The sequence below is a fragment of the Clarias gariepinus genome, chromosome 3 (assembly GCF_024256425.1).
Source record: "Clarias gariepinus isolate MV-2021 ecotype Netherlands chromosome 3, CGAR_prim_01v2, whole genome shotgun sequence".
Classification (NCBI taxonomy): domain Eukaryota; kingdom Metazoa; phylum Chordata; class Actinopteri; order Siluriformes; family Clariidae; genus Clarias; species Clarias gariepinus.
In genome coordinates, this window is record NC_071102.1 from 12,638,393 (window position 1) to 12,694,712 (window position 56,320).

At 38.3% G+C, this 56,320-nt stretch overlaps 2 protein-coding genes and 1 long non-coding RNA gene across 4 annotated transcripts; all 3 read left to right on the top strand.

The window, feature by feature from the left end:
- The first annotated feature begins 17,980 nt into the window (after positions 1-17,980).
- On the top strand, positions 17,981-21,688 carry LOC128519659 (uncharacterized). The gene is made up of 4 exons (XM_053493470.1): positions 17,981-18,085; positions 18,388-18,705; positions 18,786-19,190; positions 21,633-21,688. Exons 1-4 carry the CDS (start codon positions 18,034-18,036, stop codon positions 21,686-21,688), a joined length of 831 nt encoding a protein of 276 aa, XP_053349445.1. The 5' UTR covers positions 17,981-18,033.
- A 293-nt stretch (positions 21,689-21,981) lies between these two features.
- On the top strand, positions 21,982-23,035 carry LOC128518302 (uncharacterized). Its single transcript, XR_008357711.1, has 4 exons — positions 21,982-22,079; positions 22,164-22,188; positions 22,298-22,341; positions 22,640-23,035. It is a non-coding gene; the product is annotated as an uncharacterized LOC128518302 (long non-coding RNA).
- A 28,396-nt stretch (positions 23,036-51,431) lies between these two features.
- On the top strand, positions 51,432-53,786 carry LOC128519372 (uncharacterized). Of its 2 annotated transcripts, none has more exons than XM_053493082.1 (7): positions 51,432-51,534; positions 51,702-51,769; positions 51,947-52,267; positions 52,348-52,749; positions 52,910-53,011; positions 53,097-53,121; positions 53,234-53,786. In XM_053493082.1, exons 2-7 carry the CDS (start codon positions 51,718-51,720, stop codon positions 53,265-53,267), a joined length of 936 nt encoding a protein of 311 aa, XP_053349057.1. In that variant the 5' UTR covers positions 51,432-51,534; positions 51,702-51,717; the 3' UTR covers positions 53,268-53,786. The 2 variants fall into 2 exon arrangements, with proteins under 2 accessions (XP_053349057.1, XP_053349058.1); XM_053493083.1 differs by having other exon boundaries at positions 51,506-51,583.
- Positions 53,787-56,320: the final 2,534 nt, after the last annotated feature.

Here is a 56,320-nt window from a genome sequence, read left to right on the forward strand (position 1 = left end):
TATTTGATTGTTTCTACACAGATGAGTCTCTCGTCCGCTTATGTGTTACACCGCCAATATTACTGGATGTTTAAGGCCTGAGAGCAACGCAGCATGAAGAAAGTTAAATATATTAATGTGCACCTTGAAATATGTTTGCAGTACATGCTCTTTATTGTTTTTTTTACTTACTGTATTTACAATCTTCTAATACTATCATAATATGTGTCTTTTTATGTAAAATTTTCAAAACCCACTCTACACATTGAACATTGTTATTGTAAATGATTCTTTACATACTGAATAACCTGATCACAGAGAAATCTGAAAGCAGCTGTTGAAGTAATTAACTGCCATTTATTGTCATTTATTCTCTAAAATTTCCAACGTTGTATATAATAATAATAATAATAATAATAATAATACATATAATACATATAATAACATGAGGTGTCTTTGGTCTGCTCAGACATACAGTTTATCTAGTTAAGACTGATCAATATATAAAGAAATTTTAAGGGATGTGTACATTATGTTTATGTTTTTATTGTGTAACTGCAACTTTCAGCTGATCAGGTGTCCACAAACTTTTGTTCAAATAATGTATTTCTCTACGTTAACGTCCAATGTTTTTTACGCACACGGACGGTTGTTACTATGAATGTAACTTTAATCTTTTGTTATATATACAGTTTAAAATAAAGTTTAAATTTATTTAATTTATTTGTCTGAGCCAAATCTTTGAATCAGTTCTGTTCGGTTTAACATCATCATGCTTAGTATACCAGTCTTATATAATATAAACCTTACTATTTAGAGGATTGCAGGCTGTGATGCTAGATATATACAACAAGGAAATCTTAATTAATTTTGATTCCATTAATGTCTCTAGTATTCCTAACTTATGTGAAATTATTTTGCTCTAACCTCTGCAAAACTCTAAATTCTTTAAAAAGTCATTTCTGATGGACTTTGAGACATGAGAGTAAAAAGTCTAATCATCATTTCATATTAATCCATTAGTGCCACAAAAGTCCGGCAGAAGAACTGCTGTGACATTATATTAAGGAATAAGATTTATTTCAGAATCCTAGTTTGAGGTTAGTACACAGAGATTTGCCTGAAAGCTCAGACAGGTCAGTAACAGTTTTCTTAAATTTTTTTCCAATGGGCAAACTCAATACATTAATAGCAAAAGAACACAAAATTAGCACAAACTTAAACAATACACTTTATATGTACTGCTCAACAGAATACTGTGTTTTAGTTAACTGATCAAGCTTGTTTATACTATATCCTAGTTCCCTTTCAAAAGTTACACCCGATGCTATGGGAACGCTCCTCGCATGACCGGTTGTTGAAGCATGTGTGTCAAACACACAAAAAATTTTGGTATATATAACCTCGGTCAGGTGACATCATTCGATTAGGTGCACCTGGAGGTTATAAATAGGCATGAACTGGAAACATCCTCAGCTCTTTTTTCTTCAAGGACTGCTTTGTAGTATGCATGTGTGCAAGCACTTTTTAAAAAAGAAAGCGAAAATAGAAACTGTCTTATTACTCACCAGAAAGATGGCAGAGTTAGACACGAGTTTGTCCCTCCGTGTAAGAGAATATCTCGCTGAGGGCGATCTCCACGCTTTCTGTTTTCAGTGTTTGGGGGAAGCGCATGCCATCCCGTGGTATTGTGATTTTCTCCCAATTGAAGTCCCTCGCGCTTGGCTCACCGTTTTTAAAACAAAACCGCAAGCCGCGCGTGCATATCTGGCGGAAGCGCACGAGACGGAATTTTCCTTTCTCTCGCTCTGTCGCCGGATCATGAGCTTTTACCGTCCACTTAAGCGTGCTTCGGTGCTTCCTGTGAGTGGGCGGAAGAAACTTCCTCTCTTGCTTCCGTGTGGAGATGGAAACTATCACTTTAGAGCGCTCCTCTAATGATGAGCGAGTGTATCAGGAGTTATTAGAGGTGGTAACACGCGTGGTCGCCACCAAACGCTTAAAGTTAGACGACAGGTTTCTGTCGGGCCTAAATAATGGCCCCTCCCCTTCTTGGCGACCTCCATGAGTTAACTCTTTCATGGAATAAGCCATATTTATCTTGTGTTTTTGTGCTATTGACATTGATTTGTTCCAATGTCATTGATGAAAGCGCGGTCCCTTATGATGATGCCCCAGATTAAAGAGTCGCTTACGGCCTATCTGCTGGGAGCTCATCCTCCCAGGAAAAATCCACACTCCCACCAAGCGTGTAGACTAACATCTTGGTGGGAAAAGCTTTTTCAGGCAGCGGGTCTACTGAGAGATCTGAGCACTGGCAGGAGGCCGTGGTTTAATCTCCGCCACCACTGGTGTTCGGTGAGCGCGGTCTCCAGCGAAATGTTAGGTGTTTGGTTCCTTCCTGCCACGTTTCAGGATGCCGAACATCACCCCGTCTAAACTTACATATCATGGGTGTCACACTCTTAATCCACTCTTAATACCCTAAAGGAGATCAAGCTAAACCAGAAAGTAACTTTACTACTTTCAGAGAGTGTTGGGTCTCATGGCAGCTTCCGGTTTTCACAGCGATACCCTTGGACCATCTGCACATGAGATCGCTCCAGTTGTGGCTAAAAGCCAGGGGATTTCTTCCAAGGGCCAATCCTCTGAGGCAATAAGGGTTACGCGCCGAGAGCTTTGTACCCTCTCTATGGAGCTAGCGCCTCGGCATCGACATGTCGTCCTAGCTTACCTCGTTTTCTTTAGGATGGAGTCTCAATGCCACGGAAAGCGCTTTCTTTCCTACACAAAGTATGACATTGAGTGTCATGTGGGATCCGACCGCAATGCGGGCACAGTTGTTTCCTACGCGCGTCAACCCCATTTTAAATGCTCTAAAGGAGTTGAAGCTAGGCCAGGAAGTAACTTTCACTGCTTTCAGTGGTGGCTAAGTGCTGGGGGATTTCATCCAAGGGCAAATCCCCAGAGGCAATAAGGGTGATGCGCCGAGAGCCTCGTACCCTCTCTATGTGGTTCAGACCCTCGTCCTTGACTCTGGGTTCCACTCTAGGTCCGCGTTGTCATCGCAAGCTGCTAACGACAGACGTTTTTCCTCACGGGCTGGGGTGCGGCCTTAGATAGCCGTCCAGGCCAAGGGATCTGGAGAGGTCATATTCTCGCGTGGCACATCAATTGACTCGAAATGATGACTCTATTTCTGGCCCTGAACTACTCCCTCCAGCAGTCAAGAGGCTAACATGTCCTAGCACGGATGGACAACACTACAGTAGTCTTGTAAATAATCGCCTGAGCAAATTCTTGTCCCTCAGGATCATTTACATTCTAGGACATAGTAAAAGATGTAGACCGAGTCCACTGCCGAACTGTTTCAGTGCTGCAGTTTCTGCAAGAAAATTGACCTCGGGCTTATGCCCTAGTACACTCAGAACGCACATAGCCACTTTTCAGCCTACGTCCTGACTGATGGGGTTTGTGGAAAGCACCCCTTAGTTGCCGGCTTATTCGCGGGCCTCATCAGCCTTTCTAGCGTGCTTAGGCTTTGCCAATTGGCTAGTCCAACCAGTTCTGTAAAGGGGAATGGGTAATTAACTTACCACAGGAATTGTCTGGTAACGTACAATAAGTTGAGCAGTAGTGTACGTAAATGCTCGGCTTCAGTATTATTGCTAATATTTTGTATTATTACTGTATATTATTGGTAGTAATTTTATATCCATGATCGCAGGCTATGAAACTGCAGACATACTGTATGATATATTTGGTTTATTTTTAACACGCCCATTAATGTCTTTTTTATTCTTAATTAATGTTATGTTTATTCAGATTTTTTTTTTCCTTTTAAAGAATTGTACATTATGATATGGTGTTAAAGATGGAGCATTATGTATAATATGTAAGTTACGCCACATGTTTGGAATCAAATAGTCTTACTGATTCATTACAGTTAAAGAATCTTTGCTTTGGAAATAACTGCTGTAACCTGTTTCATTATTTATTTATTTATTATTTTAAAAAACACACTCCTAAATTGATAATAGTAAAACAGATATTTGCCTGACCGGTCATAATGTAGAAACTAGCTTCTTACCCTTTTTTTCTTTTTCATAACAGCAAACTGAATCTATAGGGGGAAAAACTTGTTTTTTGGGAAAAAAGTGTGTTCCAGTTTAACTGTTCAGGCTTTATTAGCATATATAATAGATTTCTGCACAGAAAGTTGGCAAACCCTTTCCACCAGAGATCTACATTTAAATCTTTAACAAAGTTATAAGGGGGAAAAAAGCTTTAAATAAACAGTAAACATACTGAAATACAGAAAGAATTCTATTACAAACCTGCTTGTAAAAAGTTTCATAGATTTCATGCAGTCTAATACAATGATTCTTGCATCTTACTGTATCTACACCTCGCGCTGCAACAGCTGTCTACAATGTAGGATTGTACTACAGACACAGATTATTTAAATGTAGATATGTTCACTAATTATAAAAGATTTTGATGCATCATGTCGCATACGTCCATTATGGATATAAAAAGCCAATGGCAGTTCTTTCAGCCTTCAATAGTTTAAAATGCAACTGTGGTTTGATACAACTGTATTCCCCTACATGGCTCTATCCTAAAGATAGTGGATTATTAATATGTCTGGCTGTCTGGATATATAATAGACACCTCAAAACTGTTCTCCGCTCATTTTCCTCTGGGACATAAGGGTAAACCATATAAACACGTTGTTTGAGGTCTCGGGAAAATAGAGTAAATTGACCGATAGCACCATCTGCTGTTTTTGAAGAGGAAGTTGCTCCATTGCATTTGTGAGAAAATAGGTTGGCGCATTTGTGAGAAAATAGGTTGGCGCATTTGTGAGAAAGTCGATTTTTTTTTTTTTGCAAAGCAGATTGTGTTAGAAGAAGTTAGAAGAGAAGGAGAAATTCTGGAATGAGTTAGATGAAGTGATGCAGTGCCTTCCCAGAGGTGAGAGAGTGGTGATTGGTGCACACTTCAATAGACATGTTGGGAAAGGGAACAGAGGTGATGAAAATGTGATGGGCAGGTTTGGTCTTCAGGACAGGAATGTAGAAGAACAGATGGTGGTGGACTTTGCAAAGAGAATTTGTTATGGATTATATCAACTTTTGTTTGGACACAGTGGTTCCCCAAAAAAACATTTACTGCTTCCACAACAATAAACCTTGGGTAACCAACGACATTAAAGCTACACTAAACAAGAAAAGGAGAGCTTTCAGAAGCGGTGACAAAGAACAGCTGAGACTGGTGCAGAAGGAGCTCAAAGACAAGATTGCAGTGGGAAAAGAGTCCTACAAAAGGAAGCTGGAAAGCAAACTTCAGGAGAACAATACCAGGGAGGTGTGGAATGGATTGCGGGCCATTACTGGCCTGAGACAGAAGAGAGGTGTTGGGATGGATGGAGATGTTGAATGTGCAAACAACCTAAATCTGCACTTCAATAGATTAGACTGCCCTGCATCTCCTGTCCCTACTCTCAGCTCTTACCACCTTCTCCATTCTCCTCCCCCCTTTCCTGCTCCCTCAGCTTGTCTCTCCCCCTAGACCCCCTCAGCAGATTACATCAGAAGGAAACTGTGCAGACTCAATTCCAGTAAAGCTGCTGGCCCTGATGGTGTCAGTCCCGGGGCCCTCAAGTGCTGTGCTGCCCAGCTGTCTGGAGTTCTACATCAGATCTTTAACATGAGTCTGAAACTGCAGAGGGTCCCGTCACTATGGAAGACATCCTGCCTGGTTCCTGTCCCCAAAAATATCAACCAGGCGACCCCCAGCAACTACAGGCCAGTGGCTCTGACTTCACACATCATGAGGACACTGGAGAGACTCATCCTAAAACACTTGCATCTGTTGGTTGAGCCTTGGCTGGAGCCCCTACACTTTGCATATCGACCCCGTATCGGTGTGGAGGACGCCATCATCTACCTGCTGGACCAGGCTTATTCTCATTTAGACATTGTTGGGAACACGGTGAGGGTCATGTTTTTTGACTTCTCCAGTGCTTTTAACACGATCAGACCACCACTGTTGAAGAATAAGCTCACGGAAATGCAGGTGGATGACTCACTGGTAGCTTGAATTACGGACTATTTAACAAATCGACCACAGCATGTCCGGCTGAAGAGCTGCTGCTCTGATTACATCCTGAGCAGTATGGGTGCACCACAGGGGACCGGTCTATCACCCTTCCTCTTCACCCTCTACACATTTGATTTCAGGTACATGTCTCGGTCATGTCACCTGCAAAACTTCTCTGATGATTCTGCCATTGTGGGCTGTATCAGGGATGGACAGGAGGAGGAATACAGGAGTGTGGTGGACAGCTTTGTTGAGTGGTGTGAGCTAGACCATTTACAGCTTAACATCACAAAGACAAAGGAATTAGTTGTGGACTTTAAAAGGCAGGCTCCCCCTCCCACCCCTGTCATCATTAGAGGGGCTGATTTGGAGGTAGTTGAGGACTACAGGTACCTGGGGGTACACATTGACTGTAAACTGGACTGGTCTAACAACACCAACGCTGTTTTCAAGAAAGGGCAGAGTCGGCTTTTCCTACTGAGGCGGCTCAGGTCTTTCAACGTATGTAGGAAAATGCTGACCATGTTCTATTACTCCGTGGTAGAGAGTGTCGTGTTCTTTGCTGCAGTGTTCTGGGGCAGTGGGGTGAAGACAGCTGATGCAAACAGGCTAAACAAGCTGATAAAAAGGCTGGTGCTGTCCTGGATGTCAGTCTGGAGAACCTGGCAAAGGTAACTGAGAGGAGAACGCTAAAAAACGTCTCGGTATCATGGACAACCCCTCTCACCCCATGCACGCCTCCATGATGGGCCATCAGAGCACACACAGCAAAATTCAATTCAATTTTATTTGTATAGCGCTTTAAGCAATTTTCATTGCCGCAAAGCAGCTTTACACAATTAAAAGAATTATTTAAGTTTGTATGAAATGTGAATTTGTATTAATCAAAATGGTCAGTTTGTCCCTGGTGAGCAAGCCGAGGGCGACAGTGGCAAGGAAAAGTCCCTGAGATGGTAATAGGAAGAAACCTTGAGAGGAACCAGACTCAACAGGGAACCCATCCTCATTTGGGTGAAACAGAAAGCAGTAAATGATCTGCATTTATACAGTGTGTTAGGTGGCAGGCAGTTCAGCTATAATAGCTGATGTTAATTCATGTTAATATGGAGTCCAGGTAGTTATTGAAGACCCAGGTAGACTTGTAGGAAGTTCCAGTCCTGAACTATCGAACTGTCAAGTCCCCAGAAAACAGTTGCCAACACCAGTCGAGGCCAGAACCATCTTCTAGGTAGACAGAATCATTCCCAGACACCAGACGCATCCCAAAGAGACACACGGGAAATCCATGTGACGAGATCTTCAACCAGAAGCGGGGCACCAGGGTGGGTCAGACAGGTCCGGAGGGCAGAGGGAGTCTGGATCACTGGCAGCTCAGGAACGACATGTGTAGCTCGACAGAGAAAGAGTGACAGGGGGAAAGAGGAAAGAGAAAGAGGGGGAGAAAGAGAAGAAGAGGTAAGATGGCAGTAGGGTATGGTCACAGTCACACAATGTAGAAACCACACACATATTGACGTATACTTACAGTAAAGCTTCTTAATGGACATGGACCGTGTGATTTATTGACTAAAATCTGTAGCGGGTGCCACTCATATTGATAATCGAACCGCAACATTCACACATCACACCTGTCTTATCTTCACTTCATTGTCTCCCTGTGAAATGTCGCATTGATTTTAAAAAACTACTTTTGACATATAAAGCATTAAATGGTCTCGCGCCGCAGTACCTGAGCGAACTGCTAGTGTCTTACGATCCGCCACGCCTACTTTCTCTTTTAACTCACATCCTACCTGTGGGGCATAACCACTAACAACATTGAACATTATCCCTTCAATTTCCAGCTTCAGACTTATCACCCTATCTGATATTCTCTTCACCTCTAGAACATTCCTTACAAACTCCTCTTTTAGAATAACTCCTACTCCATTTCTTTTCCCATCCACACCATGGTAAAACAATTTGAACCCTGATCCTAAGCTTCTGGCCTTGCTACCTTTCCATCTGGTCTCCTGGACACACAGTATATCCATCATCCTTCTCTGCATCATATTAACCAACTCTCTTCCCTTCCCTGTTCAAAGTCCCTACTATCACTCCTAAACTCTTGCCTTTCCTCTTCTCTTTCTGCTTTCGAACACGCCTTCCTCCTCTCCTTCTTCGACCAACAGTAGCCCAATTTCCACCGGCACCCTGTAGGTCAACAACACCCGTGGCGGTCGTTGTTAACCCGGGCCACGACCGATCCGGTATGGGATTAATATTCGTGATTCCCATCATTGATTTGGCAAATGTTTTATGTAGGATGCCCTTCCTGACACAACACTCATTGCACGCATTTATCCAGACTTGGGACTGGCACAAGAAGACACTGGATGTTTTTTTTTTTTACTGTTATAAAGCACTATGCCAAAGGGCACTGGTGGCTCAGGAGTAGGCAATTGCCATGCGGAAGTCCCAGGTTCGATTCTAAGCCAGTGCCCAAACCCCCAGCCACTGGATGCAGTGCCGGTCCCAAGCGCAGAAAAAATGGGAGGGTTGCAATACACTACATACAGTACGCTACTGACCCGGTTCGTGTCCGCGGTCAAGTTAGTTTGATATTCGCATCTCCGAATTCAATAGCTGCGTAAATAAACCCGCAAATAAGATACCTCTATATATATATTTCCTCTCTACATTGTCTTTAAGCTACATCCGCCTTAAATTATACATGTTTAAAAGCATAAACACCATTATTCTCTACGGCGCAATGAATGATTTAGGAATAATCATCGCAAAATGCCGCACACCAACAAAAAGCATAGAACAATATTGATCTTCCCTTCTGTTCAGTGCCTGGAGGATCAAAAAGCAACTTCGTTGCCACACTGTTAACTAGAAATGCCAAACTAGTACTGCCTGATAAAATCATTTTTAACAAAAATACAGAAACATAAAGTTGATTGGTTGAAGATCTCGTCACATGGATTTCCCGTGTGTCTCTTTGGGATGCGTCTGGTGTCTGGGAATGATTCTGTCTACCTAGAAGAGGGTTCTGGCCTTGACTGGTGTTGGCAACTGTTTTTCTGGGGACTTGACAGTTGGATAGTTCAGGACTGGAACTTCATACAAGTCTAACTGAGTTTTCAATAACTACCTGGACTTCATATTACCATCAACTGTTATGCTGAACTGCCTGCCAACTAACACACAGTATGAATACAGATCAATTCCTGCTCTCTGTTTCACGCAAATGAGGATGGGTTCCCTGTTGAGTCTGGTTCCTCTCAAGGTTTCTACCACCATCTCAGGGAGTTTTTCCTTGCCACTGTCGCCCTCGGCTTGCTCACCAGTGACAAACTGACCATTTTTTAATTCATACACATTCAAATTCCATACTGTTACGACCCCTTAGTCTAGGGTTCAGGGACGCAACAAAAGATAAAATAAAAGAGGAACCTTTACAACCAGGATGAGTGTGCGTGGTCTTTTATTTTTTCTCTTTTACACACATACACACACAGGAAGCTCTTGGTTTCAGGGTTGGGCCAAGGCCAAAACAATTAAACAATACCCCTCCCTATCTCCTCCTGTAAGCTAACTAACCTACACAAAAAAAACTATAAACAAAAATAAAAAAAACACAGGCTAACCTAACTCCCTACCTAAACACAAAAACAGGAGAAAACGGGTTTTAACAAAATGGCACCAAACCCCTACTGCTTCCATAGAGAACAAAAAGTATATACAAACAAAAGGATATTTACAATATTTATAACAAAAAAAAAAACAATTAAATAAAAATAGGAACAAAGAAACCAACACTTATAACACCCCAACTCACAAACACTGGCGCGACCCAACAGCTCATACACAAACAACACAACACCAGTCAACATCTCCACAACCCTGGAAGAATAAAACTCATTTTATTAGAAAATCTGTACTGATGAACACCATTGAGAAAGGGGGATTGAACTTTCTTGATTTCTCCACTTTGAACAACACCTTTAAAATAAATTGGATAAAAAACTTTATCAATAAGCCCTCATCTATATGGAATCTGATCCCTAATGTTATTTTTTCTAAACTAGGTGGTTTAAATTTTTTATTAATCTGTAACTATAATATCATGAAAATCCCTGTCAAATTATCTCTTTTTCATAGACAAATGTTATTAGCTTGGTCCCTCATTTTTAAACATAATTTTACACCTCACTTGTATCTAATCTGGAACAATAAGAATCTACTGTATAAACATAAATCTTTTTTTTTTTGGGAAAATTGGTTTAAAAATGGTATTATGTTTGTGTCTCAACTTTTCAATCAGAATGGTTTGCTTTGTAATTATTCAGAATTTTTAGTTAAGCATGGAATTCCTGTTAGTCCGAAAGAGTTTGCCATTGTTGCTGATGCAGTGCCACATGGAGTTGTCATGCTTTTTAGAGCTCTTTGTTTTCCAATTTTATGTCACTCAGTGGATCTTTGTAATACTTATGTTGGAAAACAGTGCCTTTCATCGTCCAAATCAAAAAACAATAAGAAAATTAGAGTGTTATTTCAGATGGAGTCTATTTCTGTGCCTTATGTACTCTCTTATTGGAATGGTTTAGTTAGTGATATTCCCTGGAAGAAAGTTTGGTCATTAACTTACAAATATATAATTACTAACAAAATGAGAGAAATAGCGTTTAAGTTGATTCATAGAGTTTATCCGGATAAGTGCTTTCTTAAAAGACTGAAGAAGGATATTGACACCAACTGTTGTTTCTGTTTAGATAACCTTGAAACTTCTCTAGATTTATTCTGGAATTGCTCTTAAACAACATCATTTTGGTGTGACATTCTTGAATTTGTCAAATGTTATGTGAATCCTAATTTTGAGTTTACTTACAGAAATGTACTTTTTGGTTTTTACGAATGTGAAAAAAATGGTGATACTTATCTCATAAACCTTATTTTCTTGTTTGCTAAATATCATATTCATAAATGTAAATTTTCTAAATGCAAACCTCTTTTTTTAAGATTTAAACTTGAGTTGAAAATGTATTTTGAATCAATTGAGTTATCAAAGAACTTAAAAGCAATAAGAACGACGGCTTTGCTAAAGGACTTTGGACTTCCCTTGGACTGAGACCCAGGACAGTTGTTGTATTGATACGGTTAATGATGGCATTTGTTATTGTTTGCTTTTCACAAACTGAATAAAAAATAAAAAAAAAACATCTCCAAAACCCAATATCAGCGCCCTTCCGGCTTTCACCGGTCAGCTTAAAAGGACGTGCTACTCCAGGGCCAGCCAATCCTGATGCACGTCACGGCACGCTCAATCAGGGCGGGGCTTTCTGTGACAAGGAGCGCGAGGGAGAGAGAGAAAGGAAGGGAGAGAGAGAGAGAGAGCGGCACCAGCAGCCACGCATGCGCACATACGTGCACTACACCCGCACGTAACACATACAAACTTTGTACAATTACAATTCTTTTGATTGTGTAAAGCTGCTTTGGGACAATGCCAATTGTTAAAAGCGCTATAAAAATACATTGAAAAAAATTTAATTGAACGTACTGCTCTGTAGAATACATGCAATACATACATGTAGAATGCAAAGACTTTCCAACAGTGGGCGCTCATGCTTAAAAAAGATATTCACCATTAATCCTCCATCACAAATAATCCCTGTGTAAGCAAACTCTGGATTACTTTTTACAGTAGGTACATTGCTATTGAAATTACGAAATTAACTGCTATACATAAAACCTAATCACAGTATAATAAGTAAGTAAGAAATATTGAAGTAATCAGCTGCCTAAAAGTAGCCTTTATTCTCTAAAATTCCAAATATACTGTAACATACAGCTTCATAAACATACTTAAAAAAACATATTTAAGCTATGTACATGCCAATAAATACACTTAGTTTATTAATTCCATTCCCCTTTGTTGTAGTACTGTATAAATACTGATGATTTAAGGACCCTCATACATACTGTAGTCACAAAACTGTCAAGGATGTTGAGGAGATTGTCTGACATGAGGAAAACTCCTAACGGAGTCAACCCACGTACAGCTAAAACAAAAGAGATGGTTGTTGACTTCAGGAGAACATGGAGCAACCACACTCCGCTAAACATCAACGGCTCCTCTGTGGAGATTGTCAACAGCAGCAAATTCCTGGGTGTCCACCTGGAGAAAAACTTTACCTGGTTCCTGAACACCAGCTCCTTGCATAAGAAAGCCCAACAACATCTTCTCTTTTTAAGAAGGCTGAGAACGGCCCAGGTTTCACAACCAATCCTTACCACCTTCTATAGAGGGACTATTAAGAGCATCTTGAGCAGCTGCATCACTGTCTGGTTTGGAAATCGTATCGTCCCAAACCGCAAGACCCTACAGCGGATAGTGAGGACAGCTGAGAAGATCATTGGGATCTCTCTTCCTGATAAACATTTAACTGATAGACACACGTGCAGACACACTGATCAACAACCATCCAGCAATCTCTTTTTGCACAATATTTATAAGAACTGTTTTTATATCTTCACTGCTAATTACAAAAAATGTTTACTGTTCCCATCTCACTGACTCAACTCATTACCTTATTACCAGAGTATTGGATTGTGTCATGTTGTTTGGCAAAAAACAAAACAAAAAAAAAACAAAAAAAAAAACGTGCCATTAATTCTCTAAAATTTTAAATGCTGCTTAGGTCTGCTCAAACTTAACTCTGCTTATCTAGTTTAGACTGATTGCTATAAAGCAATTTTAAGAATTGTGTACATTATGTTAAAATTTGTTATTAGGCCGTCCAGTCCAATCTCACAGAAAAACCAGTGCAAGACAAATTGCTGAAAAAACGTCAATGACAGCCTTAAACTCCCCAGATCCCAATCCAATTGAGCATCCATGAGATGCACAAGATAAACACGTCTGACCCATGGTCCGATCCACTGCCAGCATTCTGGTGCCAAACACCACAGCACTCCACCAAAGACCCTGTATTTTTGTATACAAAATAAATTTGAGGGACTCCATCAAATCTGATTCTTGCTATGTGGAAATTTCTAAACAACTGTAAGTACTATAATTTGTACAAATAATTGTAAGCCACAAATACATAGACATTGTTAAAAAAGGAGGAATAAGAGAGCTGAACTCCAAAACAGAACCAAAATAAAATGGTGATGGAATCAGTGACATTGGACATCAAAAACATTCAGAGAGTCTGGCATAACCAGGTGTAAAAGACTGTCACCAAGGAAGAAGCCCCTACCTGAAGACTAGCATAAAAAAGCCACACTGAAGTTTTTCATTGATCACCAGAGCAAAGGAATTTTGAGGAACAGAGGTTTAACTGTAACGATCAATGATATATTGAGATTTAGAATTAGGAATAAATTTAAGAAACATTATACCAACTGGGATGGATGAAGGTGGCAGCATCATGTCATGGAGGTACTGGTTGTGCACTATAAGGAATAATTGGCATAAATGGTGCGTTCCCCTCACCTGACCGAGGTGCACCATGGGAAAGGAATACCAACTTAAATTAAACTACAACAAAACAAACATAGTTCTAACAAACCCTTCTAGAGGTTAACCCTTTCAGATATTTGCCTGACAGGACAAAGCTTAAAAACTAATAAATTTTACTAAAATTAAGCTTCTTACCATTTATACTAATACATCTATAGCAAACAATAAACACCATATTATCCTGTATACAGGTTTGTGGGGAGCCTGGAGCCTATCCAAGGACACTTAGGACATGAGGCATGGTACACCCTGGACAGAGTGCCAACCCACTGTAGGTCACACACACATACACACTCACATGCACTATGGGAAATTTGAAAACTCAAATAGCCCAACCTGCATATCTTTAAACTGTGGGAGAAAACCAGAGTACCCAGGGGAAACCCAACAAGTTGGGAAGAACATGCAAACCCCAAACACACAGACCCCGAGGCAGGAACTGCTACAGCGGTTAATGCTATACAGTACATGTAACATGATCAGAGAGGAATCTGTAAGCCCCTTATGAGTCATTAGCTGCAAAAAATTGGCCTTTAGTAATATTCTGAATCAAGCCTACATCCTCATAGACAACACAATAAACAATCGCAGAAATGTTGAAGGTATTTACATGCCAATAAAATGTGGTTTATTGTTTGCAATTCCCTTATTTGGTCTAATAAAACACATGAAGCTGTAATTTGCTGATGATTTATAAACATTCATACATACAAATTCAGGTGCTAGATAGTCAGGCTATGTGCAGGACTCCACAATATTTTTATTATCTGTTATATTGTTTGTTGATGCCACTTGATGTCCACACCGTGCTACTGTTGCTATGGAGTCACTATTTTAAAATAGTCACTATGTCACCATGTGGCTACTCTATGTCCTGTCACTTCTGAATAAGTGAAATAAATGCTGAAGTCAGAGTAAGGGCGACCTAAAAAGTCACAGGGAAAGCACCCAGGTGCAGATCTTAGTTTCTGTATATACAGTAAGCACATAAAAGCAGCTGCTTGCACTTGGAGTTGCACTTAAACTGTTTAGGAGCTTAAAATTCACTTCTGTATAATGGCTTTTTTCATATTTCCCACATCTGTATTGTGGTGCATAAACTCTCTTTCCTCTTTCTTTCTTTCTCTCTCTCTCTCTCTCTCTCTCTCTCACACACACACACACACACACACACACCCAGAGTCTATGTCTAGTAACAAGAAAACAAACAAGTTATGACCTCAGCCATAAAACAGGATGTTACTTTAAACAGGGTTTGTCACTTTATTTTTTTCTTATCAGTTGTTAAAAAGTTTCCCAAAGACTTAAGTGTATTTACTGCAGAAGCCACGACTCTGCTCACCACTACTCACACAACTTAGCGTACTATTTACTTGACTTTAATTCTGTTTTACGATCGTGTTTTTAGTTGTTCTTTGTTTTATTTATTCCTTAATCATGCTCAACAGAAATGTAATTCGTGAATGATCACATGCCTTACACCCCTTACTAAGATTTTACTCATTTTTCAGAAGGACAAGTTTTAATAGTCATTTGAAATTAAATAGACAAGGCATACTCTAGCATGAGAGTCATTTCTAAAAGCTTTCTTTCTAAAATATTTTGGGGAAATCAAGTCACATAAACTGATGTTCAGGTTAAGCTAATACATTTCAATGAAGTATTTTTCTTCTTCCCTAAGGACACACTAAATTCATTTATACCATAAAAAAGTAACATTGCAGTGCAGAATTAACAAATGGAAAGTCAGGACAGTTTGATAACATTATTAATGTGAGCTGCACAATAGAGTGTGTTAATGATGAACTACTCAAACTGAATAATATAAATTATTAAGGAAAAGTTACATTATGTTTATTTTTGTTATTGTGTAACTGCTCCTTTCTTGTCACATATGTGTATGATGATCAGGTGTCCATAAACGTTTCTTCATATAGAGTACAGTACTCGACTATATTAATGTCCAAGATTCTTTTAGTGTAACACATGGACAACTGTTACTGTTAATGTTACCTTAATCTTTTGTAAGTTTCCATTTAGATAATTTACTTTGTGTAAGTCAAATCTTTGACTCAGCTCTGTTCACGTAACAGTGTTATGCTTAAAATACAAGCCTTATATATAACCTTTACCGTATCTACACTGTAAAAAATAAATTGTAAATTAAAAAAATATGGTAGCAATGTTTTTGGTTGTACAGGATTGCACTTATTATACTGTATATTTTACAGATTTTAATTGGTTTATTCTCGTCAAATTCCAGGGTTTACATTGTAACAAATACAGACCATAACCATGTTTTTTACAGTCTAGAACTGTCTAATTTAAAGATAGTTGTAATAATATTGGATTATTTCCACCTTTTTTACAACTCAGAACTCACTCATCGTCTATACAGCTTTTTCCTGTATATGGGTGGGGGGGAGGGGGGGGGAGTACGTGGAGGAAACCCACCAAGCACGGCGAGAACATACAAACTCCATGCTCACAGAGACGGGAATTGAGCCTAACCAGGAATCGAGCCCGAACTCTGGAGGTGGAAGGTGACAGTGCTAACAACTACACTACCATGCTTGCAACACAATTGCTGTCATCTGTGAAAGCATCATTTTATCACACTAGCTGGGAGCTAAAAGAGATAAAAGTTACATTGTTTAACATTCGGATGTTACTCTTAAGGAACTATTAAGAGTATTTTTATACTAATTGATGACTACAAACCTAAATCAAATGATCAAAACCCATCAAAATTTATTCAAGACTTGGACATCAGCATGATCCCATGTATTTTTTTAATAATGACAGCAAAACAATATTTAAATTCTCAAAATCAAATATACAATTGTCAGGGTGGACATACAGTATTTAAGCGTTTTGGGCAGACAATCTAGGCATATAATTTTACAGAAGGGCTTTTAATACAACTTTACACAAAAAATTATTTTATCACACACATATTAAAATTGTTTATGTCCTTTGTCCTGCATTGTGGTTTTTAAGTGCACACTGCACTGGGATGTTATTTTATATTTTATTTTTGGATTTTTTTTTATTTAGTCGTGGCCAATTTCTCCCCGTCACTAGGGGGCTCCCACATTAAGGCTACTACTACCATTCAGTGGGGAGGGCCGAAGACTATAACGTGTTTCCTCCGAACTGCGTGACATCAGCCGACCGCATCTTTTCGAACTGCTTGCTCACGCACCGTTAGTGGCGGAGTAACACATTCAGAGGAAAGCGCTATTTATAGGTCTTACAGAAAAAGGGGTAATTTTAATTAGAAAAGGAAAGGGTTAAAGGAGGGAGAAAGGGAAAAAGGTAAGGAAAGGTGGGCACGTGCAGGTCTGGTGGGCAGTGCCCTGCTGGCATGCAGGCACAGGCTGGTGAGCGTTGGCGGCGGGCAAGGTGGCGCATGCTAGTGGCTGTCCTTGCCACAGTGATCAAAGGGCGGAATACCATTCACGACTTTAAAGTCCTTAAAATATACAGTATAATGAGTGCAATCCCGTACAACCAATAACTGTGCTACCGTATTTTTTATGGTAAATTTCTGGCAGAATTAGGTTTTTTTACTGTAACATTTACGGTTAATTTTTTACAGAGCAGATATTTTTCACATTTTTTTATTATATTAACAAAGTTTTAGTAAAATATAAACTGATGCTTCAGTATATTAGTAACAAATACATTCTCTGATGTTACATCCATAACTTTCTTTTATTTTACTGCAATAAACCATATTTTCATATGTTTATAACTGTTAAATTTAAGGTCGTAAAACTAATTACAGTTTTTCACTGTAAATTCTACGGTTATCCCAAGTTTTGTGAAATACGGTTTTTCTTCTGTAGCATACAGAATATACGGTATTTTACTGTTAAAATTACTGACATTTTTTTTACAGTGTACCATACTGTGCAAAAGTATTAAGCAACCTGTCATTCCTTTATATTTTGTATTACATCTTGTATTTGTTTAATGTACAGTAGTCTTGAGGAATAGGTTTTCAGGCTTCCTGAAAGACTTTTTTGCTTTCATTTTCAGTCCTGTCCCCGACCAGTTTCAGAGGATTGTTTTTCACAGTGACCTCAAGCATAAAAAGGATCTCTCTCTCTCTCTCTCTCTCTCTCTCTCTCTCAAACACACACTTATAGACAGACACATGCATGCACACACATAAGCAGAATAAATGTCTAGTTACCAGAAGACCCACAAGTAGTGACACCAGCCATTAAACAAGGTTTGTCTCATTATTTTTTAAATGTTTTTCAAAGATCTAAAGGTTTTTACTGCAGGAGTCAAGATTCTGTTCACCACTTTGAGTAATGTGCTGTTTAATTAATTTCAATTCTATATGTTTTCATGTAGAAAAGTGCATGCATTCACAACATGACCCACTTCTGTTTTTTCTCCTCTGTACTAAAAGTGTAATAATGATGTTGAAGTGTTTAGTCCTTCTTGTTTTCTTCATCAACAGTAACGAGGGTGAGTAGTTTTTACATTTTCCTTGCTTTATTTCTTTATTAATAATCATGCTCTATATACAAGAGTAACTAATGAGTGACTTTGCATCTCTGACTAAGATATTTTTTTCCTCTTTCACAAGGACAAGTTTTAAGTCATCTGAAATACAATAGAGTTATTCTCTAGCATGATAATAATTTTTAAGGAAAAGTTTTCTTTCTAGAACATTTTGGGAATTTCAACTTCTCCTGGTCATACAGTCTGATGTTCATTACTATGTTAAGCTAGTAAATTTTAATGAAGTCTCTTTCCTCTTCCATTAGGACACACTGAATTCATTTATACCACAAACAATGAAGTTAAATTGCAGTGCAGCACCAACAAATGGCAAATCAGCACAGAGTCTGACAACAGCATTGATGTGAACTGCACAGTGGAGTGTGTTAATGGTGAAACACTCAAACTTAATAATATCCAGAATTTATGCACAAATAAACAATCATACAAAGTTGGTGAAAACTGTCTGCTAATAGCAAGGAGTGGATTTTTTCGATGTGTTACTGCTCTGGATTCTGGTTTCTTGTTTCCATTCAAACCCAACACTGTCACGTCTTACATAGTCGCCACTGCAAATGAAGGAAGTGAGTAAAATTTCATTTTCTGTATTTTATCCAGACAGTTCTGTTCTTCAGAATAAACAGCAAAATTGTTTTTCCTTCAGTGACAACCAAGTCTGAGGAAAGATCTTCAGTCGAACTAACTGAAGGTGAAGATGTACTTTTAAACTGCAGTTTCAACTTTACAGAAAAATACGACAACCAGAATTTTATACTGTACTGGATCAAGACTATTGGAAAGAGCAGTAGCTGTGTGTATTCTTATGATTATGTCTTATTGGAGGGAATAAAGTACGATCATCACTGCACTGTGCAAGAAGAACTGCGTTACAGAATCTCAAACCAAACTGAAGGCAAAAACACCCATAACATCAGGATCAGTAACGTAACAGAGTCAGATGCTGGACAATATCTTTGTGCTTTACAAATACAAGGAAAGTGGAAGATCATAAAGAATATTACAGTCAGTGATTCTAAAACTAAAGCTGAAAAACATAAAAACAGCACTGGTGAGTTTTAACAGCATTATACTTTGTGTGTGTGGTTTGTGAGCTTCTCTGTGTGTGTGTCAAGGCAATTTTGGATTTGATCTTAGCACCCCTAAAGTCAATAAAAATAATAATGCATCATCATTTTCTAAAATACTTTTAGTGCAGTTCAATCTGCTTAGAGATGCGACCAGTTGCGTTTTGTGTGTGTGTGTGTGTGTGTGTGTGTGTGTGTGTGTGTGTGTGCGTGTTTGTGTAAGCACTTCTTGTCATGAGACAAGGATGTTCTGTCAAGAGAGTAGGTTTATATATATATATATATATATATATATATATATATATATATAACACACAACAGTGTTTTTAGGTACCAAGCACTATAGGACCTACTTGTTTTCCTAAGAATATATTTTTTGGGGGGGTCTTAACATACTCAAAATCTTATGAAAATTGGCAGGCAGTTTGGAATCTGCTGCCATTAGGATGATGCGTGGCCCGGGTCCCTCAGGGGCCCCCACATGAGATTTTGCTTGATGGATCATACACACTTTTATGTGGGCACACAAAACTCGGTACACATTTAGAGCTCATTGAGCCGAACAACTGCATGTCCTGGGCTCAACTCAACAGTCACACACACACGCACGTACACACAAACACATTCATATATCACACACATACACACACATCGCAAATGTTAACACTCACACAGTCACATCTCTCTCTCCACACACGCACTTACAAACACACACAAAAACACAAAAACGTCACATGTCTCACACACACATCACACACATTAACACACACATTACAAATGTAAACACACAGACTTACACACACAAACATGCACAAGCACATTCACTCGCACATTTACTTGCATCTAATTTCGAAATTGTCTTAACACGCTCAAATAACACACAGATTGTGCGGTGCGCCTGGGAGGTGATGGCACAGGGCGCTTGGGCCCATTATCGTTCCTTGCATCTAATTCAGAAATTGGAATTCAATTACTTAATTAATTGATAATATTTATAATAGTAATCTGTTCATTAATTTACGCTATGTTCACTCCGCGCCTCCTCAGAGTGGCAGTGAGACATGCTAGGATGGAGAGAAAGCAGCCAGGGGGAACAGAAAGGGAAAGGGCACATAAAAAGAAAGCACTTTAAGAAGAAGCAGCAATTGTTGCAAAATTTCAAGCGCCCCTATTATCCTCACCTAAAATACTACAGTATATGCTAAAACAGTACATTATTATTATTAAGAGTATTTTAGCAGACCAAAAAAAAACATTTTTTATATATTGTAGGCAGTAAGGGAGCAGGAAGACAGGAGCTATCGTTCAGACATAAACAAAAATGAGTCATAAAGTCAGAGTCTGATTACTCTAAAAATATTTTCCCATAATGTTGTCATGGTTGTTCATTTTTTGCATATTAGAAACACCAATTTACCTTTTTTATGTGAAGGTGGAGACAGTCAACCTATCGCTAGCTCTGTGTGACCACAAATCAGATTAAGCCAGGGACTGAGACAAGTAGAAGGAAAATAAGAAAAAATATTTAGTTTTAACATATTGGATGGAATGTATTGTTTTGTTATTTTGGGTATCTAAGTCATTTTTTGTCATTTTTAGATTCTGAACAATCTAATTACAATGAGGCAGTTGTTTTGGGTGCATACTATGGCCTAGGTTGATGTGGCATTTTCCAGCCTAAAATTGTGTCCCAGTCTGGCCCTGCTTGTGTTTCACTCGCTTAAATTAATTGGTGACCCAATAGATTCACACTATGAAGATGCGCTGCTCATTACTGTACACCTGTACTGTACTGTACATCCTGATGAGAAATAAAGTAACTGAGTGAATGGGTTTAGCATTAAACAGCACGATTCAGGGCATCCCTGTGTGTTAGAAGCTTCATATACTGAGAAGCACACTGTATGTAGTTTCAGATTGCTTTGTCCTAGCGAGAGTTATTACAGAATATTCGGGGCCTCTTTCAAGTAAATCACCCTGAGTATAGTGACAGCTAACTAAATAAGCACAGTTAATGTCATAATCAGTTTCTTATTCTGATAGAATTTGAGATTTATGCTGTATTTACAGTAGATCTACTGACAGTGAACTGAATGATTGGAACAAACCCTGACTCATTTTAGATGTGTTTTTTTTTCTATAGATGTTTATACAAAAGTTCTTTAGGAGATAACAACCAGGGTCAGGTGAAAGAACTATAGTTTCTTATAATAGACTAATAAGTCTATTAGTTATTTATTCGTAGTTTATAAAGTATAGTTTATAATACAGTATGTAAGTATGTAATGTTACTGTACGTCCCTGCATTGCCCACAACGACCCAACATCCAAATAGAATTGGGTCAATTAATCAATATGGAGCAACTGCATTTTTAGCTTTTCTCAATTATAAATTTTCTATTTGTGTTTTAACTTCTGGTTAACAGCACAAAGAAACAGGCTAGACAGTGAGCAAGAAGAACCAGGTGTGGAGACCACATAATGCCCACATAAGGCCTAATGCCCAGCACATTTTTTATTTTCTTAAAAAATAATGTCTCAAAAACTATTTTACTAAAAATTCTAATATTAGTGCTAATCACAATATATTTAAAATATGTAAACATAATACAATAATAATTAATATTAAGACATTAATACTATACAAGACACTATAAAAGTTACATTCTCATTAGGGCTGTGCCTCACTAAAGGTCTGATCCTGGAATCATCTCTGGTGTGTGTATATGAGGCTTTAGTAATTTCTGCCTTCATAAGTTTTATTTGTTGCTTCTACACAGAATTCATCGTGTTATATACTACAATCCCCATATTACTGGCTCTTACTCTAGCTGCTATGGGGTTCATCTGGAAAAAGACTAAAACCTCATCAGGTAAGAACCTTGTGAACCTAGAGCCATTTGATCATACTGTATGACAATACTTAATATTGACAATGTAAAATAATATTTTAACAGGATCTGAGGAAGTGGAACAACAAACGTAAGCACTGGCATTTACTGTATAATCATATGATTTGAATGAACATGATCTTTTTTATTACTGCTGATGTAACTTGTTCCTGCTTCATCATGGTGTCTTGAACCTGCAGAAAGCAAAATGGGGCTGAAACTGAAGAAGCTGTTGATATGGAATGTAAGCCTTTCAAACATATTTGATCTCTATATTTAATATTTTTGTAATAATTAGTTTTGAAGGACAGCATGGTAACACAGTAGTTTGGTTGGGTTTCCTCCCACCTCCCTAAAACATGCCAGTAGGTGGACTGACCAGGCTTAATTGGCCTTGGGTGTGAATAAGTGTGCGAATTTGATTAACTGTCTATTGAACTAGTGTGTGTCCCTGATTTGTGCTTATTGTTCTGGGGATATAAGATCTAGTGATCACAATTTATTAAGATTTAAGATTTATTTCAACTTCATGTCGCATACAGGTTCTCCGTATGCTATGGGGACTGTAGAAGAGGAAATTAAGTTTATATCTAAGCCGGAGGATTTAATACAGGAAGACCAACAAGAATCCACAGGCATCTATTCATCTGTGGAGTAGAATGACTTGTATGAACGCGGGCCTAAAAGGACACTGGAACACTTTGCCAAAGGGATTTTTTTAACACATTTGAGGAATTGAAGATGTTGATAGTGAATGTAGATTGCAGTCTAACAAGTCAATAGAAAAGTTTCTAAAAGGCATAAGATTCCTGTGATCCACCAGCAATATCCTAAACATATTCTTTCATCTTGTGATCTAGCAGTTCAATTTTCCACACATACAGTATATTATCTTTCATATTTTAAGATTCTCTTACTAATTAACTGTATGAACTGCAATTGATTTATGAATTGTGCTCTGAACCTAAATTGTTCCTTTTTTTTTTACACAAATATTTAATTCTTCCTTCTCTGTGATCTTATTGCTATGCTATGATGCTCATAAATAATGTAACGTAATTTAAAATTATTTTGTATGTATTTTGTATAAAAGAGAGATATCACATTCTTCTATTGTTAATAATCTGTGACGTATAATAGTTGTTGTTGGTCTTTCGGCTGCTCCCGTCAAGGGGTTGCCACAGCGAAATACCCAATCCGCACAATAACTTGGCACTGGTTTTACGCCAGATGCCCTTCCTAATGCAACCCTCCCATTTTATCCGGGCTTGGGACCGGCACTGCATCCAGTGGCTGGGGTTTGGGCACTGGCTGGGAATCAAACCCGGGCCTTCCGCATGGCAGGCGAAACACCTATAAACACCTATCATAAAATCAATAGGATGGTTGAAGAGACTTCCTGAAGCTCTAAGCAAATCACATGTCATAAAATTGTAGTTTAGGTCTATGTCACCTTACTGTAGTTTGTCCTTAAACCTGATAAAACATGTATTCGCCTTAATAGTTGCCCTTCAAATTGAAAAAGTGACAAATGTCTTTACACTGCCTCCATGTACAAGAAAAGAGTGTTTTTCTAGTAAAGAATCCATAATGCTGTTCCCTACAGCGTTCCCCTGAGTGAGGAGCCATGATGAGGTTCCCTACAAGATGGAGTGCCCTACTGGGTCAATAAATGCAGTGCAAAAAATTTAAAATGACGTGCTTATTTGTGTAAGACAATGTGCCCTCTAGTTTAGTGTTATACTAAACCTGTGGGTGTGTCCTAAATCTAATTTATTTTAAATCATCATGAACGACTGGAATAACTAAACAAACATGTAAAAAAGGCTAAATTGCAAACACCATCAGCAAGATGTGTATATTCTGGAACTGAGACTATTTTCCTTAAGACTGCAAAATATTATGTCTTAGCAATTAAAATGTCTTAAATTTTCTGAAATATTTTAATAAATAAGATTACAAACAATCTACATTTTGATTACTAAGCCTATTTGTAGACACATTTTATGCGTTTAAAAAAAAAATACTTGTTCCCCGAACAGATAATTTTTAAGATAGTAAGGTGAAGATGTACATTTACTGTAAACTGCAGTTTGATTTTATCAAAATTATACAACAACCTGAATTTTGTAATGTACTGGATCAAGACCAAGAACAGTAGCTGTGTGTGTTCTTATGATTTTAAGATATATGAGCATATGAAGTACAAACAGCACTGTAATGTGCAATGTTGCTGAATGTTCACACGGTCGACTGCAGTGGGCTCTAAGCCACATCGACTGGGCTCATCTGGGCAAGTCTCAGTGATGCAGTGTGCTTTACACCCTCACTCTTTCTCTATCTCTCTCTCACACACTTACGCATACACACAAACAAACATACACACATGCATGCATGCACACACACACACACACACACACACACACACACACAAGTTGTGACATTACTGTAGCTGTTTAACAGGATTTGTCACACACAATGACTAATCATCCCAAATAAACATATAAAGTTGTATATTAAAAATAATGGCTTAAAGACAACAAGATAAAAATATTGCATGGCCATCATGAGCAATGACCTGAATCCTATAGACAGTTTGTAGATTGATCTGAAAAAGTGTCTCTAAACACAGAGACTTACAAACCTAACTAAGTTACACCAGTTCTGTAAAGAGGAACGGGTAATTGACTTACCACAGGAAATGTCTGGTATGTGTTAAGGAGGAAGTGTATGTAAACGCTTGGCTTCATTATTAATAATAATATCCTTGTATTATTCCAATATAAGTAGTATTTTTATGCCTATGATTGTAGGCTTTGAAATTGCAGACATATTATATATTAATTTTCATATGTTTGGTTAATTTTAAACATGACCATTAATGTCCCTTTTATTCTTAATTAATGTGATGTTAACTTTTTTCTCTTTCTTCTAAAAGAATTGTATATTATGATATGGTGTTAAAGGTGGAGCATTATATCCTATATATAAGTCAGGCCACATGTTTGGAATTAAATAGTCTTACTGACTCATTAGCGTCAACCAGTTTTTGCTTTGGAAAGAACTGCTTTGGAAAGAACTGCTGTAACCTGTTTCATTTGTTTATTTATTTATGTTTGTCTGTTTGTTTATTTTAGCTGATACTAGTAAACACATATTTGCCTGACAGGACATACTGTAGCTTCAAAACTAGCTTCTTATTATTTTCTTTTTGGTAACAGCATACTTAATACAGTGAAACCTCGGATTGCTAATAACGCGGTTTGCGAGGGTTCCGCAAGACGAGCAAAAATTTGCAAGAAATTTTGACATGAAAAACGAACAAGTCTTGATTGACGAGTACCGAGCATCATGTGATCACAACTAAGCCAATGGTTCTTCTCTCTCTCTCTCTCGCTGCGGAATTGTGGGTAATCGACCTCTATGCTCAGGCTTAGTGTGCGTCTCTCACTCATATATTCAACATCCATATATTCCACATCCTCTGCATCCTTTTCTCTCACACCAACTAACTTCAAGTCTTCTCTCACTTCATCCATAAATCTTCCCTTTGCTTTTCCTCTAGACCTCCTCCCTGGCAGTTCCAACCTTAACATCCCTCTACCAAGGGATGTTTAGGTGAGCCCAAGATGGCGCCGGTGAGGTCGGCTGCCGTCACGACTGCTCCGACCCTCTTTTCTTTGTTTTTGTTTTTAAGTTAGTTTTTAGCGTTTTAAACCAGTCAAAACACCACCATTGAGTACATTACGTATGATAGAGACACTCTTGTTTCTATTGGTATACACTGTACTCAGAATTTGACGTTTTTAACTCTGGATCCGAGCTGGCCAAGTGAGATCCTGAGGAAGAACAAAGGACGTGACGCGAAGCGGCAGCCCCGAGGGAAATGTGCCGGCGTCAGGAACAGACTCTTACTTTTTAGTATTTCTTTTTATTCATATTTATTTCTTATCTATAAGCTTTAAATTTTCTTTTTAAGGTCACTGGCGGTCATATAAGCATTTCACTCCATATCGTACTGTGTATGACTGTGACAAATAAAATTTGAATTTACCAATATATTCACAATCTCTCCTCTGAACATGTCCAAACCACCTCAATCTGGCCTCTCTGACTTTACCTCCAAAACATTTAACATGGGTTTTCCCTCCAATAGACTTAATCTTGATCCCTTGAAACCATTTTGCTGCTCACAGATGCTCACCTCTACCCGTAACCTAGCTTCCACTACTCTTTCCTACAGCTTTATTGTATGGCTGATCAGTTTTATGCACCTGTAAGTACATTTCCATCTCTGTCTTTGCATCATTTTAAATTGCTGCACACCCTTTCCATCTCTATCTCTCAGCCTCACCACCTGTACAGATCTATCTCTCCCAGTCATTACTGTCCAACATAGGCTACAAGTCCTCTTCATATGCTCTTTGTTTGTTCTTTGCCACTTCTACCTTTACCTTACGCTGCCTGTCCCTGTACTCCTGTCTGCTCTCTTCAGTCCTCGCAGTGTCTTACTTATTCTTAGCTAGTCTCTTTCTCTGTATACACTCTTGGACTTCCTCGTTCCACCACCAAGTCTCCCTGTCCACTTTTTCCTTTCCTGATGATACACCAAGTACCCGACTACTTGTCTCCCTCATCACCTTAGCTGTAGTTTTCCAGTCACCTGGAAGCACCTCCTGTCTTTTACATCAAGGGAATCAGATTATTTTTGTCAGACAGGCAGACAAACATGTACAGCACAGTTAATGTCCTATTTTACAGTTCTTACATCTGTATACTGGCATGCAAACTCACTCTGTCCTTCGCTCTCTCTTTCTCTCTCTCATACACATGCATGGAATAAGAAAGATGTCAAGGTTTGTCACTTTATTTTCTTATAATTTGGTAAAAACTTAAATGTATTTACTGTTCACCAGTTGTTTACAGTACTTGACTTTAATTCTGTATGTTTTCAGGTACAAAAGCTGGGACATTTACAGCGTTACTCACTTCTGTTTTTTCTTCTCAGTGCTAAAAGCGTAATGATGGTGTTGAAGTGTTTAATCCTTCTGTTTCTTTTCATCAGAAAAAGACAATAATGGAAATTGAAATTATTTGTTCCACAGCCCAAAAAAAAATACATAAAAATAATTAACACAAAATATAAATTAAAAATTAAAAAATTAACGTGCACGTTACCTTAAAAAAAGTAAAAATTAAAATCCTGACAGATAAGTGTTTCCATTTATGCGCACAGGCGCTGTGTGTGTGTATGTGTGTGTGTGTGTTTTTCTCTCTCCTGCGCTGCTGAGTGTGTTATGTGTGTGCGCAAGTGTAATTTGACACCGTGCCGGTTGTGTGTGAGCGAAGCACCCCCTCTCTGTTTCACACACACACAAACACATTAAAGGCGAGAGAAAGAGAGAGAGAGAGCACCTGCACGGTGTCAAATTACGCGCGCACACACATAACACACACACTCAAACACTGACACACACTAACGACGAGAGACTGTGTGTGCAAACCTAACACATAACACACACACACTGCCGCGCAAGAGGAAAAACACACACACACACACACACGGATTGATTAAACCAGTTAGAGAAGAGCAATAAGACCCAGCAGGGGAGATAAATACCCGCTGCTCCAGAGAGAGAAAAACCATTGGCTCAGTTGTGATGACGCGACGATTGGTGTCAAAACAAGAAGCGCATGCGTTACACATGATACTTAGTGCTCGTAAACCACGACAACGCTCGTTTTTTAAGTAAAAAATTATTAAAAATCTTTGCTCGTCCTCCGGAACACTCGTAAACCACGTTACTCGTAATCCGAGGTTCCACTGTAGTTATAATCTACCATGAGAGTCATTTTCAAAGAAAAACTTTCTTACTAAAATATTTTGGGAAGTTAAACTTCTTGTAGTCACTGAAGTTCATTATCATGTTAAACAAGTACATTTTTAATAAATAATTTTTCCTCTTCCATTAGGACACACTGAATTCATTTATACCACAAACAATGAAGTTAAATTGCAGTGCAGCACCAACAAATGGCAAATCAGCACAAAGTCTGACAACATCATTGATGTGAACTGCACAGTGGAGTGTGTTAATGGTGAAACACTCAAACTTAATAATACCCAGAATTCCTGCATAAATCAAAAATCATACAATGTTAGTAAAAACTGTCTGCTAAGAGCAAGGAGTGGATTTTTTCGATGTGTTACTGCTCTGGATTCTGGTTTCTTGTTTCCATTTAAACCGTCACCCAACACTGTCACGTCTTACATAGTCATTTACATTTATTTAATTTATTTGTCTGAGTCAAATCTTTAAGTCATTTCTGTTCAGTTTACCAGCCTTATGCTTAGAATACCAGTCTCATATAATATAAATGGATATTGTAGTACCTTGGTTGATGCCAAGGTTATTGGTTATTTCTTAGTTTGTAAGAGTTTACCAGTGTGTGTGTCGCTAGAGAAGAAAAGCAAATACTGTGATGACAGACAGTGTCGTACCGCTCTGGAAGTTAAAGTAAAGTATGAAACTAAGTTATGTGTGTCTAAGATTATTTATTTATACACCTCACGATACCACAATAAACCTCGCTATTTAAAGGATTGCAGGATGTGATGCTAGATATATACAACAAGGAAGTCATAATTATTTTTATTCCATTCATGTCTCATGTGAAATTATTTTGCTCTAACCTCTGCAAAACACTAAATTATTTAAAAAAAAAAAACACTTCTGATATGAGACATGAGAGTAAAAAGTCTAATAATGCATTATAAAAATAAGTTTGGTGTGGCCTCACATTTGAAATCATAATTTCATGTTAATGCATTAGAGCCACAAAGGTCCAGCTGAAGAACTGTTGTGACATTATACTGTATTATGAAATAATAATAATTTCAGAATCCTAGTTTGAGGTTTGGAAACAGCACCATGCAGCACAGACGAGCTCTACAGAGGGTGGTGCGATCAGCTGAGTGTATCATCCGCACCGAGCTCCCTGACCAAGCTGCTGGACCAAGGCCAGGAAGATCGTGAAGGACCTCAGCCATCCCAACAATAGACTGTTCTCTCTGTTGCAGTCTGGGAAGCGATTCTGCTCTCTGAAGACCAAGACAGAGAGACTGAGGAGGAGCTTCTTCCCGCAAGCGATAAGGTCTCTGAACCACAACACAGGACTTATACCATCTTTTTAACATCCAAAATTAACTGGGCATTCATGGACACTGTGGACACATTCATACACACTTGCACTACATATTTATATTTTCATTTCTGGGCCATTGCACAAGTCATCTTAATAAGACACTTTAATATTTAACTTTAATAAGACACTCTTTATGCATCTTTGCACACCCCCAGTCATTTCTAAATTTTTACAAATTTCTATTTTTTCTTCTATATTTCGCTATATTGTGAATGTCCTTATTTGTACAGTATATTTTACTGTACTTTCTTTTTATTCATATTTATTTCTTATGTATAAGCTTTTATTTTTTAAGGTCACTGGCGGTGGTATAAGCATTTTCCTGCATATCGCACTGCGTATGACTGTGTATGACTGCGTATGACTGTGTATGACTGTGTATGTGACAAATAGAATTTTTATTAGAATTTTTGAATTTAAGGTTAGTACACAGATATTTGCCTGAAAGCTCGGACAGGTCAGTAGTGAATTAATCTTCTTACTTTTTTTTTTCCATAGGGGCATACTCAATACATTAATAACAAAATAACAAATAAAACAATTTATCACAAACTTAAACAACAGACTTTATATGTACTGCTCAGCGGAATACTGTTTTAGTTTAACTGTTTAAGCTTATTTATATCCTAGATTTCTTCACAAATAAAAAGACTCTCCACAGCGGGCGCTCGTGCCTAAAAAGGTATTCACAATTAATCCACTTGAGTCCTCCATCACAAATAACAATCCCTATGTAAGCAAACTCTGGATTTTCTTTCTCATAACACAGAATTTTCTTTTACACTGGGTACACTGTTATTGTAATTAATTGCTATATAATCTAATCACAGTATGATCTCTAAGAAGCGCTTTAAGCAATCAGCTGACAATCAGCTGAAAAATTTTTTTGGTAAAATTTGAAAGCAAAATGAAAAATAAGCAAGTTAATATAGTTAAATATCTTGTTTAAGATTATACTTATGGAAAATAAAAAAATCAATAAAAGTTTAAAGAGGCATTTTAAGTCATCACGTTGCAAGGTTACTAACATACGAATAACATACATGACTGAGACCGACAGTGTAATTAACAGTTCTTAGAACACCTGTGACATGGAGTGATACATATAGCTAAATGTCCCAGTGATGTTACCACACACACACACACACACACACACTCGTCATCTTAAGCAAATCTTTTAAGTTGTCTATAAAAAAAGAATGGGTTAAAGAGAATAAAATGAAAATATTGGAATCGTGAACTTTGACCTGAATTCCATAGAGAGTTTCTGGATAAGAGAGGGTTAGGGAGTTATACCAGCGGCTAGAATGATCCATCATTGCCATATTGTTATAATTTTATTTTAATCGACATAAGGTAAATTTCACGGTTTTAGTTTAAAATTAAGTATATAGTTTAAACTAAAGAATAGATTCTCTAAATCTAACTGAGTTCCACCAATTCTGTAAGGAGGAATGGGTAACTGACTTAACACAGGAAATGCCTGGCTACATATGATGTGTTAAGCGGAAGTGTATGTAAATGCTTGGCTTCAGTTTTATTTTTAATATCTTTGTATTAGTACTGTATTTAGTAATGTTTATATTCATGATATGCAGGCTATTAAAATGCATTATGATATGGTGTTGAAGATGGAACATTATATCTTATATGTAAGTTAGTGTAGGCCACGTGTTTAAAAACAAATAGTTTTCAACACACTGATTCATTAGAGTTAAGGAATTTTAGTTCTGGAGAGGCTTGCTATGACCTTTTTTTTGTTTTGTTTTTTTAAGAGATTAGATTACTTTTATACACCTAGTTTAATATTAGTAATCAGATATTTGACAGACAGGTCATAGCTTCAAAATTTAAATGTAATATTTCCTGCTCAGAAGGATATGTTCCAGTTTAATAGTTCAGGCTTTATTAATACAGTATATACAGTATCCTAGATTTCTGCACAAAAAGTTGTCATTCACTCTCCACCACAGGGCGCACAGCTGCAAAAGCAATCAGCTGCAAACAACAACAACAACAAAAAGTGGTCTTTATGGTGATTTTAAAAATCCCGCTGGCAGCTTCATAGACAACACAATAAACAATAGCAGTAATATTGAAGGTATGCACATGCCAATAAAGCATGTGGTTTATTGATTGGATCCCCTTTATTTAGTATAATAAAACGCATAAAGCTGTAATTGCTGGTGATTTATGAACATTTAAACATACTGTGGTCACAAATTCAGATACTAGGGCTCCACAATATTTTGAGTTTCTGTTATATTGTTTGTTGAAGATATGCCACTTGACCATTCTGAAGTAACGCCCACACCGTGCTACTGTCACTATGTAGGTCACACTTCGAAAAATGGAAGGCAGTAAGGCATCAGATCATATCTATCACACAAACATCTACAGTTGCAGTTATAATTACACTTAAGCTCTTAAATGAAAAAGTTAAATGAAATACCTTCAATTCACTTCTGTGTGATGTCTTTTTCACAGTTTCAACATTTGTATTCTGGTGCATAAACACTCTCTCTCTCTCTCTCTCTCTCTCTCTCTCTCTCACACACACACACACACACACACACACACACACAGACTCTTACATGCACCCATGCACATGCATATATACTGTACACACACAAGCAGAGTCTATGTCTAGTAATGAGAAAACCCACAAGTTGTGACCTCAGCTATTAAACAGGACGTTACTTTAAACAAGGTTTGTCGCTTTATTTTCTCATCGGTTGTTAAAAGGTTTCCAAAAACTTGTAATGTGCTGTATTCACTTTAATTCTATATGTTTATCCTACAGAAATGCTGATACATTTACAACATTACTCACTTCTGTTTTTTCTCTTCTCAGTGCAAGAGTGTAATAATGATGTTGAAGTGTTTAGTCCTTCTGGTTTTCTTCATCAACAGTAACGAGGGTGAGTAGTTTTAACATTTTCCTTGCTTTATTTCTTTATAAATCATGCTCCTAACACAAGAGTTAAATAGTAAGTTACTATGTTGCTCGCACTGCTTCTCCACAAGGACAAGTTTTAAGTCATCTGAAATAAAATAGAGTTATTCTCTAGCATTATAATACTTTTTAAGGAAAAGTTTTCTTTCTAGAACATTTTGGGAAATTCAACTTCTCCTGGTCATACAGACTGATGTTCATTACTATGTTAGACTAGTAACTTTTAATGAAGTCTCTTTCCTCTTCCATTAGGACACACTGAATTCATTTATACCACAAACAATGAAGTTAAATTGCAGTGCAGCACCAACAAATGGCAAATCAGCACAGAGTCTGACAACAGCATTGATGTGAACTGCACAGTGGTGTGTGTTAATGGTGAAACACATAACCTTAATAATATCCAGAATTTATGCACAAATAAAAATTCATACAAAGTTGGTGAAAAATGTCTGCTAATAGCAAGGAGTGGATTTTTTCGATGTGTTACTGCTCTGGATTCTGGTCTCTTGTTTCCATTTAAACCGTCACCCAACACTGTCACGTCTTACATAGTCGCCACTACAAATGAAGAAAGTGAGTACATTTTCATTTTCTGTATTTTATCCAGACAGTTCTGTTCTTCAGAATAAACAGCAAAATTGTTTTTCCTTCAGTGACAACCAAGTCTGAGGAAAGATCTTCAGTCGAACTAACTGAAGGTGAAGATGTACTTTTAAACTGCAGTTTCAACTTTACAGAAAAATACGACAACCAGAATTTTATACTGTACTGGATCAAGACTATTGGAAAGAGCAGTAGCTGTGTGTATTCTTATGATTATGTCTTATTGGAGGGAATAAAGTATGATCACCACTGCACTGTGCAAGAAGAACTGCGTTACAGAATCTCAAACCAAACTGAAGGCAAAAACACCCATAACATCAGGATCAGTAACGTAACAGAGTCAGATGCTGGACAATATCTTTGTGCTTTACAAATACAAGGAAAGTGGAAGATCATAAAGAATATTACAGTCAATGATTCTAAGACTAAAGAAGCTGAAAAACATAAAAACAGCACTGGTGAGTTTTAACTGCACTGTACTGCGTTTGTGTTTGTGCGCGTGTGTCATAGATGATTTTATATCCTTTTGACTAGGGCTGGGCCGATAAACGATATCATATCGAATCGCGATTTATTTTATTTTAATAACGATGATAAGCTCTAGACATTTTTTGCTCAATATGGATTAATCTAAGAGCCAATCACACAGCAGAACAATACGACAACAGCCAATCAGCGTGCAGCTTGCGCGTGCCGTGCACGTCAAAGTTAATTTCCTACCGCACTTTGAGAAGCAAACTTGACACCAGGATGACAAATCAAGCGAATGATGACAAAGTCAAGCGAATGATATAATGCCCATGAGCACAGTAGAACAAGACGGCTGCATCTAATCATTGGTAAGTTAAGCATATACTAAAGTTAAAGTTTTCAGTGCTAAAAAAGCATATGAAGATTTATAACATAGCCTTAAATGCTTTGAAATCGTAGGATATCACGTTTGACTGCATAATTTAGAAAATGCTGTTGTATTCACACCGCCCTAACAAACACCAACTTGTGCGCTGTAAAGGCAGGTATAAATAAATAAATAAATGATCGTCTAGACCTGCTTGACGCTATTTAATAAATATGCATATATATTAAGCATGTTAACATGCCGTTAATGTTTTAAAAAGTGAGTCATGCATCTGTTCTATAATAATAATAATGTGATAATTTCTCATACTTCATTCCATTTTTGTTGTCATTGCATTCTTAAGCCATTATGTCAGTTTATTGGGGGAGTGTGAAATAGCCTTTATTTAACTCAGAATTGTGGGATAAAAAGACAGCCCTGGTATTTACAGTATAGAAAGGAAGAGACGGGCAGACAGAGTGTGTGTGGTCTAAATGTTGTTTCTCATTAATGTTTGAAAATCTCAAAACATTCTAATTTATCATTACAAAATACTTTTTATCATCACAAACAAGTTTTTTTTTTTAAATAAAAATCTTTGCCTTGTAAAGATTCTAAGCATGTGCCCTATAGTATCTTAATTTTTAAGGCCAAATCTGTCATCTGTTTTTGTTAATAAACTATACTTTAAAATGTAATTTAATGAACCCTTTCATTTTTCATGTCATTTTTCACTTCAGTCATTGTTGGGATACTCTTTTAAAGCTGGCAGCATTGAGAGCTTATATCGAAATATATATCGTTACTGTTCAATACGGGGAAAAATTATTGAGATTTCGCCCAGCCTTACTTTTGACAAACACAAACACACTGCACTGCACTGTACTGTGTGTGTGTGTGTGTGTGTGTGTGTGTGTGTGTACACAAACACACTGAAATCTCAGGACCCATAAACTTTACTTCTAGTCAGCACATTCAAGGGTGGGGGTGTACAGTATGTGGGGTTAGTGGTATCAGTAGTATTAAATGCTGCATGCGAAGCTTGCCCTACATTGACCAGAGCAACCCAACATCCTTTTGGTTGACAGCACAAAGAAACATAGAGCACAGTAGAGAGAGAGAGTAGGATGAACACAGTGAAACGCCCGACAGCAAGCGAGAAGAACCAGGTGTGAAGACCACATACTTATAGGCATAATGCCCAGCATAGTTTTTTTTTTTTATTCTATCCTGCTCTCTGTGTATTAAAAAGATATAAATATATACATATAAATATAACAAGCCAGTGTGTTGGTGTAGAATATTTTTCTCTAACGATATTTAATTGTTTCTACACAGGTGAGTCTCTCGTCCGCTTATGTGTTACACTGCCAATAATACTGGGTGTTCCTGTAGCTGTTATTGTGATATATTTAAGGAAAAAGAATAAAACCTCACCAAGTAAGTGTCTTCATAAATAATAGTACGTTACAGTCTCTATGTCCTGTACAACAACTAATATAATTGTTATTTTATTACAGGATCTCAGGATATGGAACTTCAAATGTAATATATTATTGCATTTATATTGTATTTATATTTGGTTTAAATAAACATGACCTATATAAGTGTCAATGCTATTCTAATTTCTGTGAAATTTATTTTTCTTCTCTTTTGCAGAACCCGACATGGAGATGACACTTAAGGTCTTTGAGGCATGAGAGCAACATAGTATGATGGTTTCTGTTTCTTTATATACAATCTCTTAATTGTGTCACATCATGTTCTTTTTATTTCAAATGTACAAAACACATTCTACACCAGGAACATTGTTATTGTAACTGATGCTTTATATATACCCTGATTATAGAGAAATCTGTAAGCAGCCATTAAAGTAATTAGTTGCCAAAGAAGTGCCATTTATTCTCTAAAATTTCTAATGCTGCATCTAACATGAGGTGTCTTAAGTGTGCTCGGACATACTGTACAGTTGAAAGGAATGTTTACAGTATACTGTATTTATGTTTGTTATTACACAACTGCAACTTTATTCTGTATGAAGACATCATAGACACATGGACAGGTGTTACTATTGATGTAATTGTAATCTTTTGTAATAACGTTTTCATTTAGTTAATTTACTTGTCTGGGTCAAATCTTTGAATCAGCTTCATTCAGTTTAACAGCCTTATGCTTAGAATACAAGCCTTATATAACCCTTACAATATGTATATTTACTCACTAAACTCTATATTATTTTTACTACAGTATTTTACCTTTGTTAGAATGTACGACTCAAACAGAGAATTTTTTAAAGAATTTTAAGGGATTCTACAAATACAGAAATACTTTAATACATTAAATTTTAGAATTCGAGTGGATCAAAAGTGTGTGTGTATACTGATTAGCCATACCATTAACACCACATAACATTAACATTGATTATCAATCATAAACCAGTAACACCGGTAACTGGATCAAGGGCAGTTTATGCTTGCGGGGACAAACGGCATGTCTGCCCAAACCCCCACTTTTTCAGATCCCACAGAAAAACCAATGCAATTCTGGGAAGGAGACGTAAAATGGCGGCGTCCGTCTGCTAGGAGCAAACAACTTTAGTGTGTTTTCTTTTTCTTCCGTTTTTCCTTCTTTCATGCATTGAAAATTGGAGTAAATCAATACAACTGGATTATTTTCTTTCCATTGTCCCTGGATCAACTCAAAGAATATATCGACGCCCACTTTGTACCCATTTTGTACGTTTTGTTAAATCCATGTCTAAATTATACACTCATTATATTTTAATCAGTATAACAATAACATTGTGTTGTCATATACACACACACCTACACTACCACACCTTTTTAAATACATACACTCACATATATACATATGCAGTACTAACAAGCCCATATATTAATATACATATATATCATTTATTTATTCATTTTGTATTTTTCTGAGAGATGTCATCAATCACTTTTTTATCCTGGAATGTCCGTGGACTTGGTTCCCAGGCAAAGAGGAACTTTTTCAAAATTTTTAATTATTTAAACAAATTAAAAGCAGACATATGTCTTCTCCAAGAAACACGTTTATCAGAATCTGATCAAAAAAAAATTTAATCATCACAGTATCATTTATATTCCACCCACTACAATAGATGGTACAGAGAGGAGTATGTGTTCTAATAAATAAAAAAATATAATTTTTTCATAATACCACAATTACAGATCCAGAGGAATGTTTTATTATAATGTTTTATTAACATTTCAATTAACAATAACTCACTCACAATAGGAAACTTATATGGCCCAAACACAGACGACACCCTTTTTTTTTTCAGAATTTTTTTTCCTCCGTTTCAAATATTTCTAATTGTCCAATGATAATAGCAGATGATTTCAATACAGTTTTAGATCCAACTATAGATAGATGTAATAACATTGACAATAAACGCATCTGGAAATCTGCAGAAACCATAAAACAGCTTAGGCGTGATGTTGGTCTTGGCGATAGTTGGCGCCTCCAGCATCATGACATTAAAGCATTTTCTTTTTTTTTTACCAGTTCATCATTCGTATTCTCGCATTGACTTTTTTCTCACCAGTAATTCTATTATATCAATATTTCCGAATCAAGGATCCACCCAATAATCATTAGTGATCATGCTCCATTAACATTAAAATTGAATATAACCACTGCACATAAACCCATTTCTAGATGGCGATTCAATACCTATCTTCTTCAAGGTCACGATTTCAACAATTACTTTAAAAGACAGTGGGCTAGCTTTTTAGAGATAAATGACTCCCCGGAAACATCCCCATCTCTTTTGTGGGAAGAAGGAAAGGCAGTATTAAGAGGCAAAATAATTTCATATTCCACTTATAAAAAAAGAAAGAGAAAGAACAACAAGATGAATTAGAACAGAAAATTAAAGAACTAGAAGATATCAACATAAATAATTTAACAGAAGAAACACAGGATATGCTAAGAAAATATAAATCACAATTAAATAAACTAATTAATATGCATACTCAATTCCTTATTTACAGACTACGACAAGAACACTTTCATCATAGTTATAAATCTGGTAAATACCTGGCTAATCAAATAAAACATAATAAAGAAAAAACAACTATACCAGTCATTAAGGACTCAGCAGGCATACCCACCAACTCACCAGAAGAAATAAATCAAATCTTTCAAAAATTCTACAGTAAACTATATTCCTCTAAAAAGAATCCATCCCAGGATGACATAAATTAGTTTTTTAGCAATATCAACTTACCTCAACTTAACAAACAGCAAATAGATATTCTAGAATCACCTTTATCAGAACAAGAACTTTCTAATGCTCTTAAACACATGCCCAACAATAAATCACCAGGTCCTGATGGCTTCCCTGCCGAGTTCTACAAACACTTTTGGTCTATCCTATCACCACTTTTTATTCGGTTGATATGCGAATCAAAACAAAAATCTAAACTTCCAGACACAATGAACACAGCCACAATTGCTCTTCTCCTCAAACCGAATAAAGATCCAACATTTCCGTCAAGCTATCACCCAATCTAACTAACGTAGACACTAAAATAATTGCTAAAGCTCTTTCCCATAGAATAGAAAAAATCATGCCAACTATAATTTATCCTGACCAAACTGGTTTCATTAAAGGTAGACAAGCATCAAACAATACACGTAGACTCATAAACCTAATTCACCACTCATCAATAAACAAATATAAATAGTTTTAAACAAATATATCATAGTTACTCTCGATGCAGAAAAAGCATTTGATAAAGTAAACTGGAAATCCCTGTTTTCCGCATTAGAGAGGTTTGGTTTTGGGGAATCATTTATTGATTGGGTTAAAATTATCTACACATCACCTTTAGCCACTGTCATTACTAATGGATTAAGATCACGTGGTTTCACCCTACACCGGGGAACTTGACAAGGATGCCCACTCTCTCCATCTCTATTCACTATATTCATTGAACCACTTGCAGTACAGTAGCTATCCGTCAAAACAATTACATTAAAGGAATTCAAACATTAAACATACATCATAAAATAAGTCTCTACGCTGATGATATATTATTATATTTATAAACCCCCCAAAAATCATTACAAGAAACAATAAAACTCATGGATAATTTTTCTAACATCTTTGAATATTCAATTGACTGGAATAAATCGGCTATACTTCCATTAAATTCCACCAGCGTGGATGTGACATCCCAAACAACACAAATTCCTTTGTGCACGAATAACATTACATATCTGGGTATTAATGTTTCCGCCAGGCTGTCAGAGTTGTTTGCACTTTGAACTATACCCCATTACTTAAAAAAATAGAGGACGATCTTCAACGCTGGATGAAATTGCCATTATCAATCATGGGTAGAATATCAGTAACAAAAATGTCTATACTTCCAAAAATAAATTACTTATTTTCAATGATTCCAACACAGCCCACTCGTAGCTGGTTCAAATCTTTAGATTCAAGTATCACAAAATTCTACTGGAAAAACAAGACCCCAAGAATTAAATTAACAACCCTACAGAAATCAAAATCACAAGGTGGATTAGAAGCACCACATTTTTACAATTATTTTCTGGCTAATCAACTCCAAAACATATACAAATGGATTCAACCTAACTCATCAGAATACACATGGCAAGATATTGAACAATCAATCTGCAAAGACATTAATATCTCAGAATTACCCTTTTACAGTCGAACAATCAAAAAACATCACTGTTTTATAACACCAACAATAGAAGCAACTCTGACAGCCTGGTGGAAGTTCCATCAGATCACAAATTCCCCACTTATACAGTACCATATAAATATACCCCAATTTGGAATAACCCTGATTTTTTAGCTAACAAGAAGCCACTTAACTTTCGCACATGGGCAGATAAGGGTATCATACAACTACAGCATATTATTAATAATAATAACCTGGTACCATTTTCCCATATAGTTCAGATATAGAACATTGGGAGTAATCGCTTCCTGGAATATTTACAAATCAAATCGTCAATTAAAACAAGATTTCGTAATCAACCAATCAATTTAGACCTTTCCCCCCAAATTTCTGAGTTTATTAATATATCTTCCTTTAAAAAATTACTCTCCAAAATATACAAATTGATATCAAAATCAAACAACGCATTAGCTCTACCAACCACCAAATGGGAATTCGATTTATCCATTACTCCCAATGCTGATTTTTGGACTCAAATTTGCAAAAACATATACTTCATGACTAAAAATGATAACTTACAACTCATACAGTATAAAGTACTTCACAGAACTCATTTAACTGGGCAGAAATAATTTAAAATGGGTTTCACCTCAGAGACATGTTCACATTGCACACAAAACACTCCTGACACGTATCTTTGTGCTTTTTGGCATTTCACTCCAATTAAAACATTTTGGGAAAAAGTTACCGACTTACTCTCTAACTATATGGGATGTCACATCCCACTGTCTCCCTCCCTCTGCATACTAGGTGACATATCCACAATAGATATAAATAATTTAAATGATCAATTACTATTGGTGTTTCTAATTATCGCCAAGAAAACTATCCTCATGAACTGGAAATCCAGAAAAACAATTTACATTTTATTGTGGAAAAATTTATTAATAGAATACATCTCTATTGAAGATCCTCTTTGTCTGGAGTCATTCTCCAACAACACTTTTATCAGTACTTAAACAAGAGATGGGGGGGGGGGTTAGAATGAGATAGAAACTATGTCCAATAATGAATCAAATTAAATTCCCAAGGGGAGGAGAGGGGGGAAGAGAAAAAGGGGGAGGAGAGGGGGGAATTTTTCTTCTCTCTTGTCTCGGCCCCTCCCTTTTCTTATAGATTTTATTATTATTATTACTATTATTATTACTATTATTATTGGTCCTCAACCTCCCCTTTACCTCTTTATTACTATCATTAATATTATCACTTATACTTTTATTAGTATTATTATTATTGTTCTGATTTGTTCACCTGTTATTTTATTATCTTATTATCATTACTATCAAGTATTTATACTATTTAATCAAGTTGCTGATGTAGTAGTAGTAGTAGCAGATATGGTAGTAGGAAAGATTGTAGTAGTAGTTGTGGTTGTTGAAGTAGTAGCTATAGTAGTAGTATTAGTAGGAACTCCTCACCACTGACCGATTTCTTTACATATATGTTTTAATTTATATCTTGTTTATTTGTTTTCATATATTGACTTATACATGTTTAAGTATGTATGTTTGTTTGCATATATATATATATATATATATATATATATATATATATATATATATATATTGTGGCGGGGGCGGGGCTTCGCTTGGGAACCATCATGCTTTGCGGGAGGGGCTGTTATGTGTTCACCCTGTTGGGAGAAGGTGTTTGGTTTACTGGCTTCAGCCAGGGTATGTGTGATGTGTGTTGTTGTTGTTTATGCTGCTGGTTCACCTGTGTTACGTGAATAAAATACTCCCAGCCATTTGCATTGGGCAGCAAATAAGCTCACTCGTCTCTCCACCATCCTTTCCGGCGTTAAAATGCTACATTGGTGTCAGAAGTGGGATTATGGAGAGTCGCGAGTTGGAGCGCACCCCGGAGGAAATCCGGAGGATCCAAATAGGCCGCCGAGTAGCAGAGCAGCTGAGGAGGAAGAAGACCCTCCCTGATGGGGCCAGCGCGGGCAAAGAGCGGGGAGCGGAGCGGCGCGTTCCACGTTCCGGCATTGGACCTCGGGGAGGATTCCTCCAGTTACGCGGCGCCGACACCGGAGCAAGCTACAGCTCCGTGCCCCGTCCGCCAGCGAAGCGACCTACAGCTGCGCCTGCCGGGCTACAACGGCGCCGGCGATCCCCACGCGTTCATCGCCCAGGTAGAGCTAGCCGCCAAATTCGCGGGCTGGTCCCCGGCAGAAACAGCCGTCCGGGTGGCCCTCTCGTTGGAGGGTGACGCGCTGCGGGCGTTGCAAGATCTCCGGGCTGATGAGCGGGACGACTGGTTGAAGCTGCAGCAGTCGCTCTGTTTCCGTTTCGGCGCAGGGGACCGTAACGAGGCCGCGGGCGAGGAGCTGGCCCCCCGCGTGCGGAGCGCCTCTGAGCCACTAGGGGCGTTCGCCATGGACCTGCGATCTCTCGCGCGCCAGGGCTACCCGGATTTCGGACACGGCCAGCAGGAAGAGCTAGCTCGTCGCGCGTTCCTTCGGGGAATCCGGCCGTACCGGCTTCGCGAGCACCTCCGGTTATCGGCACCGGCGTCCCTGTCCGAGGTGCTGCGCGAGGCCGAGCGCGCCGAGCCCATCTTGGGTGAACACCGCGGCGAGAGAGCCGAGCGATCTTCGGTGGCTCGCGGCCGCTGGGTAGGTGAACCTAGCCGGGGACAGGGCTACCCGTCGCGGCTAGGCCTCGACCCAGCCCGGTTGCGTGCTCGGTTCTACTGGCCGGGTTGTCATACTGATAGCGAACTTTTTGTTCACAGATGCGATGTCTGCACGGCAAAGAAGGGCCCTACCCAGCGCTCGCGAGCACCCTTGCAAGACTTTCGGGTGGGGGCGCCCATGGAACGTATGGGCGTGGACATTTTGGGGCCGTTTCCCATCTCTGATCGCGGGAATCGTTATGTGCTGGTGGCCATGGATTATTTCACCAAGTGGCCGGAGGCGTTCGCTGTTCTGGATCAGAGCGCTTCCACCACGGCTCGAGTGCTGGTGGATGAGGTGTTCAGCCGATTCGGCGCCCCGGAGCAGTTGCACAGCGATCAGGGGCGTAACTTCGAGGCGGAGGTGTTTGCGGCGGTGTGCGAGTGCCTCGGGGTGAAAAAGACCCGCACCACGCCCCTGCATCCACAAAGTGACGGCCTCGTGGAACGGTTCAACCGAACACTCACCACCCAACTCGCCGTGCTTACCAGCGACCGGCAAAAAGACTGGGACGAGCATTTGCCTCTCGTGCTTTGGGCGTATCGTACAGCGGTGCAGGAGTCCTCGCAACTGACGCCAGCTGCGTTAATGTTCGGTCGCGAGTTGCGCACGCCTGTGGATCTAGTGTTCGGGCCCCCTCCACAAGTGGATTTACCCACGAAACCAGGTTTGGAGTATTTTTGTTCATTGAAAGACAAACTGTTCCGTGTCCACGAATTGGCGCGTAGACACTTGGCGGACGCCGGGGTTAAGCAGCGCCGCGCGTACGATACTCGCAGCCGGGGGCGAGACTTTGCTGCTGGGGAGCAGGTTTGGGTGTATTCCCCCGGAAGGAAAAGGGGGCTCTCACCTAAGCTTATGTCGCACTGGGTGGGTCCCTGCACGGTCGTCGCACAGCTCTCTGATGTGGTCTACCGGGTGCGGTTGACGGGGCGGTCGCGACTGGTCGTGCTCCACCGGGACCGTCTGGCTCCTTATCAGCCCCACGCCAGGGCATCGTCGGATTCTGTGGAGGCCAGTCCGCCTCAGGAGGGGGGCGACGGGCCCCCTTCCTCCGCAACCAGACTCCGGCGTTCCCAACGCCGGCGCCGACCACCGTCACGTCTGTTGGACTGAGTGCGCCATGGTGACCGGGGACGGTCACAGCTCGGGTGGGGGCAGTGTGGCGGGGGCGGGGTTTCGCTTGGGAACCATCATGCTTTGCGGGAGGGGCTGTTATGTGTTCACCCTGTTGGGAGAAGGTGTTTGGTTTACTGGCTTCAGCCAGGGTATGTGTGATGTGTGTTGTTGTTGTTTATGCTGCTGGTTCACCTGTGTTACGTGAATAAAATACTCCCAGCCATTTGCATTGGGCAGCAAATAAGCTCACTCGTCTCTCCACCATCCTTTCCGGCGTTAAAACGCTACAATATATATATATTTGTTTTGTTTTTTTCTCCTCGATCTCTTGTTTTCCAATGTATGTACTGTGACATGTCCACCGAGGTACCTTTACATGCACTCATACACACACGTACACACACAAACGCAGTAAATCTTTAACTGTATTTATTGGTTTTGTTTTTGTCTGTCTCTTTTTTTTCTCTTTGTTTGTTTGTTTATTAGTTTGTTCTCCCTGTTGGTGATCCCAATTTATGTACATCTTGCATATTCTAATAATCAAAGGAAAAAAAAGGAAAAAAGAAAAAAAAGAAAAACCAATGCAAGACAAATTGCTAAAAAACTCAATGCCAGCCTCCAAACCCCCCAGATTCCAAACCTCACCGAAAAAACAAGTGCAACCCATGAAGGCCCCATCCCACAACCAACAGCAACCAAAAGATCCACGGTCAGCATCCTAATGCCAGACACTGCAGCACACCCCCAGAGGCCCTGTGGCGTCACACCCTGATGAGCAACTCAGTGGCACAAAGGGGAATCTATACAATACTGGGTGTAATGTTTTACACTGTGATGTTATGGCTCATCTGTCTATATACTGTAGTGTACAAAATAAATTTAAGTGTCTGCATCAAGTCTAATTCTTGCCATGTGGCAATTTATAAACAACTGAAAATACTATAATTTGTATGAACAATTGTAAGCAAATATATACATCTTGTAATCACACAGACATTGTTAAGGACGGAGGCACGATAGAGCCGAACTCAAAAACAGAACCAAAAGAATTGGTGATGGAATCAGTGACGCCTTGTGTGAAAAGACTGTCACCAAGGAAGAAGCCCCTACCTGAAGACTAGCACAAAAATGCCACACTGAAGTTTTTCATTGATCACCAGAGCAAAGGAGAAAAAAGAGGAAACTTTAAGGAAGCAAAAGTTTACCGGTTTGACCATAATGACCAGAGTCAACCTAAAACCCTTAAACAAGGCCCTTGAACAACCCTGTCTGCTCCAGGATATGCGAAGAATTAAGCATTACACTGCATATCGTACTGTGTATGTGACAAATAAAATTTGAATTTGAATTTAAAATTTTAACCAACCTAAGCAAAGTTTTAATAAAATGTATGGCTTAAAGACAACAAGATGAAAATATTATTGTGGCTATAATAAACCCTGACCTAAATCCTATAAAGAATTTGTGAACTGATCTAAAAAAAAATGTGTCTGAGCACAGAGACTCACATATCTAATCAAGTTACACTAGTTCTCTCTGGAGGATGGGCAACAATTCCATCAAAAAGGAATTGGCTGGAAGTTTGTGGAAGGCTACCCGTAGTATTCAAGTTAAAGCATTTAAAAGTCAATTCCGCAAAAGAATAACAAAGTGTATGCAAAAAAACATCCATCTCTTAGCTAGTTTTGAAAATGACATTTTATGAAAATAAAATAGATGCCTCATTAATTTAATACAAAGACTCTCCACCAGAGGGCGCGCATCTTTAAAAAAGGTATCCACTATTAATCTACTTGAGTCCTTCATCACGAATAACAATCACTATGTAAGCAAACTCTGGATTTTTTTTCTCATAACACAGGATTACATTTTACACTGGGTTCACTGTTATTGTAATTAATTGCTATACACATAATCTAATAGCTCTTTAAACAATCAGCTGACTTATTCTCAAGATTTCAAATCCAGCATACAGCTTCATAGATAACAAATAAATAATAACAGAAATATTTAGGTTGAGTACATTCCAAAAACACTCAGATGAAGCTGCAGTTTGCTGATGACTTAAAGACATTCATACACACTGTAGTCACAAATTCAGATGCTAAGGTCCTGAGCGGGACTCCACAATCTTTTTATTATCTGTTATATTATTGGGGAAATAAATAAATTAATTAATTAAAGTTTAACGTCACCACGTTTGCAAGGTTACTGACATACGAATAACATACAGGTCTGCGACTGACAGTTAGTGTAATTAACAGTACTTAGAACACCTGTGATATGAGTGATACATATAGCTAAATGCCCCAGTGATGTTACCACACACACACACACACACACACACACACACACACTCTATTCATCTTAAGCAAACCATTCAAGTTGAATATAATAAAGAATAGGTTAAAGAGTCATCCTGTTCATCACCAGAGCAAACAAGAAGGGGCTCAGAGCCGATTCTGATGCAGACTTAGACATATACTACCACAGCTCCTCTCTTGGCACCCTGTCATAAGCTTTTCTAAGCTTTTCTAAGTCTATGACGACACAATTCAACTTCCTATTACCTTTTCTGTACTTCTTCATCAGCATCCTCAAAGCAAATACTGTCTCTGTTGTACTCTTTCTAGGTATGAAACCATATTGCTGCTCACGAATGCTCACCTCTGCCTTTTATCTAGCTTCCACTACTCTTTTCTACAGCTTTATTCCTCTAGCTCATCAGCTGTATTGTAGCTGCCACAGCTCTGCTCATCTCCCTCATTCATAAAAATTTGCACTAATACACTTCTTCCTACTTTTCTACCTACATACTACTTCCTCCTCCATTCCTCTGGGATCCTCTCACTCTCCACGTTCTTGTTAAACAGACTAGTCAGAAACCCTACTGCCATCTCTCCTAAGCACTTGCATACCTTCACAGGTATGTCATCAGGACCAACTGCTATTTCACTCTTCATCTTCTTCAATGCCCTCCTCACCTCACTTTTACAATTTTTTGCTACTTCCTGCTCTACAACAGGCACCTCTTCTACTCTTTGTTCTTACATCTTCCCATCATCCTCCTGGCACCTGTCAGTACATTTCCATGCTTATCTTTAATCACTCTTAACTGCTGCACCTCCTTCCCATCTCTATCTCTCTTCCTTGCCAACCTGTACAGATCTATCCCTCCCTCCTTACTGTCCAACCTGGCAGGCAAGTCCTCATATGCTCAATGTTTAGCCTTTGCCACTTTTACCTTCACCTTACTACCTGCATCTGCATCTCTACATGCATCTCCCTGTTTTCCTGTAAACTATCTTTAGTCTATCTTTATAGTGTCCCACTTCTTCATTAATATATATCCTAAATTTCTGCACAAAAGACTTTCCACCAGAGGGCACTCAGCTTTTTTTTGTCAGTTTCTAAAAAAAAAGTGGCATTTATTCTGATTTTAAAAGTCCAGCTTAAAGCTTCATTGACAACACAATTAACAATGGCAGAAATATTGAAGGTATGCACATGCCAATAAAACATGTGGTTTATTTACTGCATTTCTTTCATTTGGTATAATAAAACACATAAAGCTGTAATTTACTAATGAGTTATGGACATTTATACATACTGTAGTCACAAATTCCGATACTAGATAGCAAGGCTATGTGCAGGATTCCACAATATTTTTAATTTCTGTTATATTTTTTGATGAAGATTTGCCATTTGACCAACTAAAGTAACGCCCACACCGCCCACACTACATAGTTCACGCTTTTTGAAAATAAAGAGTTAAAAGCTGAGTTAAGGCAACCTAAAAAAAAGTCTTAGGAAAGACACACAGGTGCAGATCTTAGTTGTCTGTATATAAGCATGTGAAAGAATTTGCCTTGGTGCAGTGTAATGCCCTATAACAGGGGCTGCATAAGATCATATCTATCAGACAAACATCTACAGTTGCAGTTATAATTACACTTGAACTCTTAAATGAAAGAGATAAATAAAATATCTTCAATTCACTTCTGTGTAATGCCTTTTTCACAGTTCCCACCTCTGTATTCTGGTGCATAAACACTCTCTCTCTCTCTCACACACACACACACACACACACACGCACGCGTGCATGCACACACACAAGCAGAGTCTATGTCGAGTAATGAAAAAATCCACAAGTTGTGACCTCCAAAAATTTTAAGGTTTTTACTTAAAATTGCACAAGTCAAGATTCTCTTTACCACCTTAAGTAATGAGCCATTTATTTTATTTTAATTCTACACTGTATGTTTTCCAATAGGAAAAGCTGATACAATTACAGTATAACATTGCCCACTTCTGTTTTTTTTTCTTAGTACTAAAAGTATAATAATGATGTTGAAGTGTTTAGTCCTTCTGGTTTTCTTCATCAACAGTATTTATGGTGAGTAGTTTTTACATTTTCCTTGCTTTTTTTCTTTATTAATCAATACAAAAGTAAATAGTAAGTGACTATGCTGCTCTCACTGAGGATTTTTCCCTCTTCCACAAGGACAAATTTTAATAGTCATTTGAAATAAAATAGAGGCATACTCCAGCAGGAAAGTAATTTTTAAAGAAAAGCATTCTTTCTAAAACAATTTTGGGAAATTAAACTTCTCTTGGTCATACAGACTGATGTTTATTAAAACACAGTAAATTTTCATGATGTCTTTTTGCTCTTCCTTAAGGACACACTGAATGTAAATTGCAGTGCAGCACCAACAAATAGCAAATCATTCTGACAACAGAATAGATGTGAGCTGCACAGTGGAGTGTGTTAATGGTGAAACACTCAAACTTAATAATATCCAGAATTCCGGCACAAATAAAACTTCAAACAAAGTACGCATAAAAAAAGAACCAGGTGCAAAGACCACATAGTTACACTCAACAAAAATATAAACGCAACACCTTTGTTTCTGCTCCGATTTTTCATGAGATGGACTTAAAGATCTAAAATTCATTCCAGATACACAATATTACCATTTCTCTCAAACATTGTTCACAAATCAGTCTAAATGTGTGATAGTGAGCACTTCTGCTTTGCTGAAATAATCCATCCCACCTCACAGGTGTGCCACATCAAGATGCTGATCCGACATCATGAGTAGTGCACAGGTGTACCTTATACTGCCCACAATAAAAGGCCACCCTGGAATGTGCAGTTTTTTGCTTTATTGGGGGTCTGGGGACTCAGAACCGGTCAGTATCTGGTGTGACCACCATTTGCCTCATGCAGTGCAACACATTTTCTTCGCATAGAGTTTATCAGATTGTCAATTGTGGCCTGTGGAATGTTGGTCCACTCCTCTTCAATGGCTGTGCGAAGTTGTTGGATATTAGTGGGAACTGATAACGGAAGAAACCCACCAAGCACAGGAAAAACATACAAACACAATACACACAGAGACGAGAATTGAGCCTGGCCGAAAATCAAACCCGGACCCTGGAGGTGCAAAGCGACAGTGATAACCACTACACCACCGTACTGCCGGGTGGTTGTTTGTGAGCGAGTTAAATAGAACAAGGGGCTTGAGCCGGTAAATGAGGTGGCAAGATGGAAGAAGTGAACTGGTGTGTGTGTGGAATGGAGTTGCGGGTGATCATGGCTTGGCTTGACAGGTGGGTGTGGCAGGTGGGCGTGACAGGTGGAGTGCCATGACAGTAACCCCCCCAAACATGTTCTTGAAAGAGCCTCCTGATGAAGTCAGTGAAAATCCGTGATCAGAGAGCAATCCAGGAAAAATCTAGCTGGAACCCAGCTCCTCTACTTAGCTCTGTAACCTTCCCAGTCTACAAGATACTCCAGCCCGTGCCCTTGGCGGCAAGACTTGAGCAGTTTAGGGACAGTGAAGGCTTCACCTCAGCTATGAGCCGAGGTGATATAGGGAGGGTGAGGGGCAGAGCCAGAGGGCACGGCACAATCTGTGGATCTGGGAGACGTGGAATGTGGGGTGAACCCGGAGCATGGAGAGAGGGAGAGCCAGTCTGACGGGGGAGGGGTTGATGATGCCTGAGATTGTGAAGGGACCTATGAAATTTTGGCGAGAGTTGGGAAGTGCTCACAATACGTAGTACTGTATAAGCTGAACACGGGCCAGTCGCCATGTGTTTCTACAGCGGCGGACGAAAGCTTGAGCTGAAGGGACAGCGGTTTCCTTCTCCTGGGTGGGAAATAGCAGTGGCTAGTAGCCTAAACAGCGTTAAAATAGGGATCCTTTGGGGATCCTTTGATCCTAGTGGCGTAGGTGGGGAGTGAGTTATGTACAAACTTCACCCGGAGAGGAAATGGCTTCACAGAGCTGCGTCCTGAGAGAACATGCATCTCAGGGTCTTCTCAAGCTCCTGATTGGCACGTTAGGTAGACCCTCGGGTGGATGGTTGGGTGTCTTGTTTCTGGTACATATTTCGCATGCAGCCACAAAGTTCTTTACATCTTCTGTGGTTGGCCACCAGAATCATTGCTGTAGTAGGGTGATTACGGGTACTCCTGGATGGCATGTTAACTTTGGGTTGTGGCCCCACTTTAATACTGAAGGACGAACTGAAGCTGGGACAAAGAACCTCCTGGGAGGAACATTACTAGGACCTGGCTCATGCTCTAGTGATTGCAGGACTTGGTTTTCGACTTCCAGCTGAGTGGCGGCCACCAGACATTGGGGTGCTAGGATGGTTTCTGTGGTAAGCGTGTCCCAAGGGGTAGCAAATTGTCGAGCCAGGGCATCAGGTTTAGTGTTCTTAGTGCCTGGGTGGTAAGACAACATGAAATTAAATCTGGAGAAGACCAGAAAGTATTTTTTCCCCTTCAATGACATCCAAGTATGAGGAAAGATCTTTAGTTGAACTAACTAAAGGTAAAAAGCATTTTGTACAGAATCAAGACCACTGGATCAGAACCTGTGTGTATACTAAAAATTTTAATATGTATAATCATATAAAGTACAATCATCACTGTGTTGCGCAGTGTTGCTGAATGTTCACAGGACCGACTACAGTGGGCTCTGAGCCACCTCGGCTGGTCTTGTCATTCACGGACATACGGCCTTCTTTAAAATGTTTGCACCATTTAAATGTTTTATGTTCTAAGAGTCTCAATGCTGTAGTGTGCAAGAAATCTTCTGTAAACTACACCCACAAGTTGTGACATTAGCTATTAAACAAGATTTGTCATACACAATGACTAGTCATCCTAAACAAACTTCTAAAAAACAAATTGCTTGAAGACAACAAAATGAACATATTGGCATGGCCATCATGAACATTGACCTGAACTCCTGTGGCTGATGTTAGATGAGAGCAAAAGCAGAAGCTTCTTTTACACACTCGCATGAACCTTTTAAACTTTTTTTTTTTTTTTTTTACAGAGGCCATTGTTGCAGTACAGTTACTAAAGAACAATCACTGCACTTGGACACAAAATAAAAAAAATGATTTACACACGCTCACACATGTGGTCACAATGTTACATTAAACGGTACATATGCGCACAGACGGTGACTATTGTACGAGTGACACGCGCACTGAGCATAGGAGACAATTACCCACAATCCCACAGCACATGAGAGAGAAGAACCATTGGCTCAGTTGTAACCATGTGACATTTGCCAGACAAAGCACGCGTCTACGTATATCAAGACCTTGCTCATTTAACAAGACAAATTTTATTTTAAAATTTTTGCTCATCTTACAAAATGCTCACAGACCAAGTTACTCACAATCCAAGGTCACACTGTATTCCATGGACAACACAATAACCAATAGCAGAAATATTGAAGGTATGCACTTGTCAATAAAACAAACGGCTTATTGATTGCATCTCCCTTATTTAGTATAATAAAACATATGAAATTATAATTTTTGCACATTCGGATACTAGAAAGACAGGCTATGTACAGGGTCCGCAATATTTTGATTGTCATATTGTTTGGTGAAGATATGCCACTCGACCAATCTGAAATAATGCCTGCACCGTGCTACTGTCACTATGTAGGTCATACTTCTGTAAAGATAAAGGCTGACGTCGGAGTTAGGAATCTCTGAAAAGCACATACTGTAATCCATTATTATGTTCAAACATCTACAGTTGCGCTTATAATGCACTTGAACTCTTTTAAAATCTTAAATCCTCTTCTGTGTAATGTTTTTTTCACAGTTCTTTATTCCGATAAAATTAACTCTCTATCTCTCTCTCTCTCTCTCACACACACACACACACACACGCATAATCTATGTCTATTAACCAGAAGATCCCCGAGTTGTGACATAAGCCATTAAACCAGGTTTGTCACTTTCTAATCAGTTGTTTAAAAGTTTTCCAAAGACTTAAAGGTATTTACTGTTAACCACTTTGAGTAGTGTGCTGTTTAATTGACTTTAATTATGTATATTTTTAAGTACAAAAGCTGAGACATTTACAGCGTTACTCACTTCTGTTTTTTCTCCTCAGTGCTAAAAGTGTAATAATGGGGTTAAAGTGTTTCACCCTTCTGTTTCTTTTTGTCAGCAGTAACAATGGTGAGAAGTTTTTACATTGCTTTGGTTTATTTCTTCATTAATCATGCTGATAACACAAATGTAATAATTGAATGACCTCACACCCCTTAGTAAGATTTATTCTTATTACCTTCTCGAAAGACAAATATTAACAGTTATCTGAAATAAAGTCTTTAAGTCTCTTTCTTCTTCCTTAAGGACACACTGAATTCATTTATACTAAAGATGAAGTTAAATTGCAGTGCAGCACCAACAAATGGCAAATCAGCACAGAGTCTGACAACATCATTGATGTGAACTGCAAAGTGGTGTGTGTTAATGGTGAAACACTCAAACTTAATAATACCCAGAATTCCTGCACAAATAAAAAATCATACAATGTTAGTAAAAACTGTCTGCTAATAGCAAGAAGTGGATTTTTTCGATGTGTTACTGCTCTGGATTCTGGTTTCTTGTTTCCATTCAAACCGTCACCCAACACTGTCACGTCTTACATAGTCGCCACTACAAATGAAGAAAGTGAGTACATTTTCATTTTCTGTATTTTATCCAGACAGTTCTGTTCTTCAGAATAAACAGCAAAATTGTTTTTCCTTCAGTGACAACCAAGTCTGAGGAAAGATCTTCAGTCGAACTAACTGAAGGTGAAGATGTACTTTTAAACTGCAGTTTTAACTTAAAAGGAAAATACGACAACCAGGGATTTATACTGTACTGGATCAAGACTATTGGAAAGAGCAGTAGTTGTGTGTATTCTTATGATTATGGCTGGTACAGAATAACGTACGATCATCACTGCACTGTGCAAGAAGAACTGCGTTACAGAATCTCAAACCAACCTGAAGGCAAAAACACCCATAACATCAGGATCAGTAACGTAACAGAGTCAGATGCTGGACAATATCTTTGTGCTTTACAAATACAAGGAAAGTGGAAGATCATAAAGAATATTACATTCAGTGATTCTAAGACTAAATATGAAAAAGCTAGAGACAGCACTGGTGAGTTTTTATTGTATTACGCTTTGCATGTGTGTGTCTGTTTGTGTGTGTGTGTGTGTGTGTGTGTGTGTGTTAAAAAGTTGGAAAGAGGTACCTATACAAACCTAGCATGGTGTTGCCGACTATTTTTCTGCACCGATATTTAATTGTTTCTACACAGATGAGTCTCTCGTCCGCTTATGTGTTATACTGCCAATATTACTGGGTGTTCCCACAGCTGTTATTGTGATATATTTAAGAAAAAAGAATAAAACTTCATCAAGTAAGTGTCTTCATAACTAATAGTATGTTACAATCCCTCTGTTTTGTACAACAGCTAATATTTTAATATATTTGTTTTATTACAGGATCTCAGAATATGGAACTTCAAATGTAATATATTATTGCATTTATATTTATATTTGGTGCAAATAAACATGACCTACTGTATATAAATGTCTCTGGTATCCCAATTCCTGTGAAATTTATTTTCTTCTCTTTGCAGAACCCAACATGGGAATGAAACTCAAGGTCTTTGAGGCCTGAGAGCAACACAGCATGAAGGAGGTTAAATGTGTTAATGTGCATGTTTAAATGTGTTTGCAGTATGGGCTCTTATTTTGTTTTACCTTACTGTATTCACTTCTACATTAGAAACATTGTTACTGTTATTGGTTCTTTACATACTGTATAACCTGATCACAGGGAAATCTGAAAGCAGCTGTTGAAGTAATTAACTGTCATTTATTGTCATTCAATTCTCTAAAATTTCCAATGCTGCATATAATAACATGGGGTGTATTTGGTCTGTTCAAATACTGTACAGCTTATCTAGATAAGACAGATTGCTATATAAAAAGCAATTTCAAGGGATGAGTACTTTATGTTTGTTTCTTATTGTGTAACTGCAACTTGCCCCTGCAACGATAATCAGGTGTCCGCAAACTTTTGTTCATATAATGTCTTTATCTACATTAATGTCCAATGTTCTTTAGTGTAACACATTGATGATTGTTACTATCAACGAACTTTAATCTTTTGTGATAAAGTTTACATTTATTTAATTTATTTGTCTGAATCTGTTCTGTTTGGTTTAACAGCCTTATGCTTAGAATACCAGTCTTATATACTGTAATATAAACCTTACTATTTAGAGGAATGCAGGCTGTGATGCTAGATATATACAACAAAAAAATCATAATTATTTTTGATTCCATTAATGTCTCTAGAATTCCTAACTCATGTGAAATTATTTTGCTCTAACCTCTGCAAAACTCTAAATTTTTCAAAAAGACACTTCTGATATGGACGTAGAGACATGAGAGTAAAAAGTCTAATAATGCATAATAATGGTAAGTTTGGTGTGGCCACACATTTGAAATCATAATTTCATATTAATGCATTAGAGCCACAAAGGTCCGGCTGAAGAACTGATTTGACATTACATTAAGGAATAAGATTTATTTCATCCTATCTAATCAGAATCGCCCGTCAGGTGAGATACTGTAGGTCAGTAGTGAAATAACAAGCTTCATACATTATTTTCCATAGGGGCATACGCAATACATTAATAGCAAAAGAACACAAATGGAGCACAAACTTAAGCAACACACTTTATATTTACTGTTTAGCAGAATACTGTGTTTCAGTTTAACTGTTCAGGCTTGTTTATATCCTAGATTTCTGCACAGATTCCAAATACTCTCCACCAGAGGGCGCTCGTGTTTTAAAAGGTATCCACCATTAATCCACTTGAGTCCTCCATCACAAATAACAATCCCAGTGTAAGCAAACTCTGGATATTTTTTTCTCACAACACTGAATTACCTTTTACACTGGGTACATTGTTATTGTAATTAACTGCTATATATATAATTATATAATTACTGTATGATCTGTGGGAACCTGTTGAAATAATCAGCGAAAAAAGTGGAATTTATTTTCTAGGATTCCAAATTAAGCATACAGCTTCATAGACAACACAATAAATAATAACAGAAATATTTATGGTGAGAACATTCCAATAAATACACTTGGTTTATTTATTTCATCCACCCTTTTAGTATAAAACACATGAATCTGCAATTTGCTGATGACTTATGGACATTCATACATACTGTAGTCACAAATTCAGCTGTTTAATAGTCAGGTCCTGTGTAAGACTCAACAATCTTTTGATTGTCTGTTATATAACTGGTAAAGATGTGCCACTTCTGAATCTGAAGTGATGTCCACACTTGGTCATTGTAAATATGTACGTAGGTCAAGATTCTGAAAAAGGAGTTAAAAAGTTTAAAATCTGTTTGGGACAGTCAGAAAAAAAAGGTTTCAGGTAGAAATTGACAGCAAAATCAAAAGTAAGCAGAGCAAATGACTTAAACATGTAAATAATGGCCAAATAAAATACCCTCTCTTCTGGGATCTTGGCCACCTTGTAGGAAGCAGAAAGTTATCATCGTCAGTAGCTGACACTTTCAAAACAGCTTTAATATGCACAAACAAACTAAGTAAATATTCAGAAGACATTTACGCATAGTTAAAATCCTTTATGGGTGTATTTCACAACATAATTCAGAAAGAAAAGGGGATCTAAAGTCAGTCTCCTCTGATGAGGTGAACCCGTCCACCCCGGTGGTAAAGTCATGAGAGATAACTTTAGAGAGACCATGTGACACATGAGAGTGTTAACCATGTAATGTTAACACATTATGAGACATTTTTGGAGGGAAAGAAATGTCAAACAGGGATGTATTTAAGTCTTGGTAAAATATATATCTCATAAAGAGATTTAAGGGGGCAGGGTGGGTTAATGGTTAGCACTGTGGCCTCACACCTCTAGGGTCCGGATTCGATTCCCCTCGGGTCTGTGTGCATGGGGTTTACATCTTCTCACCGTGCATGGTGAGTTTCCTCTGGGTGCTCTGGTTTCCATCCACAGTCCAAATACGTGCAGAATGTGCTATTTGGCACTCCCAAATTGCCTATAGTGTGTGAATGAGCAAGTGTGTGTGCCCTGCGATGGATTGGTACCCAGTCCATGGTATACCCTGCCTCGTGCCCTAAGTCTTCTTGGATAGGCTCCAGGCCCTCTGCGACCCTATATACAGGGTAAAGTGGAATAGACGATAAGTTAGTGAATAAAGTGAGTAAAGTGACAATTTTGGGTCTCAAGAAATGTACCCAGGTGCTGATCATAGTTGTCTGTCTTAGATGTTTAACATTATACTTGTTTTAAAAAAAAGCCACGACGTTGTAAAGTTACTGAAATAAGTGTAATGTAACATAAGGGTCACTAACATCAGCGGAGATTAAATTATGATTTAGGAAAATAGAGCAAATAATATTAATATTATTAAAAGAGCAATTTATTCACACTCATTGTCTATAATGCTTTATCTTGTATACAGTATTGCAGGGAGCCTGAAGCATATTTTAGGAGACAAGGTGGGGTCCACATGGGATGGGTTGCCAATCCATCGCAGGCCACACATACACACTCACATGCTCATTCACACACTACGGGCAATTTGGGAACACCAATTAATCTAATCTGCATGCATGGGAGGACAACGAGGAACCCACCAAGCATAAC

What these genes read in the sequence shown, in the direction of transcription:
- LOC128519659 (XM_053493470.1), top strand. Translation starts at nt 18,034, where the DNA reads ATGATGTTGAAGTGTTTAGTCCTTCTTGTTTTCTTCATCAACAGTAAC. An exon ending in CTTCATCAACAGTAACGAGG is followed by an intron (nt 18,086 to 18,387) that starts GTGAGTAGTTTT and finishes CTCTTCCATTAG; the next exon opens with GACACACTGAATTCATTTAT. An exon ending in CGCCACTGCAAATGAAGGAA is followed by an intron (nt 18,706 to 18,785) that starts GTGAGTAAAATT and finishes TTTTTCCTTCAG; the next exon opens with TGACAACCAAGTCTGAGGAA.
- LOC128519372 (XM_053493082.1), top strand. Translation starts at nt 51,718, where the DNA reads ATGGGGTTAAAGTGTTTCACCCTTCTGTTTCTTTTTGTCAGCAGTAAC. An exon ending in AAAAGCTAGAGACAGCACTG is followed by an intron (nt 52,750 to 52,909) that starts GTGAGTTTTTAT and finishes GTTTCTACACAG; the next exon opens with ATGAGTCTCTCGTCCGCTTA. An exon ending in CAGAATATGGAACTTCAAAT is followed by an intron (nt 53,122 to 53,233) that starts GTAATATATTAT and finishes TTCTCTTTGCAG; the next exon opens with AACCCAACATGGGAATGAAA.